General features: G+C 41.3%; 4 protein-coding genes across 4 annotated transcripts; 3 read left to right on the top strand and 1 right to left on the bottom strand.

Annotated features, from left to right (window-relative positions):
* Positions 1 to 3760: 3760 nt before the first annotated feature.
* On the top strand, positions 3761 to 5273 carry LOC113018130 (uncharacterized). The gene is made up of 2 exons (XM_026161186.1): positions 3761 to 4834; positions 4937 to 5273. The coding sequence occupies exons 1-2, from the start codon at positions 3800 to 3802 to the stop codon at positions 5120 to 5122; spliced, it is 1221 nt and encodes a 406-aa protein (XP_026016971.1). The 5' UTR covers positions 3761 to 3799; the 3' UTR covers positions 5123 to 5273.
* Positions 5274 to 35427: 30154 nt separating this feature from the next.
* Positions 35428 to 40342, top strand: LOC113018131 (uncharacterized). The gene is made up of 2 exons (XM_026161187.1): positions 35428 to 40183; positions 40267 to 40342. The coding sequence occupies exon 1, from the start codon at positions 35465 to 35467 to the stop codon at positions 39719 to 39721; it is 4257 nt and encodes a 1418-aa protein (XP_026016972.1). The 5' UTR covers positions 35428 to 35464; the 3' UTR covers positions 39722 to 40183; positions 40267 to 40342.
* A 1345-nt stretch (positions 40343 to 41687) lies between these two features.
* eve1 (even-skipped-like1) lies at positions 41688 to 45463 on the top strand. Its single transcript, XM_026161184.1, has 3 exons — positions 41688 to 41691; positions 42264 to 42490; positions 44530 to 45463. Exons 1-3 carry the CDS (start codon positions 41688 to 41690, stop codon positions 45010 to 45012), a joined length of 714 nt encoding a protein of 237 aa, XP_026016969.1. The 3' UTR covers positions 45013 to 45463.
* Positions 45464 to 56989: 11526 nt separating this feature from the next.
* Positions 56990 to 64045, bottom strand: LOC113018126 (uncharacterized). Its single transcript, XM_026161182.1, has 4 exons — positions 63987 to 64045; positions 58456 to 59879; positions 57756 to 58005; positions 56990 to 57193 (listed from the first exon to the last, which is right to left on the bottom strand). The coding sequence occupies exons 2-4, from the start codon at positions 59694 to 59696 to the stop codon at positions 56990 to 56992; spliced, it is 1695 nt and encodes a 564-aa protein (XP_026016967.1). The 5' UTR covers positions 59697 to 59879; positions 63987 to 64045.
* Positions 64046 to 72089: the final 8044 nt, after the last annotated feature.

Below are 72089 nucleotides of genomic sequence, written 5' to 3'. Positions count from 1 at the left end.
TGACTAAAGAGGTCCAGGTCCTGCTGAAGCAACGTGACACCGCTTTTAGATCCGGTGATGGTATGCAGTACAGTCCAGCCAGATCTGAGTTGAAAAGAGGCATCAGAGAGGCCAAGAGAAGGATCAAAGACCACTTCAGCACCAACAACTCACGACAGGTATGGCAGGGAGTTCAGCACTTAACCAACTACAAACCTTGCAATACCACATTGACTGAGGGTAACGCGGAGCTTGCGGAGGAGCTGAACCACTTCTTCGCACGCTTTGAGGTGAAGGCACCAGAGGCAGCAGCAGCAAAAACATCGGACAGCAGCAGCAGCCCAAGCCTCATAGTGCAGGAATATGAGGTGAGGCGCACACTGAGGGCAGTGAACCCCAGGAAGGCCGCCGGACCAGATGGGGTAACCACAAAGGTCCTAAAAGAGTGTGCAGACCAGCTGGCTGGGGTCTTCACTAAGATCTTCAACAGTTCACTGTCCCAGTCCTGCATCCCGCCGTGCCTAAAGTCAGCCACAATTGTCCCACTGCCAAAGCATACTAACATTAGCAGCCTCAACGACTACCGACCAGTTGCTCTAACACCTGTTATAATGAAGTGCTTCGAGAAACTGGTCCGACTTCACATCATGTCCTGCTTGCCACCCACACTCGACCCGCTCCAGTTCGCATACAGAGCTAACAGATCAACTGAAGATGCCATTGCTACAACGCTCCACACCACCATCTCTCACCTGGAAGTGCAGGGCCATTACGCCAGGCTGCTCTTTGTTGACTTTAGCTCTGCTTTCAATACAATACTCCCGGACAGACTAATAGTTAAACTGCTGGAAATTGGACTTCCTTCCACCACCGGCTCTCCACAAGGCTGTGTACTGAATCCCCTACTGTACACTCTGTACACACATGACTGTGTTAGTTCCCACCCAGACAACACAGTCATCAAGTTTGCAGATGATACCACCGTGGTGGGGCTCATCTCAGGGGGAGATGAGACTGCGTACAGAGCTGAAGTTCAGAGGCTGTCAGATTGGTGTGTAGATAACAACCTGGACCTCAATACCACCAAGACAAAAGAACTGGTAGTTGACTTCAGAAGGAGGAAGTCCGAGCTGCAGCCTGTCAGCATCAACGGGCAGTGCGTGGAAAGGGTCTCAATTTTCAAGTTTCTGGGTGTGCACATAGACACAGACCTACAATGGAGCTCTAACACCTCTGCGGTCTTATAGAAGGCCCAACAGCGTCTCCACTTTCTGAGACTCCTCAGAAAAATGGACCCGAAGAAGGAGCTGCTGACCGTCTTCTACCGCTGCTCCATTGAAAGTGTGCTGACATATTACATCAGTGTGCACTGTAAAAACTGTGATTGGGGTTAATTAGAATCTAATAGGAGAGTAATAGTAATTATTACTCAGTAAAAACGTGTATGAGTAGTTTTAATCAAATCTAAGCAAAATTCAACAATTTTGAGATGTTCAGTTATTTAAATTTACACAGTTTTGTTTGGGGTAAATTCAGCAATGGTTTGTTGAGTAGATTTTAAAAAAAATGTTTGAGTACTAAAAAAATTTAAGAAATCTAATAGATTTAACTGATGAAAGCATTTTCATTTTAATCATTGAACACTTCCACCCATAATCCTTTGTGCCACGTGCAGGACACACGCGCTTCATGAGTGGACATCTCCATTTTGTCAGAGGTAAGACTTCTTAATTTGTTCAAATATAAGACACGGTTTAAACAATAACGTATATCGGTTTTGAGTAAAGGTTTTAAACAGTATGATACGTCGAAATTTTATTAATAATCATCACTGTAATGATAGTATCGTATTTTTACACAAATGGCAGTTAGTGGACTGCTAGCACAAGGTCACTTTCCAAGCCTTCATGACTGTGTTACTGAACAGCTTTAACTAACCACATGTTTTACCGTATTAAAAAACATCAACGACATATTCCGATGAGTTTTAACGTCTTTCATCCACGTTTAAAAGTTCATGAAAAGGTTTTGCGGTCAGTTGTGAGTGATTTTGTCAGCCACAGTCAGTTTTTCGAACTCCAGTTTCCAATAATGGCGGCCGCTACTAAGTTTTAAAATTACTCTTAGTAATCTTTCTGGGTCACAAAATAAACTTTTAACATATTTTCAGGCGAGAAAGTAGCTGTGTAAACATCAAATATCTGCTCGGTTCATCAAGATATCGCATGTTTGCAAAAGTGCTTCGACGTTTTCGGAGCATCTGCTACCCACCAGCTCGATAGCAAGCCGGGAGCTCGAGGGTCACTGAAGCCGCTGAGAACGGCACAATTCCCGGCACATCATTTTCAGATCACCGCGGGGTTTCGCTACTCAGTTTAAACGTAATGTATAAGTCACTTAGACAACCTAAAAATGTTATTGTTTGGTTTTTTCGGTGTTTTATTTGTTCGTGAGTAAATCGGTTTGGCTGAGATTAAAGTTATTAGATTAGATTAGATAAAACAAAACTTTATTAATCCTCCGGGATTTTCACACAGCTGAATAAACGTCAAACAGAAAACTGATTAAACAAAAGTGTGAGACGGTCGAGAATTTACTCCAGCGTCCTGTTATATTTTAGATAGCAAGGAGCAGACGGCTGAGTTTATTAAACTCCACCGAGACAGCGGTGACGCTAATCAGAAGGCTAGACCGTCCAATTTCCCCAGCCGTTTACTTCCAGCCTACCCGACCTTCTGGGGACCCCGGCTGAGTTTATTAAACTCCACCGAGACAGCGGTGACGCTAATCAGAAGGCTAGACCGTCCAATTTCCCCAGCCGTTTACTTCCAGCCTACCCGACCTTCTGGGGACCCGGCCCACGTAGACCGCGAAGGCTGGGTCCTCAGGAGGATGCAGCCCATGAATTTGGACAAACTTTTAAGATATTTTCATGCGAGGTGCTGTGTAAACTTCAAATACCTGCTCGGTTTATCAAGACATCGCATATTTGCAAAAGTGCTCTAAAGGTTTGTGTTCGTTTAGAGGCGTTAAGTCAGTGTCAGTGAGTTTATATTTACTGTTAAGAGTAAATATCTCACCAGAAAATTTGTAGAATCATTATTAGAAAATAACAGTAAACGTCCTTATATGTTTTGAAATGTGTTAATCTATTGGAATGACTGCGTGTGTTTGTGTAAATTTTTTATTTTGGAGACTGCTATTAATGATAATGTTGCTTTCCTTTCAGGTAATGGAAGATCCCTCAACTTAAATTCACCTGATCAGCATGTACACTGTGCATTATAAAGTAAGTTGTGATAACATGTTATATTAAATTAAACTAATGGTTTTGAAATTGAAGCGGCATAAAATTACCAAGTTGACCCCACTTAATCTAACTTATTTGTTTTTGTAAAAACAATAAGTAGAAAATAATTGCTTATTATTTGTAGGATTTTTTTCTTCTTCTCTATAATCTCAACATCAAATGTGTATAGATACCCATGCTCTTACATTTGTCATGAAAAACTATTTAGATTCTTAGATATATATTTTTCCATCACTTTAGGACCTGGCAAATGGGATGGCAGTGTAAGATATGCAAATCTTTTTCAACAAACAAACAAACAACAAAAAACAAAACGACAACAACAAAAACTTGATAACATGTACATCTCCCAAGTATTTGTTATTTGCAACATTTGGTGTGTTGAAGTGTGCTTTTTGTTTTATAGTTTTATATCTCAACTATTGTATAAATGAAGAGTAATAACTAATTTTATTTAATTGAAGGGAAATTTAACTCTGCCCATTTACATTTTATTCTAGGTTGAACAAGATGGAGGCAAAGCTTCGTGTAATTATTGATGACCAAATCGAGAAGTTGGTTCTTCCATCAGGGATCCCACCAACATTGGAGGAGCTGCAGAGTGTTGTGAAGGATACTTTTGGGATTTCAAATGACTTCAGTCTTCAGTATTTTGACCCAGAATTCCAGGACTACTTCACTCTTCACAGAGCTGACCAGATAAAAGACAAAGACACTGTGAAGGTTGTTGGCATCACCCCAGTCATGCTAAGCTTGACTCCGGTTGATGACAGTTTTGGCGGCCCCTCTGGCCAACTGTCTGACTATGACTCCTCATATGCTGAGTCAGTTGTATCCAATGCAGACTCTGCTGCAACTACTTCTTCTCAGGACACCATTATTCTCAAAAGGCAGAAGACCACAGAACGTTGTGAGCCCTGGCCGAAACAGTTTCCCATTCCACAGTTTGCATATGAAACTGAGATGTACCTGGAAAGAGCCACTGAGGAGTATAAAAAGAATGGAAATCTTCTGCCCACCTCCAAAGTAAAGACTGATATTCTTGAGAAGTTGGCTGAAACTATATTTACATTTACGGCCTATCCTTCAAGTGCACAGGTTAGTTATGTTGCTGAGGCACTTGTGACAAAATACCCTTGTCTCAAGGAACCTGGCTCTTTCTCAGGTTATTATGGTTGGCAACAAAGCATCAAATACAAGATGGCCAATTATCGTACAAAACTTAGAGGGTTTGGTGTTCCTGAGTTGACATGCAATGCCATGAAACACAAGAGTCCAGGTGACCAGAAGTCTGCAAATAAAGTGAAAAAGCCTCGGAAAGCAGAGGTAAATTACCTTCCGCCATATCCAGCAGGTGAAGATGAGGACAGTCAAGAAGAAGAGAGAATTCAGTTGCTTACTGAAGTCAAGAAAAGAGACAACAACAAAGTGATAAAAGAAAAAATGGCTAAAACATTTGCACATAGACGACATGAAATTGTCAACCTGTCCCCCAGCATTGAAGACATCAAAGCCAGATGGCCAGCTTTGTTTGAGGCATCTCATGTGAGTTCCAAATTCATTTTGGGTAGGCTTTTGGGTTTTTTTAATGTAATCTTTCAAACTTCAAATAATTTGAGGCCGCATCATGTTTTTTTTGTCGTTCAGCTGCAGGATGAGTTCTACAGGATCACCCTGGTACACCTTGAACCCAAATTCATGTCCATGCTGGATGAGTACACTCCCAAACTGTTGGCCCTTTTCCATTCCAAGGGGGGAGCCATGGGATTGAAGTTGCAGGCTATCATAGCCAAGGTATTTTCCACAGACATTTCAGCTTGGAATTTTATTTAAAGAATTTTTTTGTCAAATTTCATTTGCATGGTGCACAGCTCCACTAATTTGTTTGCATGTTTTTGTCAGTGCAAGAGGACGCCAGGACGTCACTGATATAATTAACAACACAATTATGGGTTTCATGTTTTAATTGTATTTTAAATACATGTCTATTCTTAGTAAAAACAAACAAACAAAAAACAAACAAAAAAACACAAGTACAGGTATTGCTGGGTTTTTGTTTTGTCCCAAGAAGGAAAAACCCTTTCTGACGAACATAAACTAAATTAGATAAAAAACTAAAAGAATAAATTAATGTAATTTACTAAAACGACACATTTAAAGATTGAAGCTTACAAGCATGTTGACAATACCTTTGTGTTGACTGTCAGCACCCAGGCATGTGCATTAACATCAGCTAATTATTGCACATAATGTTCCATGTGATGATAATTTGATATTTAACAGTTTTTTTTAATACTGCCAATTCTCACAGTTTTGTCTTAATAAATGGTCACTTATCTGATGGTAATTTTTGGAATTCTTGCTCATTTTCAGTCACCAAGCAATCCTAGCAATGACATAACCAGAAATCTGGTTATTCGGTGCTTGATGGTGTACCTTGGGGAGTCCATTGATCAACTGATCAAAGAGTACAGTGTAAGTGTTGAAGTAGAAACATTATTCTGTTTTTGTTATTCATATGTGTTTGTCAAGTTTCAAATAATTTGAGGCATTATCATGTTTTATTTGTCATTCAGCTACAGGATGTGTCCAGGAAATATTTCATGTGTGCAACTACAGTCAGAAAACCCATGTGTTTGTTGTTTCAGGATGCTGATGAGGATGGTGTGTCACAAGATCTTTCTGAACAGAGGATGAAAATCTACAAAATCAAGGCTGTTGGATCTGAGGAGGATGACATTGGCATTGTGCTGGAGGGTGTGAGAGTTATGCCTGCTCTGGGCAATTTTCCAAGAGCATGCGCAATGCTGGTTGAATTGACATATGCAGTCAATCTTGCCTATCCCAAAGAGCTAAAATACACCTTGGAAGTATTCCAGAAAACTTTCCTTGAACTGGATTGTGCTAAGCTCTCACCAAAAGTGAACAGCCTCAAGAACAAGTTATTGGCTTAAGTGAGGACTCTGAAAGAATGAAAGGGAAATAAGCTCACTGAAAACCTTTGGTTTGTCTTTGTTAGATGCAGCTATCTTTTCAGTTTTCAAAATAATTTCAACTTATTCATGTCTTACCCAAATGACCTGCAATGTGTCAGGCTGTATTTGTGCTCTTCATTTTAATGTTTGTTTTTTATTACCTACAAGTTTCTTAGGAATATTCTGTTTGAAAGGCAACAAATTGGAGGAATCACTAGTGAAGCTTTTCTTTGTTTATAGTGTATGTTACTATAAAACATTAGTTTAAAACAACTTTAAAATTTAACAGAAGTGCAGTCCTGTAGCTGTAGAAATGTTACTTCCTCTTACATGTGTCTTAGATTTTCTCAGGTTAAACATCCAAATTGGGATAAAAGGTTGATTTACATTATTGATATTCCATGTACATGAGTTAAAAAACCTTTGTTCTACAGTTATATTGAGTGATTCAATTTAACAAAAGATTGACTAACTAAAGTTTTTGTTAGTCAATCATAAATAAGTAACAGAGATAAAGGAAACGGTAAAGGATATTCAAATTTCAGGTTCATGTTGATATTACAGTCTAATCTAAAGATTAATTTCTTTTTTACAAAACTGGTTTACATTCATGCAGTTTATGTTGCTGTTGCTCTGTACACAAAGCTGTGTGATAAACTGTTTATGACACTAAAACAAATTTACAGCAGAGGAATGTATTTAGGAGATCAGGAGATTGTTGATGAGAATTCAGTGTATACGAGCAGAAAAATGTTATATTATAAATTACTGTGTTTTATTTTCCACAATAAAACAAATTACTGTTTTGATGTTTTCTTTGTGAAATTGATTCATTTTACTCAGAAAATAAGTTAAATTCATTTCATTTTCTCTTATTATTCAGTCATTATTTTTAAGGTTTATTTGGAAAATTATTGAATCCAATTTGAGTTTTACTGAAAAAACAAGAAGATTTCATTTCTTTGTAATGGATATTTTAGGAAGTTTTTACTAAACATTTGCCAGATAGTTAGTAAATTCAAAGTAATTTTTCTCAGAGACTTATTTCATATCAATTATTTTTTTTGGTAAAGTTGGGCAATTTCAACCTTCAGTTTGAGATTTTGACCCTAAATCCAACACATATTTACAGTTTAATTCTATTAATATCTACTTTTGTTTTCTATTTGAATTTAATTAACATTTTCTCTACATTTTACATAAATCTTTTGAAATTAAAATCTACTTAATTATTTCAAGTGTCACTTTGTTGCCATAACTTTTTTAAGTAACCTCTAGTCACAGTTTTTACAGTGTGTGTGGTTCTCCAGCTGCACCACAGGACACAGAAAGGCACTCCAGAGGGTCATCAATATGGCCCAAAAAATCAATGGACATCCTCTTCCCTCCCTGAAGGACCTGTACAGCACTCGCTGTCTCAAGAGGGCACGCAGCATCCTACAGGACTGCACACACCCAGGACACCGGGTGTTTAAGCTGCTGCCGTCTGGCAGGAGGTTCAGGCTGCTGAGGTCCCGAACAAATAGACTCAAGGACAGCTTTTACAACAGGGCAATAGCCCCGATCAATGCAAATAGCTGACCTAACTGGCTACCTCCCTGGACTTTTTTAGGGGGGAGGTAACAGTGTTTAAAACAATAACAATAATAATATTTATATTTATAACAAGATGCAATAATAATTAATGTGCAATAATAACACTGTGCAATACACATACACTTATTCTTCTTTTTTATACTAAGTTAATATACTGTGTTGTGTTGTTTATTGCGTTGTGATGTGTCATATCGTGTCGTGTTGTGTTATATGTAGTGCCGACGTAGGACAGTTTTCCAATTTCATTGTACTACTGTACTATGTATGACTGTGCAATGACAATAAAGAGTTATCTATTATCTATTATCTATTATCTATCTATTAACATGTTTGTATTTGTATCTGATGGAAGCCATCATTCATCCAGACTAGAGACCGGCACTAGGAATGCACTAGTTTGTAAATCCCTAAGGCTGGATTTGTGCCTCTACCTGTTCTTTTGTATTTAAAGTAAATATGTTTGCCATTGTTGACACGAGGTCCGCAGACCGTCACAAGAGAAAGAGATAGCGATTTGCAGAGTGTTTTTCAAACCTAGGTAAGCGACTCATGTTGTAACTGATGTCAGACGCCGGAGATTTTGGCGGAAAATTAAAGCGAATGGTAGTTTACATTTGAACAAATTCCTTTAAGCTTCAGTATTACCAAATATACTTATCAATTGTCTTATAACTAACAACATTTGTCTAAATCATCTCCAACACCCTGGAGAACAACGGGGAGAGTTTAGAGGCTCTCCAACATTACATTGATCAGTGCTTCCAGGATCTCGTGATGAAGAAGGCCCAGAGTGCAGCTTCCCCCAAACCTGACACGCCATCATCATCATCATCATCATCATCATCATCATCATCATCATCATTTATTTATTTATATAGCACTTTAAAAACACACCTGGTAGACCAAAGTGCTGTACAATACTAATATGCACATAGTAATAAAACCAGACATAGCAATAAAGTTAAAAAACAATAAAAAATGAAAAAAATAAATAAAAAATAAAAAAAATAAAAAAATAATAAAATAAAAATGTCAGTTACCCACAGAGTTAAAAGCCAGGGAATAAAAATAGGTTTTTAATAAAGACTTAAAAACTGGCACTGATGCAGCCTGTCTAATATGGAGAGGAAGGTTATTCCAAAGCATCGGCGTGGCAACAGAGAACGCTCGGTCTCCTCTAAGTTTCAGCCGTGACTTTGGGACCGAAAGCATCAACTGCTCAGCTGACCGAAGGGAACGAGTGGGGACGTGGGGCTTCAACAAATCAGACAAATAAACAGGTGCCAGACCATTTAGAGATTTAAAAGCCAATAAAAGGACTTTAAAACAGATCCTGAATTCAATTGGAAGCCAGTGTAGAGGCCAAAATCGGAGTGATGTGATCAAATTTTCTTCTACCAGTTAAAAATTGTGCCGCAGCATTTTGCACTAATTGCAAGCGTGACAAAGTGCCCTGCCCAACCCCTGTTAAAAGAGAATTACAATAATCTAAACGTGAGGTAATAAAGGCATGAATAACGCTTTCCAAGTCACGCTTGGAAAGAAAGGGCTTAACCTTTGTTAAAGGTCTGAGGTGATAAAATGCTGATTTTACCACCCCGTTTACATGGTCATCAAAGGTGAGTGCAGAATCAATTTTAACTCCGAGATTTGTGATCGAACTCTTTAGTTGGGAAGTCAAAGCTGCAAGATCAACATCCAGAGTATGAGAAGAACGATTTGGGCCAAATAAAATTGCTTCTGTCTTCCGATCATTAAAATTTAAAAAGTTGTTTGCCATCCATGCTTTGACATCAGTAAGGCAGTCAAGCAGAGGTCCAGTTGGGAGACTATCAGAATGACTAAGAGGTAAGTAGAGCTGGCAGTCATCTGCGTATAGATGGAATGGCACTTTATGCTTTCGGAAAATCGCACCAAGGGGCAAGAGGTACAATGAAAACAATAACGGCCCAAGAATAGATCCCTGTGGAACACCCCAAAGCAGAGGGGCCACAGAGGATGAAGCCGACCCCAACTTAACACAAAATGTCCTATTTAAAAGATAGGACTTTAACCACAAAAGTGCCGAACCAGTAATTCCCACACCGTGCTGTAAGCGGGAGATCAGCAAATCGTGATCCACAGTGTCAAATGCAGCTGTCATGTCCAACAAGACCAGCACTGCATATTTACCACGGTCTGTCGCTATCAGGATGTCATTCATAACTTTTACGAGGGCTGTCTCCGTGCTGTGGAATGGCTTAAAGCCGGACTGAAAGATTTCTGACAATTTAGAGTCATTCAAGTAGTCCATCAACTGAGTATAAACAATCCTTTCCAGAATCTTACTAAGAAAGGGAAGCTTAGAGATGGGTCTAAAATTTGATATGACTGAACCTGGTTTCTTAAGTAAAGGATGTATGACTGCATGCTTAAATTCCCTAGGTACTTGACCAGACAAAAGACTAGTATTAATAATGTTCAGAATATGTGGTCCGATGATAGGAAATACCTTTTTAAGAAAACGGGGAGGAACAACGTCATTTGGAGAGCCACACGGTTTAGCATTCAACACAAGTTTCTCTAAATCAGATAAAACAATTGGTAGAAAAGCAGAGAACAGACTTGAGCAAGAACCATGCATGGCTGGGTCAGCAATAGGTAGAGTCGGAGGTCTCAAACTAGCAACCTTTTCCACAAAATAATTAAGAAACTTATTGCACATAACCGCAGAAGAGTGCAAAAGAATATAGCCTTCCGGATTAAGTACAGAATTTATAGTGTTATATAGAACACAAGGGTTATGCGAGCTGGCAGCAATAAGTTGAGAAAAATAGGAGTGCTTGGCAGCCTTTACTGCTCTCTGATAGACTTTCCAGCTAGTCTTAAGAGCTTCCATAGAGACGCACAGCCTATCTTTTTTCCACCGTCTTTCACATCTTCTACATTCTTTTCTAGCGGCTCTGGTAAAATCAGTTAGCCAAGGACTAGCCTTTGGCTTGCATTGTCTGAATATAAAAGGAGCGACAGCGTCGAGGACAGATTTACAAGCAGAATCCAAACAAGAAACTAATCCATCTGAGATGGACAACTCAGGAGGATAAGAAATAAATTGGTCAAACAATATGGAAAACCGCTCGGCAGTATCTGAGCCAAAAGCACGATAACATCGAGCAGGTACAGCACGCTTAAGAACAGGATTAAAAAGAACAATATCACATAAAATAGGCATATGGTCAGAGAACACCGCATCCTCGACAAGTACGTTTTGGACAGATAAACCATGTGATAAAACCAAGTCCAGTGTGTGACCACGTTCTTGAGTGGCACCTTTAACAGACTGAATAAAGTTAAAAGAGTTCACTAAGTCCAGAAAGTCCTTAGCCAGGGGCTTCCCCGGGCAGCAGACGTGTATATTAAAATCACCAAGTAAAAGGATCTGGTCATACCGTGATGCACAGTCAGCAAGAAACTCTGAGAACTCGGATAAAAACTCCTTGTTATATTTTGGGGGCCGATAAACAATCGCACACAACAGCGAAGACGAGTGGCCCAGTTCACACAAACAGAGTTCAAAACTGGTGTGGCGTGTTGATGGGGATAGCTGCTTAAAGTCAAGATGTGCCTTAAAAACAACAGCTAGCCCCCCTCCGCGACCAGAAACTCTCGGAACACTAAAAAAGGCACAACCAGCCGGCAGTAATTCAGAAAAGGCACTTAACTCACCGGGTGGAATCCAAGTTTCAGTCAAGCAAAGAATATCCAGTGCATGGGAAGTGAAAAATTCCTTCAAAATGAATGTCTTATTTGCCACCGATCTGGCGTTAATTAATCCCAACCTGAGAGGAATTGGCTCGGGAGCTTCCGAGGCAGCAACAACCAGATCCACAGGTCGGAGGTTTGTTTGGTCCACTCCACGCCAACGCAGATGTCGGAGAGGAGAGGGTTTTGCAGAACCCTTCTCGAGAGATCCCACAACAGGAACCAAGCAGGAGTCCACCGGGTCCAAACCACGCAACGGCACCAAGAGTAGCGGGCAGGATCGACAAATTGAGCGAAGCTCATGAGGAAAACAAGAGATCCTGAGTCTCAGTTTGACAAGGCGACCTCCACGGTTACCTCGTCTCCTGCGTCGCTTCCGCACATCCAGTGGCAATGGTAAGGAGCGCCAGTGAGGTGGTGTTACTTCCAAATCGGGAGGCAGAAAGCCTTGGTTGTCATTTCCAAACCGAGCTAAAGCTTGGGTAGATGGGCCTATTTCCAATAATGTCTGGCGATCATAAAACAATGCAGGGCTGACATGTTGCACAAAATTGACTAAAAACAATAAAATAAAACAAATAGAAGAGAGCGATAGACGGCATGCCAAACACACAGGCGCCATCGTCAAAAAGACTTCACCCAGCAGATTCCCCCAGCACAACATCGCCAGCCGGCAAAGATATTGTCGACATACTGGAGTCAATCGACCAACGATTGTCCAGTTTTGATGCAAGGCTGTCCTTGGTGGAGATTCTTCACCGGGAATTTAAATCCTTGCGAGAATCCCTGGAGTTCAGCCAGCAGCAGGTGGAGACTCTCCGTCAATGGTTTAATTGGAATGTTTCAGGGGGTTTTTTTCTTCTCGTTTTTTCCCCCTCTTTTTCCCCGTCTTGTTTTTATGCTGCTCACCCTTGTCCTTGGTTTCTTTCTTTTTTCTTTTCTTTCACTGCCTCGATCACTATGGAGTGCCAGGACTGCCATAATGAATTAATTAAATACACAATTAAATAATTAATTAAAAGTGGCAATAATTAATTACAATTTGAATTAATTAATTAAATATATAGTTATGACACATGTAATTAATTAATTATTTTGATTTGATTTGATTTGATTTTGATTTTGATTTTATTGATTAGCATTCAAATTCAAATCTCAGTGAAAACAGTGAAAAAAAAACAAACAAACAGTGAAAACAGAACAAAAATTTACCATAAAGAAAGAAAGCATGAGACAAGGCTAATCAAAAGGTATTGGCTGAAGCATTTGCTTATTACGCCAACCCTTTTCACAAAATATCTTTTTGTATGCAGCTCCTGTACACAGGGCTTGAAGAAAATAATAAAACAAAGCAAAAACCAAACAAACAAACAAACAAACAAACAAACAAACAAACAAACAAAACAAAGAAAAAAAAACAACTTTCCACCTTAGATAAGTAACTACATCAAAGCAAAAGAATCAAGAGGTTGTTTTTTTTCTCCTTTTTGCTCTTTTCATTCTTGATTTATATATTTTTCTATTACTCGATTTTTAAACATGTTTTTAAACAAGGAAAATGAACCACACCTTTTTAAATCACTGTCATAACTATTCCACAGGTTAACTCCTCTAACAGAAACACATCTCTGCTTTATATTTGTCCTTATCTTGTTTTTTTTAAAGAAATCTGTTCCCCTTAAGTCATATTGACTCTCTCTGACTTTGAACAGCTTCTGAGTACTGGGGCAAAGCAAGTTATTTTGTGCTTTATACATTATCTGTGCCATTTTATATTCAACTAAATCATAAAATTTCACACAGTTAATTAATTATTTATGTATTTCACATTTTAATTAATTATTGACACATTTAATTAATTATTGACACATTTAATTAATTATTTAATGATATATTTATTTATTTCATTTTGGCAGTCCTGGCGCCTGGCTCTCATCATGAAATAATTTTATCTGTCAGCCTCACCCATCAAACTCAGGGGGCGGGGTTAACGCTGATCGAGTCAAAACCATTGCTTTGGCCTGGTGGCCATTGTTTCTAGCACACAACAACCGGCATGTGGAAGCTAACAGAACTGAACTTTGATAAACCCTGTTTGTGTGTCACCAAATACCGTTTTAATATTTTTTTAGCCGAGAATGTAGTGGTTTAATCTTCATGTATCTGGTCGGTTTGTCAAGATACAGCTTCTTTGCAAAAGTGCTTCGATGATTTCGGAGATGTCTGCCCAGTCTCACGGCAAAGCGTGGGATAGACCCGCTCGCCTCGCAAGCAATCCCACCGACAAAGCGCAGGCCCCGGTACACAGCTGTAGTAAGCCCCGCTGACTTCTTTTACTGAGGTTATATTTATCGGTGTTTTATTTCCTGATGTTCTTATGTGTCCTACGTGTTTCAGTCGCCAATTCTGAATTATAACTAACATTAAAAACATGTTTAAGGAGGAGAGAGAGCAAATAAATCTGTTTAACATCTGATCTTTGGGTTTTTGTTCAGTAATCAGCGTGACCTGTGTATAAACGCATAAAAGAGATAACGTTGGTGTTTCTGTCATGTTGGCTTTAACTGTACAAAGGTTGCTCGACACTATGAAACACATACAGACTTCATGATGTTCGGCTAATATTTTTATTGTGAATATTAATCATGCTGACCTCGCTCTGTACACCACGCAGCGAGGTCAGCATATCCACGATATCCTCAGCTAACAGTTAACACAGAGTTTCCCAGCTGACTATCTAACTTCCAACTATTCCAGAGACTTGAAAATATACAGCATAAAGAAAAGTGTAAGAGACTCAGCAGCAGATTAGAATAACAGTTATACATTTAATAAATCACCAAATGAATCCAAGAAACGAGCAAACCTGTTCCGACAATTTGAGTTTGTATTCCCTCAGCTGCAGACTCGATTTTTTTTTTTTTTTTTAATATTTTTATTACTTTTCCAACAACATACAAAGGTAGTTTCCAATAATATGCTGTTGTAATAGAAACCCTTTTCCCCCACCCTCACCTCCCACTCTGCTCTCTTCCGAACAAAGAAAAAAAAGAACAAGCTCACATGAAATATATATACAATTGTACCATATGTGGCATTTATACATAATTCAAGAAAAAAAAAAAAAAAAAGAAATAAGAAAATATAATCAATAGGAATAAACAATAAAAAATAGCATGCACATGCTAAACAATTTCCTCCTACTCCACTCTCCTACATAAGTTGTTCTATATTTACTACTTTTAAAATTTTTTTAAATGGCTTCCAAATTTCATCAAAATATATTAACTTATTTTTCAGAAAGTACGTAATCCTTTCCATTTCCATACACTGTGTCAAGGAGTTTATCCAAGCGCCAATAGCAGGAGGAACTGATGTTTTCCAATTTATTGCAATCATACGTTTTGCCTGTAATGTACAATAATCCATAAACTTAATTTGATAGGTTGTTAATTTAATATTTTTAGGATACACTTGTAGTAGCATCATTTCTACATCCAAAGTGATCTTTTTATTTAAAATTTGGTTTATTTTGTTCATCACCTCCTGCCAAAAGGCACAAACAATTCTACATTCCCATATACAATGAAAAAATGTTCCACGGGCTTCTCCACATTTAAAACATGTATCTGGTATTCTATTATTATATTTATTCAGTTTCACCAGTGTTACATATGTTTGCATGATCCAATTGTATTGTAGTAATTTTAAGTTACTGTTAATCGATTGTTTTTTTGCTTTTAAGCAAATTAACTTCCATGTCTCCTCAGAAATATTAATATTTAGGTCCTTTCTCCAAGCTTCCAACTTAGAAACTGATGTTTCTGAAGAGGCAGAAACAATCCAATTATAAAATGTTGAAATTAAGCCTTTATTACCACCTTTTTTCACCATAAACTCCTCTAGCTTACTTAACTGGGGAAAATTAAGGGATTTATTTTGCATAGATGAAATAAAGCTTCTAATTTGTAAATACTTAAAAAAGTGTTTTTGGGGGATTTGAAATTTTGAGACAAAATCCTCAAATGAGACCATTACTCCATCACAAAACAGATCACCCACTTTCTTAACACCTTTTACTGCCCAATCCTGAAACCCCGCATCCAACTTTCCTGGTACAAATAAGGCATTTCCCCAGATGGGGCTAAACTGAGAGAGATTGTTCTTAATATTCATCATTTCTTTTATTGTAAACCAGACTTCAATCATGTTTTGAACTATAGGATTATTTGTTTCTTTCTTTAACTGTTTGGATTTCGCAGAATATAAGTACAAATTTAATGGCATTTTAAGAGCATTTGCTTCCATCCCCACCCATGACGGGGTATTTTGGGATGAAAAATAAAACCTTATTGTCCTTAATTGAATAGCCAAATAGTACCAGTAAAAGTTGGGGCATTTCAACCCCCCTGTATCAAAGGGAAGGTACAACAAAGAAAAACGAATACGAGGCTGCTTCTTGTTCCAGATAAACTCTCTGATTAGTGATGTTAATTTAGTAAATAATCCAGCAGGAGGAGCCAGTGGGACATTTTGAAACATATACAACAGTCTAGGTAATACATTCATTTTAAGAACACTTATCCTTCCAATAATAGATAGTGGTAGACTTATCCAACGCTCCAAATCTTTGGAAATTTTCTGTAGTATTATATTATAGTTAAGTACCACCACATCTTTTAATGAAGGAACTATTTTAATACCTAGATAGATGAATTCAGAGTTAACAGTAAAGCCAGATACATTCTGATTTACGTTTTGATTGTACCCTTGATTAAGTAACATTAATGATGATTTTGTTACATTAACTTTATACCCTGAGAAAACCCCAAACTGATCTAATAAATCCTTTACAGCGGGCACAGAATTTTTTAATTGCTTTAAAAATATTATGATATCATCAGCAAATAAAGCAATTCTATGTTCCTTTCTACCAATCCTAACACCTTGTATCTGTCCGCTGTTTCTAACAGCTATTGCCAGAGGTTCAATAGCTAAAAGGAATAAAAGTGGAGATAAGGGTGAACCCTGCGGGCACCCTCTTTTAATATCAAATTGTTCAGAGATTATCTCATTTGTCTTAACCTGAGCCACAGAGTGACAATGTAATAGCTTGATCCACTGCAGAAATACCTTTCCAAACCCAAATCTAACAATGACATCAAAAAGATATGACCGCTCAATTCTATCAAAAGCCTTCTCCGCGTCAAGCGAAAGAATGGCTGTATCGTCCTGCTCACTTTGATTATGAAGAATGTTTAAAACTCGTCTTACATTATGAAAACCCTGTCTATGTTTAACAAATCCATTTTGATCATCCCCTATAATAACTGGAAGAATACTTTCTAATCTTTTAGCAAAAATTTTACAAATAATTTTAGTGTCTGTATTGATTAAGCTTATAGGACGCATATTTTCACACTTATTATTTAGTTTTCCAGGTTTAGGAAGCAGTATTATCAGGGACTTCCTTAATGAGTCAGTAAGATTGCCATTATTAAAACATTCTATATACATATCTAAGAGGGGCTGTGCTAATTTATCTTTAAAATATTTGTAAAGGTCAATTGGCAATCCATCTGGACCAGCTGTTTTGCCAGCATTTAAGGGGTTTATTGCATCTATAATTTCATGTATACTAATTTGCCTATCAACATTTACTTTGTCTTTTTCTGAAATTTTTGGTATTTCAAGTTTATCTAGAAATAAAGATTGCATTCTAGTTACATTATTGAGTTCAGAGTTATATAGCGTTTCATAAAATCTTTTAAATGCATTATTTATCTCTAATGGGTCTACTATAGTATTACCATTTGAATTTTCTAATTTTGTAATTGCCTTTTCAGATTCCATCTTTTTTATACGCCATGCCAGGAGTTTGCTGGGTTTTTCACCTTGGTCATAGAATTGTTGCTTTAATCTCAATAAATTAACAGCTGCTTTTTCACTTGTCATTTCATTATATTGCGTTCTCAATAGTAATAATTCTTTTACAATATACTCATTGTTTTGACCTGATTGAAAGCTAATCTCTTCTAACTTTTTTATTCTTACTTCCAGATATTTTATCCTTTGATTTCTTTCTCTTGTTTTATTACTAGTATAGCTTATAATTTGCCCTCTTAAGTATGCTTTAAAGGCTTCCCATCTTACACTTGCCGATGTTTGATCTGAGTTATGTTCAAAGTATTCATTAATTTGCTTGCCTAAAAACTCAAGAAACTGTTTATCCTGCATCCACTTCAGTTGAAACCTCCATTCAAATCGAGTCTTGATCAGTTTTGGTTCTATGAGAGTCAAAGTAACGACTGCATGGTCCGAAATTACTATTTCCTTATACTGGCAATCTTTTATAAAATGAACCAACTCATTTGATACCAAGAAGTAATCTATTCTAGAGTACGCTTTATGTGTACCTGACCAGCAAGAATATTGTAACTTGGTTGGATTTTGATCTCGCCATATATCACTTAAATTTAACTCCTTCATGAATTGTTTGATCACCTTTCGTGTTCTATTGTGAGTATTATCCATGCCTGAGGATTTATCCTTCTGTGGATTCAGAGCACAATTTAAGTCCCCAGCAATTATACATTTACCTTGCAAGTCTGAGATTTTAAGAAATAAATTGCTATAAAAGTTTGGATTATCTTCATTTGGGCCATAAATATTAATTAAATTTAGTCTAGTGGAGAGTAGATTTCCTTGTATTATTAGAAAACGTCCATTACTATCCTTAAGCACGTGCTCAACTTGAAAAGGTATAGATTTATGAATCATTATCATTACGCCCCTGGAATTGGAGGAGTAGGACGCTGAAAATATTTGACCTGGCCATCTACGTTTCATTCTATTTGTCTCACTATCTAGCATATGAGTTTCTTGTAGAAACACTATTTTGGCCTTTAAATTCTTAATCCTACTAGTGACTTGTTTTATTTTTACTAACGTGCGCAAACCTCTACAATTCCAAGAAGCACAGTCAATCAAGACTTCTGTCATGTATATTCACTTCTATTAACCTATACTATTATCTAAATCCAATCTCCCGCAGCTTCTTCCTCACACCATCATACTGGCGCTGTTGTCTATATGTCTCTGCAGGTAGGTCCGGCAGGAAGGCTATCTTGTTGTCCTTATACGACAATTCCTTTATTGTCCTAGCGGCTTTCATAATGCCTTCTCGATCTCTGTAGCTTAAGCACTTAATTATAAAGGCTCTCGATCGGTTTGCAATGGAGCTTTGCCTTGTATTTATCTTATGCGCTCTTTCCAGGACAGGAGGGGGAATTTTCAAAGTATCCGATATAAACTTCTCCATGAAAGACCGTGGATCTGTACCTTCTTCTTTTTCAGGAATGCCGAGGATCCGGATATTATTACGCCGACTTCTTCCTTCCAAGTCCTCCACCTTTTTGGAAAGAAATTTAGCCTGTCTTTCAAGACTTTCCATATCATTTTTCAATAAGGTGATTTCGTCCTCCGCGTTGGAGATTCTTTTTTCAGCCTTGTCAATTCGCCCTCCACATTTTTGTATATCAACTTGAACAGCTCCTATTGCTGACATAATTCCGCCCATTTCAGTATGGAACTCTTGCTTGAACAAACGAATAGCGTTCAATAAGTCCAAGGTAGAAGGCATATCTGAATTTGCCGGTTGTTTTTGTTGTTCGTGTTCATGCATAGCGTCTATCTGCCCTTCCTCCACCCCGCTTTCATCTTGTGCCTCAAACGTAGTTTTTTGTTTGTCTTTGTTAAATTTTTTAGGCATGATAGCGTTCTCTTATGATCCCAAGCTAGCTATATTAAACGTAAGTTCTATTTGGATTTATAGAGAGTATTTAAAGAAGAAAAAACAACTGAGCTCGCGAAGCACGGGTCTCCTCACTTTGCCGCCATTACCTCAGCTGCAGACTCACTGCTGTTTAAATGTTTGAAAAGGAAGATTAGATATAAACAAACGTCAAACATAGACTCAGTCTGCCTTCACATTTGATATGAGGCCAGCACGTATAGTGGCTGTGTCCTGTTTTAAGATCATACATGTAAAATTGTTGTCTGACCTCCGTCGATCCAGCCGCTCAGAGTCCGTGGTTACCATGGTTACTGCATAAGCAGCTATAATGTTAACAGCTGGCACTGAGGAAACCTACCGGCAGCATGGGTGTTTATGTTTTTCATTGCAAAAGAACTGTCTGAATGGTTAACTGAAGTTAACTTGGATAAATTATAGTTAAGGAATATCACAGATAACGCTTACGTGAGCTGTGCGACTGTTCACCACTACACTGAAATCAGCAGGCTATTACTGAAATACACGTGCTATATCATAAACTATGATATAAATAGGGGAGGTCCTATTAACATGTTTAGTTTTGAAGGACACCTTCCTGCCTTTAGTCTCCTTCATGGGCAGTATTAGTTTTCTTCTAACATCCAGAAGTCTGCACGATGTGTTTCATAGTTTGTAACAAACCTTTGACAGGTAAACATAACATAACCGAAAAAGCAAAAAAAAAAAAAAAAAAAAAAAGAGAGAGCGAGAGAGTGTTGACATAAGAAGAGAAAATGCTCTCAATTATGGAGACAGGCAAATGGTTCATTTATGTTTGATGTGTGTTTATTCCTCCCTAAATATCGTCGGTGAAGTTTGCCATGCACGTCAGATTTTCCTGCGCATTTTTATACCTCTGCCAACAGAGAGAGAAAAAAAATCACATTCTAACAGACAGCTGGTGCTTAGAATACAGTTAAATAACTATTAAAAAACAGATATTTAGATGATAGTTCAGTCTAACACATGTGCCAGTGAACCATTAAACGTCTGTGAAACTATGCAGTTATGAAACGTAACTTTAACCTCAGCCAAACCGATTTGCTCAGTTGTAAATAAAACAGCGAAGTAAACGTGACCCGACAGACAGAACCTGAGTGAATAAAGTCCAGCGTTTAACCACTGAGAGCTAAAACTCAGCTGAGGTTTCAAAGCTGTGTGCCGGTGATTGGACATCAGCCGCTGATGAAGCTGGTTCGCCTATAAAGTGGCGGAAAGAGACGATCGTTCGGTGAAAATGAGAATCTGCGAATGCAATATGTGGAACACGGAGAGTGGAATATGTAAACAAACCGGTTAACGTAACCCCCTGGGTGCACTCTGCATGCTAATTGTTAGCAGAGCTAGTGAAATCTCTGAAAACATCTGAGCACTTTTGCAAACATGTTCTATGTTGACAACCTGACCAGACATACGTCGCGACATTCGCGGCTAAAACACTGTTAAAAGTGTAGCTCGTGACAGAAAAACTACACAACCACCATTGCTGCCTGTGATTTGATATGCATTCTGGGATACCTGGCTGCCCCAAGTCTACACAAGCAATCGATTATCGAGGATCGACCTGTTTTGACTTACTTTGCACGGCAACCAATCAAATATTAGAGAAGCTGCATGGGCAGCGTTAACCCCGCCCCCTGAGTTTGATGGGTGAGGCTGACAGATAAAATTATTTCATGATGAGAGCCACTGCCAAAATGAAATAAATAAATATATCATTAAATAATTAATTAAATGTGTCAATAATTAATTAATTAAATGTGTCAATAATTAATTACAATGTGAAATACATAAATAATTAATAAAATGTGTCAATAATTAATTAATAAAATGTGTCAATAATTAATTAATAAAATGTGTCAATAATTAATTAATAAAATGTGTCAATAATTAATTACAATGTGAAATACATAAATAATTAATTAAATGTGTCAATAATTAATTAATTAAATGTGTCATAACTATTTATTTAATTAATTAATTCCAATTTTAATTAATTATTGACACATTTAATTAATTATTTAATGGTGTATTTAATTAATACATTATGGCAGTCCTGGCGTTCCATAGATCACCTGCTTCCACATTCATCCACAAACAACATCCTTTATTTCGACACATACACACAGCACGATCATGCACAATCATGCGCTCAATGGCAGCACATTTACATCAGTCAGACAGCGCACACAGACCTATAGGATACACACACTTAAGCCAAGCATACTCATGTTAGTAAATATGCACACACATAGTCAAACTCAGGGAGCATCTCGCCACACATTTTTTCTCTCTCCTTCTCTTTATTTACGAACAAGTGATGTATTCTCGCCACCTGTCTAAGCGACACACACAGCGTACACCCCTAGTTATACACAGACATCTATGTAGCTTGCCATCACCAGTGTGTGAATGTGTGTGTGAATGGGTGGATGACTGGATATGTAAAGCGCTTTGGGGTCCTTAGGGACTAGTAAAGCGCTATATAAATACAGGCCATTTACCATTTACCATGGGCGCTGTAAGGAAGAGGACTCCCTTACTGCATTTATTTATATTGTATTGTCTGTATAGCACTTTAGAGCACACCTTTCACTTTATTAAAAGCACCTTATCAAGCAATTTATGAGCATTGCACTTTAAGCATGGATTTGCACACAAGAAGTTTAAATATTTATTGACTATTTATTAGGAATTTTAAAATCAGTTGGTAGCCTTGTTTCAGATCCTGCACAGCTGCTCCTCATCAAGGAATGTGGTGGTTGTCTGTCAGGAGAGAAGAATGGTGATTGCGATTGTGATTAAGGTTTACCAATAAGGAAAACTAATGCAAATGTGTGTGTGAAATCTAGGGATAAAAGTGGTGCAAATAAGTGTTTGTAAGTTAATGATTACTCACCTTTCTTGCCTGTGTCCTCTTCAAGGTGTTTGGGCAAATGTTTCCCGGGGGTCCAGACACCATTTAAAGGTTCCGGGAGAGACCATTGGTAAAGAGAGTGTGGTGAATCTTTTTGTGCTCGGGTTTCTGGGTTTTTATAATATTGGGTTTGGTGTAACATTAAAGTGTGAAGTATTTATTAATATGTAAATGTGAAAATGTATTTATGTATTTATTTATTCTTATTGATATATTGTATACTGTGGTGGAAGGTTGGGATTTAAGAATTTACCTGAGAGTGGAATAATGGTTTAGTCTGTGACAGCTGAACATATTTAAGGCTGCCAGTTGTCATTAGAGGATGGATTTTTGTGCTGTGAAGAAGCTCGACAAATTAATTGTGGTAAGGAGAGCCATATAGCAAATAAATACTTTGTTCCACTACACTTGCCTTGGTCTGTCTCACTGTGTTTCCAGCCGCTAGGGGCTGCCCTGTTACAGGCGCACTAAAGTTTGTTACATGGAATATAAATGGAGCTGGCTCCAAAGAAAAGAGGTTAAAAATATTTAACCAACTCAAAAAACTACAGGCAGATGTTGTCCTTTTACAAGAGACCCACAGACCTCTTAGAGGTTCGAATGAACTTAAAACACCTGAGTTTCCTAATGTGTTCTCAGCTTGTTATAATTCTAGACAAAGGGGAGTAGCAATTTTAATACATAAAAATATTAATTTCACAGTACTCGATACAGTTATAGATCCAGAGGGCAGATTCTTAATCATTAAACTATCTATACGTGAGAAAAAGCTATGTATTGCAAGTGCATATGGTCCAAATGTTGATGATCCCTCATTCTTTCACTTTTTTTTTCAGTGCACTCTCTGAACACTTACAACAACAACAATCTTTATTTATAGAGCACATTTAAAAGCCTTTGGCATACCAAAGTGCTTTACATAAAACAATAAAAAATAAAACAGTTCACACATTAACATCAAATACATAAAAGTAACGGATTATGTTCACAGATAAAAGCCACCAATAAGAGTAAACTGCAGCACATAGGTTATAGCAAGGTAAGACTGTACCACCATGATAAAAGACACCAATAATGGAAAGATAGCAGAGAAATTAATACAATACAATACAATAGGTCACTGCAAGCAAGCCAGCATTTAACTGGTAGAAAAGGCAAGTTTAAAAAGATATGTTTTTAGCTGTGATTTAAAAGAATGAATAGAATCAGACGCCCGGATGCCAATCGGGAGATTGTTCCACAGCTCCGGTGCAACTAGAGCAAACGATCGATCACCTCTAGATTTCAGTCGAGATCTGGGCTGAACCAACAGTAACTGTGAGGATGACCTTAAAGCCCTAGCAGGAGCATATGGGTTTAAAAGTTCCTTAAGATAGCTTGGTGCAGTGTTATTGGTAATTTTAAAAGTAAACAACAAAATTTTAAATTGAATACGATATTTGACAGGCAACCAGTGCAGATCAGCAAGGACAGGAGTAATGTGGGCAAACTTCTTGGTTTTAGTTAGAATGCGTGCTGCAGCATTCTGAACTGTCTGTAATCTATGTAAAAGGGAAGAGTGGAGACCACAATAAAGTGAATTGCAGTAATCAAGCCTTGACGTTACAAAGGCGTGGATGAGCTTTTCTAGGTCTTTATACGGGATATAGTGCCTGGCCTTAGAAATAAGGCGAAGCTGGTAAAAACTGGATCTGACAACAGCAGACACTTTTTTATCAAGTTTAAATGAGCTGTCAAATAAGACACCCAGATTCCTAACAGTGTCAGAGAAAGAACTAGTGAGAAAACCAAAGGCATCCCGAAGTTTGGCACGAAGAGCATTACTACCAAAAATCATAATTTCAGTTTTCTTATCATTAAGGATAAGAGTATTTGCCACTTAGATGGCACACTTGTTCTTGGAGGCGACCTCAACCTTGGACTAAATGAAGAAATGGCTCAACACAGCAGGAACTCAATTGGCAATCCACAAGTAAAATCAAACAGTATATGAGCGACTTTGGTCTTTGCGATGCATGGCGCTCCCTTCACCCCAACAGTAAGGAATATACTTTTTTCTCACATGTTCATCATTCCTACTCTAGTCTGGATTATTTTTTGGTCAGCAGCTCACTGCTGAGTGGCATTTCAGACACTGAGATTCACCCTATAGCTGTCAGCGATCATGCTCCTGTATCTTTAATACTAATGCACAAGAATAATACTATGCCAAGTAAAAACTGGAGATTTAATACATCACTACTTAAAGATGAAGACTTTATTAAATATTTTAAAAAAGAATGGACTTCATATTTAGACTATAATGACAATCCCGGAACTTCAGCATCTGTTTTATGGGAAGCAGGGAAAGCTGTGATGAGAGGTAAAATAATTTCTTTCTCATCACATAAAAAGAAAGAAGAAAACAAAAATATTCAGGAATTAGAAAAAAACATTAAATCACTAGAAGTAGCCTATGCGTCCCACCAAGATCAGGAAACATTGAACAAAATACGCAAAACAAAACTAGTATTAAATTTGATAATTGATTTAAAAAAAACAAAATTCTTAGTACAAAGACTATGCTTACAAAATTATGAACATGGTAATAAATCCGGTCAATTTCTAGCAAACCAGCTAAAAAAAGAAAAAACAACTATATGTGCTGATCAAGATTCATCTGGGAACACAGTATATGACCCGCAACAAATAAACAACATTTTCAGGGATTTCTATAAAAGATTGTATTCACCACAAATAAACCCGTCTAAAAAGGAAATTGATCAGTTTTTAGACAACATAACTCTTCCAAAATGATTAGACACTCAAGCAATGGCACTGGATTCGCCACTGACATCAGGTGAACTCCAGGAAGTCCTGATAAGTATGCCCAATAATAAGGCTCCAGGTTCAGACGGCTTTCCTGCAGAATTCTACAAAGAATTCTGGACAATTCTAGCACCAGTTTTTTACAGAACGTTGTTGGAAATCAAAGAAAAGGGCAGACTTCCATCAAATATGAATTCTGCAAACATTAATCTCCTGCTAAAACCAGGCTGTATATCCCTCAAGCTATCATCCAATATTCCTTATAAATGTAGACCTTAAAATAATCTGCAAAGCTCTCTCAAAGAGTCTAGAGAAAATAACCCCCCTCTTAATTCATCCTGACCAAACTGGTTTCATAAAAGGTATAGGCACTCATCAACAAATACATGTAGGTTACTTAATTTGATAGACTACTCAGTAAAAACCTTGAAACTACAATATTTTCTTTAGATGCAGAAAAGCATTTGACAGAGTTAACTGGAAATTTCTATTTGCAACTTTACACAAATTTGGTTTTGGATCCTCTTTCATTAACTGGTTAAAAATATTATATAATTCCCCAACAGCTTGTATCAAAACCAGTGTTGGGACTAACGCGTTATTAAGTAACGCGTTACAGTAACTACGTTATTATTGTGGTAACAAGCACGGTAACTAGTTATTATGCCAAAATCAGGAACGCGTTAGTCGTTACTGGGATTTAGATAGGGTCGTTACTTCGTGTGGTGGCTATCGCGGAGCTTCCACAGATTCAGTAACATTAGCAAGTGGTGGAGGCCAGCAGGTGGATGAAGGAAAAGGGAGGCAGAAGGAAAAGAGACCCGAGGCGGCCGCCGGTCCAAGTGTGAACTGAACTTCAGGTAAGAAGTTATGACCTGCAGTCTCTCTGGGTCAGATATAAACCAAGTTTAGGTGGAGTTTATTTTTGTTATTCTGACTTTTTCCGTACTGCGTGCTAGCTAGCATGACGGAGTTTCTATACAGCTGGGTGGTGCTATGATGTTAATGATGTTGAACTTTATTTTGTTCATAAGTTATTAGAGTTGCCAACCGTCCCGCCTGGTATTCAGAGAAAATATTACGCTTTTCTTATTGAGATGAAAAGGAACAGTTTGTCCCGTAATTCAGCTACAATGAAAAAGGCACAAAGCTGGAGTTATTCTGTGTCTTTATGCTGCACAGCTGCCTCTTCTTTCATTCTCCCCCCTCCCTCTCCCGTTTCTACTTCAATCATGAAACTGATCAATGATCAGCTGATCGGCTCTCTTGTTTGTTTATCACCCACTTTGCGCTGAAAGAGAAAACCAGCGGATGTCGCGCTAAACAACAGCAGCACGTTTAAGCTTAATCAGCTGTTGTTAGAATTTATTAAATATTAATTTCTAGTATCAGCTGATGTTTGCTGGAGCCACAGCTGCAAAAAAGCTGCTGGTCATGATATGGTTTGGTTATCTGGTGAGAGGGAAACATGAAGATGAAACCAGGAGATGTCCTTACTGGATCATCAGAGCTGAACAGGTGATGGAGAAACAGGTTTACCTTTTAGGTCACATGAATGAGTTGAAGGGAAGTTATGAACTGTTTCTGAGAGACAAATAACACCAGGATCCTTTTTTAGGTAGCTGACAGCTGGTAACTGTGCAGGGGCGGGTCTAGCAAAGTGTTGCCAGGGGGCAGGTAGGACATTAACAGGGAGAGGGGGGCACAAAGAAATACTTTTTTTTTTCTTATTCTCATTTAAAATGTCTAGCTTTTAAAAAAATAATTATCTGAATCTTACAACAAACGATTGATAGATTGATGCATATATACCATCAAAACAGTGTTCATCACTGTCACAACAGCGTTTGTTTTCATTCAAAGGCTTTATAATTTTTCCTATAATGGTGGGCCGGTCTCTAGTCAAAATTCCCAGCTCATCTGCAGTCTGGTGTTACCTACATCTTCCTATTCAGAAGGCAGAATTTCCGAGTTCTGAGTACAATTGAAAGCACCACGACTGCAGTTTTTGTGTTGGATGTAAAAGGCGCACATGACGCTGTGACGTAGGCTAGAATCATGGCAGCAGTCAATGACGGTCCAGGCGTGGGATTTCTCTCGTGGAAATATGCACATTATCTTTTCCTTTCTATTGGTCGGTGGCACAGTGCACTTGTGGCAAGTAAGCAAGCTAGAAGACTGGCAAAGTTATGGAAGAAACACATTGACAAGAGAATTCTGAGTAAAACCAAAGTTACTTTCCCTAGTAACTAGTTACTTTGAAAGTAACGAGTAACTTGAAGTAACTGAGTTACTTTTGAGAGAAGTAACTAGTAATGTAACTAAGTTACTATTTTAAAGTAACTTACCCAACACTGATCAAAACAAATGACCAAACATCCTCCAGCTTCTGTCTCCTGAGGGGCACCAGGCAGGGATGCCCACTTTCCCCTTCACTGTTTGCAATTTTTATTGAACCACTAGCAGCAGCAATTAGACAGAATTTAGTAATTAAGGGCATAAAATGCAAGAACGTGGAACATAAAATCAGCCTTTATGCGGATGATGTGTTACTTTTTCTCCAAAACTCACAAACCAATATCTCTGGGGTGACTGAATTGATAAACTCTTTTGCAAGAATATCAGATTACTCAATTAACTGGTCAAAATCGACAGTCCTTCCGATTAATTGCTCCTTCCATAATTTTTCTTCTACACCACTGCAATCGGGAAATATAAAATATTTAGGTATTAATGTTTCTCCCAAGCTTGCAGATCTAACTAAATTAAACCATATCCCACTTTTAAAGAAGGTAGAAGGCGATCTGGCTAGATGGAAATGTTTACCCATATCACTCATGGGAAGGGTTGCCGCTATAAAAATGATGGTCTTACCAAAAATAAATTATTTATTCTCAATGATCCCAACTAAACCGCCACAAGATTGGTTCAGATCTCTAGACTCATACATGTCCACATTCCTTTGGAAAGATAAACCCCCACGTATAAACTTAAAAACACTACAAAAGACCAAGGATAGAGGAGGATTAGAACTACCTAACTTCCAGCACTACTTCTTAGCCAACAGGCTTCAGTTTATCTCAGGATGGCTAAAACATACCTTCATGGATGAACCTTGGCAAGATGTAGAACAAGCACTTTGCAATAATCTAGAGATTTCAGATCTGCCATTTATCAGCTCAAACATCCAACGATATGAATGCTTCAAAAGCGTCAACATCAGCTCTTCTCTGACAGCATGGTGGGAGTTTCTAAGATTGACGGAGTCTTCATTAATCCCATGCAAACGTACACCTATCTGGAACAACCCTGACATATTACAAAACAATAATATGTTCTAAACTTTTCAGATTGGAGTGGTAAAGGAATCAAATATTTAGAACATATATTAGAAGGAACAGAATTTATTTCATTTGACAGACTAGTTACACAATATAGGATCAACAAGAAAAGATTTTTAGAATATCAACAAATGAAATCCATAGTAAGTATGGTCAAGTTGAACTACAAACACCACCAAGTGTGGTTCAATTTCTTACTCTTAAACCCCCCCCCCCCCCAAATTACTTTCCAAAATATACAGAATGCTTTCTAAAACAGATGAATCAATATCACTTCCTATTGCAAAATGGGAAGCGGATTTATCAGTTAACTTAGACCAAAACTTCTGGTCTCAGATTTGCTTAAAAACCTTTCATCTAATTAGAAATCCCAGTCTTCAATTAATTGAATACAAAATACTACATAGAGTGCACTATACAGGTCATTGGATGTTAAAGATGGGCATTACGTCTACCAACAACTGCTCACACTGCCAAACCAATTCACCGGACAATTATATCCACGCTCTTTGGTTCTGTCCACCAGTTCAGAAGTTTTGGCGCGAGATATGTGAAGACTTATCGAAGTGTCTGAAATGTAACATTCCAACTTCCCCTTTAGTGTGTTTGTTGGGCAGCTTAGATAATGTCACTACAGATAAGAATATAGCCCATATTGTTTTCACTGCCCTATGCATAGCCAAGAAAACAGTTCTCATGAACTGGAAAAATAAAAATAATCTTAATTCTAACCAATATAGAAATTATCTATTAGATTACATTAGTCTTGATACAGCCTCTGCCACCACATCAGATCAATTGCTCTGGGCTCCTTTGATCAGCTCCATCACCTAGTGGGGGTCATAGTTTGGTCCCACCTGCGCTGTTGTGATTGGTGTGGGGTTAGGGACAGGCTTAGGGTGTCGGGGGGTTCCCCAGGAGCATCTTCCTTGGAGGGCTCAACCCAGGGTAGCGGTCATGGCCTATTAAGGGCTCTGTTGGCTCTTAGGTGACGGTTTCCTCGTGGCAGCGTGCAGTGAGGCTAGGGGAGGGTCTGTGCTGACGGATGTGGGTTACTGACCTGGTAGCCTGGCTGCCCCTGGGTGGGTCCAGGACGGGCGTGAGGTTCTGGGAGCGCTCCGTCTCTGGGCTGGGGCCCTGGCTGGGCCTTGGGGGCTTGGGTCCTGGTTGGTGTGTTGCCGGGGTTGTGGGCGGGTGGGTGTATGCCGCCAGTGCATCAAGCCACCTGGGGGGCTCTTCAACTTTTGGGGGGGGGGGTTACATCTTGCAGGAGCTCTCCTCTCAGGAGGATACAGGAGAGGTGGAGGAAGATCTCAGCCTAAGTGCAGTCTGGAAGATGAGTGGATGACAGGGTGGGTGCAATTTTCTCTGTGGTGGGGTCGGGTGGGCCGTCCCGGGCTCTGTGGGGCCGGGCGGCGCTGTTATGATGGGCCCCGGTCCGGATGGGCCTGGGCCCCATCATGCAACCCACCCTTTCTCTGGTGGGTTGCAGAGTATGGGGGTGCCTACTGGCCCCAGGGAGGGGTCACTTGCCCCTCCCTTCCTTCCCTCCCCATCTCCAGCTGCCTCCCTCTTCCCGCTCCACCACAATCACCCACACATGCAGGGCCTTGGGGTAAAGGTGTGTCACCAGGGTGCAGGGGAGGCATCCCCCCCCCCCCTGTCCCCTTCTGGCTGCCTGTGCCTCAATTTTATCTCACAACTTAGACATTCACATTACTCACACTCTCATAACACATACATATAGGATCTTGGGGGTGGGCACGCTACACGGAATACAAAAGACCATCACGGGCACGTCACTGCAACCCCCCCTGGCTTCTGCTCCGCGGCTGCTGAGTGACCCCTCATCTGAGACTCTCATCAGCTCTTTCTGGGATAGTGGTGCGGCTGCCCCTCTGTTGGTCTTCCTTGGTCTCTTGTGTTCTGAGGGCCTCTGGATGTCTGGAGTTTTGATCTCCTCCATACCTGCTTCATGCCCTGGTGGACGGGGCTGTGGCTCCCTACACCCTCTACCAGATCATTACATGAAGGAACCTTTTAAAAACAAGCGCGTTCATGCTCACAGGTGTACACACGGGTGCTCACACACACAAAAACGACACCCTTTTTAGCTCCTACCTCAAAGCACACTGTGCGCTATCGATCTTGCATGCTGCACAATAATGTTTAATATTTAGTATTTACTGTTATATTCCCATATATCATCGTGATGTTGTTTATTCTATTGCTCTCGTTTTCTTCTGCTTTCTTTCTCAACAGGTGAACCAGGTGATTGATATATGTTTGTTTTTTTTGTCTGCTTATCACTGCGCCCACCTTGCAGGAAGTGTTGAGAATGTTGGTGGGCTCTGGGGCACTGAATTCCATGCCAAATTGGGAAGAGCGGGCGTTTGGTTTGACATTACTGGAACTTGGGCAGTAGGAGATAGAGAAGTTAAATTATGCAAAAAATAGTGACCAGTGAGCTTGATAGGCATTTTACCTCTTGGCTGTCATCAGCAGAGATGGGCAGTAACGCGTTACTGTAATCTGATTACTTTTTTCAAGTAACGAGTAAAGTAAGGGATTACTATTGCAAAAACGGTAATTAGATTACCGTTACTTTCCCGTAGGAACGCTGCGTTACTGCGTTACTAAAACCGTGATTTTTTGCGAGAATGTCTCATGACAGTGACGTAAGCGAGTGCGCCGTTAGTGACAACAGCTGTGTGCAGATCAACAATGGATCACATATCGATTGTGGGAGAGAGTATGAGCGTGCAGCGTTTAAAGCGTGGAAGTACTGTCCTTACTTTGAGTTTGATTCCATAAAAAGTGACAAAAACATTAGCGTCCATCGTGCGTGGGAAGAAAACTTCTTTTTACAGCGAAAAAAAACCCCTAAACTTCCAAGCAAGCACCGAGTGCGCAACGACATAATGGGAAATTCACAGAGAAACTCGCGGATTCTTCAACTGACCGCGGCACACCTGCACCAGGGTAAACCTCCGCCTACCCCACTCCTGCTTTACATGTGAAAATAGAGCGAGAGGACCGCTGAGTCTTTGACTTTATTTATTTTCTGCTGTGTTTTACTTGCATCTATTTAAAAAGAGTGAGTGTAAACACAAAAAATATTTTATTTTATGTGCTGGAATGTGCAGAAAATAGGTTTAAATGTTAAACTAATTTATTCAAGTCAGAGAATGTTGTATATAATTAAATTTTGCTTGATGCATAAAAGATTAAAACTGATAAAACAAGTTAAAAAAAGAGACTTTTCCATTTGATTACATTTTGTATGATGGATTATGTAGAAAAAGTAGAATTGGGCTGAAAGATCTATCGCTTTATCACCTCTTCAGGTTGTAAATCGTGTTTTTAAAAAGTAACTAAGTAATTAATTACTTTTGAAAATAAGTAATCAGTAAAGTAACGGAATTACTTTTTTGGGGACGTAATCAGTAATTGGTTACTGATTACTTTTTTCAAGTAACTTGACCAACACTGGTCATCAGGTATGTTAAATTCTTGTGATTGGTCCAGATCACGAATGGATGTTCTGTCCCCTCTATTAAGTGCCGCCATTCTTCCAGGGCCAGTTTGATAGCCAACAACTCATGTTCAGCTAAATCATAATCTGGGGAGAGGCAGCAAGAGAAGAAAGTGCAGGGTCAGAATTGGAAAATCTTAGAAACATGGTATCTAACCAGACGCTTACTTTGCATGCCAATACCCTGGTCTCCAGTAACACTGTGAGGAATCTTAGTTCAGATATTGGTTCTTAATCAGGATGTGTCCTTCAATATTAAACAAATATGTAGGAATGCTTTCTTCCGTTTGTACAGAATCTCCAAAATTATAAACATCCTGTCTCAGAGTGATGCTTTTCTCTCTTTTCTTTGTATCACCGTAGAGTGTTTACCTTACAATATTAAGTGCCTTGAAGCAACTGTTGTAGTGATTTGGTGCTGTCTAAATAGAATAGAATTGAATTGAACACCAACTTGGTATATTTTCCTTTTTGCATAATAAACATGGGTAATGGGTAGCATGAAAATACTGAGGAAGTGTAACTGTTGGCATGATGACATTGTATATAATTTGGATTATTTCTTTATCTCGTCAAGATCCATGTCATGATTGTAAATTATTTAAGCTGTACATTACTTTGTTTGTTTTTTGTAGTCAACGTTTTGGTGCTTTTATTTTGAAAGTCAAGTTCGCTTACAAGTTGCGCTAGTTTCCTCTTTGGGTAGAACGAAGAAAAACACCTGTAAGCGCGCAGAAAGGATGGTTTTTATTGAAAGACATGTTAAGTGGACTTTGACTACACACGGTTAAAGGAAACCTCAGAAGAACGGCGGCTAATTCCCTTTTTGCAGCATGCAGCCAACGAGGTATTTATTTATTTATCGTGTTTGTTGTACAGTGTTTTACTGCTGTGTCTTATGCTGAGTTTTATTTTGTTAATGCTGTATAGTTTTCACGGTGGCTTTGGAGAGAAGTCTTCAAATAAACCAGTGACAGAAAACCACTTGCGTCTGCCTGTGCTTCGAGGGAATTATAGTGAAAACTCGGACTGTTCGTCAACGCAAGCGGCCACTAATTGACGATGCGGCAACTTCAAAGCATCAGCGGGCTTGTTCCTACATGTTTACAGCGCAGCGGAGCTGACAAGAACTGGCAGATAAGCTGAAAGTACTATATGCATATGGTGATATGACACATGCACAAGTATTAAAGGGCAGTGTTTTAAGGAAAGGTGTTTAAGTTAAGTGGCCTAAGAAGGGACCTTTGCAAACATTGCTGAAGAATACTGTGATTGATAACTACTGTGGTGTATAGTACATCTTGTTTTGGTGTAAGCTAAAACTTTTGAAGATTTTAAGATAAAAGTGCATTTGGGAAGCAATAAGTGAAGGTTTTGGATGTAAATTCTTGAACTGTTTTGAAGTTTATTATCAGGTGTATTTTTGTAAGATAACACTTCCATTTGAACTGTGTTATTTTTGTGCCATTTACATATGAGTAAGTGTTAAACATTGAGGCTTGGTTAACCATCTACATTTCTTATTTCTAAGTGGGTTGATTAAGAAGTGCTGTAAAATGTCAGAACCAAGCGAGCCTACAGTTCAGTTTAGTGACAGTGCAGACTTTCAAGATCAGTCTGAAGAAGGTCAAGTGCATGGTGCTGAAGCTCAGCAAGAGGAAGCGCAGCAGCCAAGACGAAGTGAAAGAATCAGAACTCTAACAGAGAAAGGCAAAGAAATGCAAGATGAGAAAATTAAAGCACTCCAGCAAAGGTTTAACTATATATATGACAAATGGAAAACACAAGTTAAATCTGCAAGACAATCCTTATCACAGACAACAGAGACCTTATCTGAGGACTTGCTTAATGACATTATAAGTGATGTCACAGGTCTTTCTGCAGATGTCCAGCGTGTCTATGAAGAGCTACGAAAGATCTCTGCTCCAGACCAGGTCACGCGTCGTAGAGTGGATCGGTGTGTAGAGATTTCTACATTTGTTGCATCCAGAGCCTCAAGTAGGTTGCATGGAAGGTCTCCAGAAAAGGAGGAGCAAGACTGGCCAGAAGCAGGCTCTCTCTTTAATTCAAGCACCTGCAATTCAGGTTCTGTTGCTTCCATTTTGAAAGGCACCTCAGTACTTTCAAGCAGGTCTTCTGCAAGGCGACAAGATGCTGCTGCTGATGTTGCTGCAAGTCAGGCTGTTCTTAAAGTGTTACAAGAACAAGAAAAAGAACAGTTAGAGATCGAGCGTCTAGAAGCCGAAGCTAAGAAAAAGATAGCTGAGCAGGAGGCAGCAGCAGTAAAACGTCGGTTAGAAAGAGAGGCAGAAGAGGTAAAACGAAGAATGCAGAGAGAGGAAGAAGAAGCTAAAATTAAGGCTCAACTAGAGGAAGAGCACATAGCTCTACAAAGGACTCTGGAGGAAAAGCGGAGAAAATTACAGCATCTGGAGGCAATGAAGGATCTCAGTGCAGCAAGGGCGAGAATGCTGGTGTACAATCAAGAGAATGACAAAGAGGAAGAGCAAAAGGACGTACTGCAACCTGAGGTTGTAGTGGATAATAAACTTTGTGCTTCCACAGGCTCTTTGCCCCAGTGTATGCCTCCTGCACCACAAGTTGTGACCACTTCTTCAAATGACAGTACTGCAGAACTTGTCAAAGTGCTGGCAGGAGCTTTAAGTGCCAACCGAATTCCAATTCCTGAACCTACAGTATTCAGTGGGGATCCATTGAAATACAGTGATTGGAAAATCTCCTTTGAAACGCTGATTGACCAGAAGAGCATTCAAGATAAGGAGAAAATCTACTACCTTCGCCGGTATGTAAGTGGACAAGCTAAGAAAGCAATCGATGGCTATTTCCTTCTTGGAACTGAATCAGCCTATGCTGCCGCAGTTGAGATTTTGGAGGAAAGATACGGAAACCCATTCACGATTGCAAAGGCATATAGAGATAAGCTTCAGACATGGCCCAAGATAGGCTCCAAGGACAGCTTTGAACTCAGAGAGTTTTCTGACTTTCTCCGTAGTTGTGAAGCCGCCATGGTCCATATTAAGGCACTGGAAATCTTGAATGACTGTAATGAAAACAGAAAAATTTTGTCAAAATTACCAGATTGGCTAACAGCAAGATGGAATAGACAAGTTATTGAAATAGAAGAAGCGACTAATCAATTTCCCTCCTTCAGCCAATTTGTGAAGTTCTTGACAAGAGAGGTGAAAATTGCTTGCAACCCTCTCACATCGCTGCAGGCACTGAAACAAGATGAAACTGAAAAAACCAAATCCTCAAGACATTTCAACTTTGCAGCAAAGACACTCATCACAAGTTCCAGTGAAAAATATGCTGATACATGTCTTTTCTGCAAAAGGACTGGGCATACATTGCACCAATGCAGGAAGTTCGGGGAGAAAGCCGTTAATGATAGAATTAAATTCATTCAAATGGAAAAGTTGTGCTTTGGTTGTCTGAAGTACGGTCATCACTCAAAGAGTTGCATCAGTAGGAGTGTTTGTGACAAGTGCCAGAAGCGTCATCCTACTTGTTTGCACGAAGAACGAACCAAAGAGAAGCAAAAACCACCACAGGCCAAGCAAAATCGGAATCATGAAACTTCGAGTGAGGTTCATGAAGAAGTACAACTAGCACAGGATTACGAAATGACCAGAACTGCTACTTCAAATACAGTAATGCTTCATGGAGCTAAAATGCAAACAGCGGCAATAGTTCCAGTGTGGCTTTCCTGCACAACACAACCAGCACAAGAAGTCCTTGTGTATGCTTTATTGGACTCGCAGAGTGACACAACATTTGTGTTGAGTGAAGCAGCAGAAACCTTACAGACAAATGGAGAGCAAGTCAAGCTTAAGCTTTCTAACATGACGTCAAGAACTACAGTGGTGAGTTCTCTAAGAGTAAGTAACCTACAAGTCCGTGGCTTTTACTCCAACAAGAGAATCTCCTTACCACCAGTGTACACGCGTGATTTCATCCCAGCTAACAGAACTCACATCCCAACCAATGAAACTGCAGAAGTGTGGCCCCATCTAGTACACTTACAGTCAGAAATTGCACCTCTGCAGGACTGTGACGTGGGTCTGCTTATCGGATATGACTGTTCACAAGCCCTGCTTCCGAGAGAAGTTGTGTCTGGCAAAGAGAACGAGCCTTATGCACAACGTACAGACCTTGGATGGAGTATTGTTGGTAATGGAAACCCCTGTGTTGATTATGGGGACGCAATCGGAATCAGTCATCGCATAGTAGTGAGACAAGTGATACCAGATGTTGAGTCTTCTGTCAACCTCAAAAGGGTAGTGCATTATGTGAGCCAAACCAAAGTGAAGGAAGTAACTCCTTCAGACATCATAAGGGTCTTGGAATCAGACTTCTCAGAAAGAACTGGAGATGATTTTGTGTCTCAAGATGATCTCAAGTTCCTGACAAAGTTGAGAAAAAACATTGTGCAAAATGATACAGGTCACTTTGAAATGCCACTGCCATTCAAAGAAGACAGGCCTAAATTACCCAACAACAAGATATGTGCCATACATCGCTTGAAGTGCCTGGAAAGGAGACTAAAGAAAGACCAACAGTACTACAGAGACTACGTAAGCTTCATGAATGACATCATTTCATGTGGTGATGCAGAGAAGGTCCCTGATGAAGAAAATGATGAGAAATTGGCTTGGTATATTCCACATCATGGGGTTTATCATCCACAGAAACCAGGGAAAATACGTGTGGTATTTGACTGCTCTGCCAAATTCCAAGAAACATCTCTCAACGACCATCTACTCACTGGTCCAGATTTAACGAACACATTGGTGGGTGTCCTTTGTCGCTTTCGAAAAGGTTCTGTTGCAATCATGTGTGACATTGAGAGAATGTTCCACCAGTTTCATGTCAAAAGGGAAGATCAAGATTATTTGAGATTCCTATGGTGGGAGAATGGCAACTTGGAAACCTCACCATCAGTTTACAGAATGAAGGTTCATTTGTTTGGAGCGGCCTCATCGCCTGGCTGTGCCAATTTTGGCCTAAAACATCTGGCAACTCAAGGGCAAGGTCAGTTCAACGAAGAAACAATACATTTCATCCAAAGGAATTTCTACGTAGATGATGGATTGGCAAGTGTTCCGACTGAGAAGGAAGCCATCCAGCTTGTCAAGGAATCACGAGAGCTTTGTAGTATCGGACGATTGAGACTGCATAAGTTTGTTTCCAACAGCGAGAATGTCATGGCAACCATTCCACAAGAAGAGCGTGCCACAATCAAGGATTTGAACATGGCTTTGGACTTACCACATATGGAAAGAGCTCTTGGAGTAGAGTGGTGCGTCACGTCTGACTCATTCAAGTTCAGAGTTCAAGTGAAATCCAATCCACTAACAAGAAGAGGTGTGCTCTCTACTGTGGCCTCTATATATGACCCCTTGGGATTCATCGCACCCTTCGTCCTTGTAGGGAAACAAATGCTCCAGCAAATGTGTAAAGAAAGGATTGGCTGGGATGAGGAGCTTCCAGAAATCCTAAAACCTCAGTGGGAGTCCTGGATTAGAGACCTTCCCAACCTGACTAACATGCAAGTCAAAAGATCCTTCTTACCTTCTGATTTTGGTAATGTCAAAAGGTATGAACTTCACCATTTTTCAGATGCCAGTTTCTCAGGATATGGTGTATGTACTTACCTGCGAGCCATCAGTGAATCTGATGAAGTACATTGCTCTTTGGTAATGGGAAAATCCAGAGTTTCCCCAATCAGTGTTACTACGATACCAAGACTGGAACTCACTGCAGCAGTTGTTGCAGCCCGAACCAGCGACATGCTTCGCAGTGAACTGGAAATCCAGGATCTTCAGGAATTCTTCTGGACAGATTCCACTGTTGTTCTTGGCTACATAAACAACGACGCCAGAAGGTTTCAGGTATATGTAGCAAATCGCATACAGAGGATCAAGTCAAGTACAAACCCTGAACAATGGGGTTATGTCGCTTCAGAAGATAATCCAGCTGATCATTCTTCTCGAGGTTTGACTGCAGAGCGGCTTAGGACCTCAAATTGGTTTACCGGCCCAACATTTCTTTGGCAAAAAGAACTTCCTGGCAGACAATGCAAGGTGGGTGAAATCAAGGAGGATGATCCTGAACTCCGCAAGCTGATTGTGTGTAACACAAAGTCAAAGGAAGACAAATCATTGTTGGATAACTTCAAGAAATTCTCTGACTGGTCAAGGTTATCGAGAGCAGTTGCCAGACTGAAAAGATACATCAGAATGCACAAAGGTATTCAGCAAAGAACAAGTGATAGCACAAGTCTAGAGGAGAGAAAAGAAGCAGAACTTGTGATTGTCAAGTTGGTTCAGGAAGAAGCATTCTCAGATGAGATAAAGAGCTTGGAGCTAAAGACAATAGTTGAAAACAGTCCACTGTGCAAGTTAAATCCTTTCTTGGATGAAGAAGGGATCTTAAGAGTGGGAGGACGTTTAAGTCAAGCCACGTTGCACCCTCATGTGAAGCACCCAGCAATTCTGCCAAAAAATAGCCACGTAGCAGTTTTACTAATCAAGCATTTTCACGAAAGAATCCATCATCAAGGACGTGGAATGACAATGAACGAACTGAGAGCAAATGGTTGGTGGATCCTGGGATGTAGCGGTGCAGTTTCATCACATATTTTTAAATGTGTGACCTGCAGGAAGTACAGAAGATCCACTGAAGAGCAAAAAATGGGTGACTTGCCACAAGATAGGACAGAAACAACACCGCCTTTTACCTACGTTGGCATGGACTGCTTTGGTCCAATCTATGTTAAGGAAGGAAGAAAGACTCTCAAAAGATATGGTCTTTTGTTTACCTGTCTATGTTCAAGAGCCATACATATAGAAGTGGTTGATGACATGACAACTGATGCATTTCTCAATGCTTTAAGGGCATTCATAGCCATAAGAGGAAATGTTCGACAGCTAAGATCCGACCAAGGAACAAATTTTGTTGGTGCTAGGAGAGAGTTCATGGAGTTAATGAAGGGAATGGATCAAGAAAAGGCTAAGATTCTAGGATGTGAATTTCTCATGAACCCTCCAACAGCAAGCCATAGGGGAGGTGTCTGGGAGCGTCAAATAAGGACTATAAGAAGTGTTCTTACCGCTATTCTCGATCAGTCATCTCAAAGGCTTGACTGCACCTCCTTGAGAACCTTTCTGTATGAGGTCATGGCTATCATCAACAGCAGACCACTCACGACTGAACATTTGAATGATCCATCAGGCCTTGAACCATTGACTCCAAACCACATCTTAACAATGAAGTCCAAGATCATTCTGCCCCCGCCTGGAGAGTTTGTCAAAGAAGATGTTTATCTTAGGAAAAGATGGCGTCGAGTGCAGTGTTTGGCTAATATGTTTTGGACTCGATGGAAGAAAGAATATCTTCTAAATTTACAAGAGCGACAAAAGTGGCGGAAGAACAGAAGGAACATCAAGGTTGACGACATTGTCCTTCTACAAGATGATCTGGCACCACGCAATGAGTGGAAGATGGCTAGAGTCACAGAAGTTTATCCAGGATCAGATAATCGAGTGAGGAGAATAAAGTTGCACGTCAGTGATACACATGACAAAGGAGGGAGCCACACAGCTAAAACTGTTGTTCTTGAGAGACCTGTTCAAAGAGTGGTTACTCTCTTAGAAGCAGACTAAATGGTTATTTGCTGGAAGTTACCTGACAAAGGGTTGATAACGAGAAGTCTTTGGTGATAAGTAGAAATGCTTGTTTGGAGAGACTATTTCATTAGGGAAATCCCACGTAAAGATTTGTGTGATTTGGTGGGAGTGTAACTGTTGGCATGATGACATTGTATATAATTTGGATTATTTCTTTATCTCGTCAAGATCCATGTCATGATTGTAAATTATTTAAGCTGTACATTACTTTGTTTGTTTTTTGTAGTCAACGTTTTGGTGCTTTTATTTTGAAAGTCAAGTTCGCTTACAAGTTGCGCTAGTTTCCTCTTTGGGTAGAACGAAGAAAAACACCTGTAAGCGCGCAGAAAGGATGGTTTTTATTGAAAGACATGTTAAGTGGACTTTGACTACACACGGTTAAAGGAAACCTCAGAAGAACGGCGGCTAATTCCCTTTTTGCAGCATGCAGCCAACGAGGTATTTATTTATTTATCGTGTTTGTTGTACAGTGTTTTACTGCTGTGTCTTATGCTGAGTTTTATTTTGTTAATGCTGTATAGTTTTCACGGTGGCTTTGGAGAGAAGTCTTCAAATAAACCAGTGACAGAAAACCACTTGCGTCTGCCTGTGCTTCGAGGGAATTATAGGAAGGCTCTGGTTTAGTGTGACTTAAAGTGTGTTGTACTGATGTTCCTGAGTGACAGTGCTGTGGTTGAGAAAGAAAGTCTTCTTTTAGCTCCAACTGTGGGATAAAATTAGTGAGAAGACTGCTGCTGGGATGTGAACTGAAGGATTGTCAAATATCGCAGCTAACCCTTTTGCCATTGCAGCACACTGATCAGTGTATTTATGGTGTATAGCTAGTTGCATTCTGATTGGCTGACCGCCTCCCACCCCCACCATGTTGGAAAAGTCAAAGCGTTCAATGTGTGAATTTGTGACTTGAGAGGGCGCAGTAGAGTGCTCGCATTCACTACTTTGAGAAGTTGTGGTTGTAAGTATTACTAATTAAATAAAGAAATAAATATGAGTAAAATCTGACTTGCAATTTTGCAGCTCAGTATAATATCAATCTACACATTGTGGTCTATAACTGTAAATTTAAAACGTGAATGTGCCAAAAAGATTAAAAGTTAAAATGTAAAAATCCAGTTTCAGATTTTGCACAATTTGCAACATATTTATCTTACCCTCCCTAGCATCTGAGAGTCTCTGACCTCCGCTGATAAATAAATATGATATTTATTAGCATAATAAATGAATTAATCGGCGATTAGCCAAGATTGGAATGTTTGGTTTATTTTTCGCAGGAAAGATAAAGCTTTTTTTCTTTGTTATTTCAATACAGAGAGTAATATGCGTATTACAATTTCATATGCTGGTATATGAAACTGCAGCTGTGCGTATTTGTGTTAAAAGTGTTTATGGAATATTGTGATGTTTCAAGCAACTAAATCAAAACTGCATCTTTAACACCAATAGTTGATATTATCTATAGTAATAATCTATTTCCAGTGTGCCACCTTGGCCAATTTGGAGCCATTAGGCCTGTAATGATTTACTTCCAAACACAGAAACATCAAACGCTGGAGAACAATGAGGGTCTGGCTGCTGTCTCTTCTCTTTAATTCTCCATAACAAAAGTACAAAGGCTGAGACGGAGAACAAAGGGTTTACCCCTAAACACCGTTAACACCTCTCCGGGCCGCGGCGCCTCCGCGAGCCGACGCACACGCCGGCGCCCGTCTGGAGCGCCTGGGATAAGGGAGGAGAGGAGCGCTGCCCCGGGGATCATAGATGTTCTGCGGTGGGTGAGGGGTGGGGCAGATGAGACGACTGAAACACCTCATCATCTAGCTCTATCTAAACAGACCTGTGTGTAAGTGTGGTTTCGGGCTGCAAGTAGCATTTGTTGCTAGGGTTGATCTGAAGGAGCACCTAAAGAGATTTTTATTTTACACGGTGAACAAAACAACAACCGATGCGTAAGTAACTTCCCTTTAAAATAGATTTTAAAATTATATATCCATAATTTAACACTTGGTTTTACTTCGTTACACCCAAACTGTCCTTTTAAGATGATAACAATTGCAAAACTTCCTCGTAAAATAGTTTTCTATATACCTGACCGAACTCTGCATGCAGGAGTCAATGGATCGCGTGTTTAGGTCAGTTAGACTTCAGACAGTTTGACCTTCCTTAAGAGCTTTTAGGATAAATGTGGTTAGTAAATATTGTTTAATATGCTGCAGATGGAGTTCACGCCCCAATCAGAATGTGGGATTCTCTGAAACCATATCAGCCCAAAACCAGGTTAACAGTAATTCTCATAAAAGCACGAGAAGTCCGTGTTAATTATTACAAGCAAATAAGTTAATAATTCTGTCTCTGAGCTTTTAAAAGGAGACTGGGTTTTCCAGGACCCCTAAAACAAAAAGTTAACGGTGAGGGTTCTGCAGCGATTTATTAGACCCATTTGGGAATTAACAGGTAAGTTATTACTATCCTTACTGTAAAGTGTCCGACTGTGCGTCTGTATCTAAATGTCTCATTTCAGTAGCACAGGGCAGACAGAATCCGGTGGCTGGAGTGCACAGTTCCACCGGTAAAGAGCAGCAAGACTCACAGAGCACCCTGTTGGACCAAAGCCGACGGCATCGGACGGCGTTCACGCGGGAGCAGCTGTCTCGTCTGGAGCAGGAATATGGCAAGGAAAACTATGTATCCAGACCCCGGCGCTGCGAACTGGCTACTGCGCTCAATTTACCGGAGACTACAATAAAGGTACCGTGTTTAACTGCAGTCAGTGAAAATAAAGGGCCACGCCAAAGCCATATTTAACAAATAAGCTGTATTTTTGTTCGGTCTATGCTACAGTTGTATAACAGAAATAAACTAAAAATATGGGGAATCTTACTTTTCCTAAGAAAATTAAACACGTTATGAAAGGTGAATGTAAATTATATAACAAACAGATTAATGGCTGTTAATCCAGCTGTTGGTGGCTATAGAGTGACATCACAGACCTAGCTATACGTGTATACCGGAAATAAATTTGCAAATGCAAGAAACCACTGGTGCTCAAAGATGTTTCAGGTCCACTGGGTGACTCAAAAATACTCTTTAGACTGGTTTGTATTGTGAAACAGGATATCCTTTTTTATCTTGCTTCAATCATCTTAACATTGACAATCTAGTTAAACAGTCACAAGAAGGTGGCTATTAACACTATATTTCATCAGAGGTATATTCTCGGGTTATAAGGGCAGCCGTGGGCCCTAAGCAGGATCCTGGGGTGGTTATGTATTGAATGAACTGTTTTGCAAACTGGTGAAAGAAAAAATTCAACTGTTTACTTAAGGTAAAGTGATAATACTATTTCAGTAATTGTACTAAACCTTTTGCATCAAAATATACTTACAAATTCGGAAAGTAAAAGTGCCCATTATGTAGAATCTTATGTGATTAGTGTATTGTTGGGTCATTATTATTGATTACACTCATGTGGCTATTACTTGAATGTTGCCACCTAGGATGGTATCACTGGACACACCTTGGAAAGGACATTGGTTGTTATGGTAGATTGAGTAGTGATAAGTTTAGGGCCTCTACATTTAATGGAGATGTTCACTGCACCCAAGGCAGCACATATAATACACAATAAATACACTAACCTTTTGCCAACCAGTAGCAGTCTTTCTTAAAGAAAGATCAGGAATATAAGAAAAAGCCTTAAAATTTCACAGGCATCTGACATTTTAGAAGCACAGCCTTCTGCAATATTCTATGGGCTGGTAAAATAGTTGAGAACTGGACAGTGTCTAAGGCTACGTCCACACGTACACGGGTATTTTTGAAAACGGAGATTTTCCGTTTTCTTTTTTTTTTTTTTTTTTAAATCCCGTCCACACGTAAAAGTCAGAAATGAAGGAAAACGATGCTAGGAACATGCCAAAGCAGCAGGTGGCGCTATATTCCTATCCGTGTAGAAATGTTGGCCAATCAGAAGTCTAGAAGCCTCAGTGGGAAATAGTAAACAAAGTTGGGGCATAGAAGCAGACACGAGTGGTATGTGTGGAGGGACAGTAACTGTGTGTGTATATGTAAGCATTTAAACACTGCACAGAGTACAATTAACAGTAACAGTATTGTAGAAATTCATTTCACCGAAACAATAACCTGGCGCACAGTGTGACGTCAAAAAAGGCGCACACCTTTGATGCTGCGTTTTCTCCGTTTTTCTCGTCCACACTTAAATGCAAAAACTGAGTTTTAGAAAATATCCACCCTGGCAGGCGTTTTTAAAAATCTCCGTTTTCAGTGACCGAAAACGCCGTTTGCGTGTGGACAGAAGGTGCAAACGCATAGAAAAATCTGCGTTTTCAGAAATACCCGGGTAGGTATGGACGTAGCCTAAGGTAACTTGTCATTCTGAGCTTTGACATAGAGAAAAGTAGTAATTAAAAGAAAATTAAGTGATGTGTTATGTAATCTGATTCAAAGTGTTAGTGAGACCCCTGCATTTATATTTTCATGTTTATAGAAATTGTAGCAGCTCCTCTCTAGGTATAGAAATGTTGTGATCCATTGGCTTTACCTTTAGTGTCACAGGCAAGCTGTGAAATGTCTCAAAATTTTTTTAGATGTTTTTGTTAAACCTTAATGTTTTTTAAACGAAAAGAAGGGATTCACAGTTGTCCTCCTAGGGCCCTCTCTTAATTTTTCTAGTCTTTACAAAAAGTTCTTTGAGAGAAGTGTTGTTGTGAAAAAGCACCATATAAATAAAATGTAATTGAACTGAATAATTCACTTCATCCTTCTAGGTATGGTTCCAAAACAGGAGAATGAAGGATAAACGCCAAAGACACTCCTTGCCTTGGCCTCACCCATTTATTGACCCGCTGGGGGGGCTTCTGATGGGCAGCACATCTCCTTCCTCCATCTTACCATACACCTTCATCCAAACCCACCTTCCACACCTCCCGCTCCACCCCTATGCTCCCCTGGTTCTCTCTTCAACTACATCATCTCACAGCCCATACAGTGCACCAATGAGTTCAGCAGATGCATTCCATCTCTCCCAATTCAACAAAAGGCCTGGGGAGCTGCCTCCAACAACAGTAGCACTCTACCCCTCTGTAAGCATAATGCACCACCCTACTTCATGCCCCTGTTCACTGTGCCTGCAGTGGGACCCAGAACAACTGTACAAAGCAAGAATGGATGCACTGGGACTGGGCCGACCCCACACTCTGAAGGCTAACACTCATTCTGCTAGTGTAGGGAAGACACAAGAGATGGTGTAAAACTAGATGAAAACATCATCAAACAAATGTTACTGCAAGAAAATTATACCATTTCCAGTGTCTTCTGTTAACACTAGAAGCTTGCCAAGCATCACCTGCAGCAGATGATTAAGCTCTCATATTTTTGTGTAAATCTTAATAGAAATAAAAAAAAAAACTCTGCATCTTTACAATAGAAACCCAAAACACTGGCCTTGTTTAAAATAATGCAAATCACATTTGCAATTAACTGAAGGCATTGGGTTATTCTGTTTTGTTTTGATGTATTATATTTTTGTTGCTGTTGTTACATAATTATTTCAAGTAAGTTAAAAAACTATTCAGTAGTAAGGCCACATTTATGCCTATCAAAGCACACCAAATGAAAGCCTTAACCTTTTCTTTGTATTATTTTTAAAAGAGCACACTATTAATTGTACAGTCTGGTTACTGTTCATTAACTATTGCATATCCAGCCTCAATATTAAAGCAACCTCTATTTCAAACTTGTTTTGGTGCATTTCAGCAGTTTGGACCAGAGCACTGCATTGTGACATCTATCTTATAGATTTCTTCAGCTGTCAGTGGTTTTAACATCATATTGCTGAGTGTATACTGAGCATACACCAAAATTAAGCTACTTAGAGCTGCCACAAGTGGTTAACACAGTGGGTAGCTCTATATGTTTGATTTGGGAGAATTGTAATCCGGATGGCCTTCATGACACAAACACAACAGGAATTTGTGTCTCCAAATGGAAATCAACCGCTATGCTATGGAGCACCCATAGTATCCAAATGAAAAAATTAAAATACTTGTCAAAACAAAGTAACTTCATTAAATGTTTTAATGGGACATAGCACTATTATAAGGTGTAGATTTGGAAAAGTCAAGCAACTGATTTATTGTTTGGTTTACCGAAATTCAGAGTTCAGAAAGATTTAAGCCAAGCGAAATATCATCATGTTGTTTTGCCTGATTGACAGAATTGGTATAGTTTTGCAAATGTGAGACAAGGAAGATTGTTACACTGGCTTTCTCTTTTATATTATACAGTTTATGACTCTTTTGAGTTATTGTGACAGAGCCTTCCCCACTTCTGTAGTTATTACACAGAATTTGAAATGTTAAATTAGTTTCAATTCCAATGAGTTTAAGTTCCTCGGCTAATTAGATTAAATCCACATCCACCTCCTACTCTAACCTCTACATCTCTTTCATTTTCTGCTCATACACATAAGGCATGCACTATTCCCCAGTTTAACTCCTGAATACTACTTTGGGATTATATTGACTGGCATCAAATCTTCCCTTTCATATATTCCAAATACCTTCTTAATGTTAAAGGCATGTTTGCCTTATGATTGGAGGGCTAGGAGTTCAAATCCACCAAACGGTAGCTGCCCACTGCTTCAATGAGTGAATGGGTTAAATGTAGAGGATAAAGTATGTAGCTTTACCATTAAAATTTATCTCCACACTCTCCTGACCTCTAAGATTATTTAACCCTTCAATTAAACTTTTAAGGCTGATGTATTTTTGAAAGCTACTATTATCTTGGAGCAGAGACACAAAAGGTACATATTAGTTTGTGTCAGTTGGACTGATTTGATTCAGACTTAGCTTAGGTGAAGAAGTGACAGTATACTGGAGCTAAAAAACACACTGTAACATTCCAGAATCATAATTTGCCATATAATAAGAAAAAAAATATTGTTGTGGATATCTTAAATGTACCTAAATGTAATTAGTCAAGAAATAGTTTTAGTATTTAGGTCCTATTCCCTGGCAGGGATAGCTCAGTAGGTAGAGTGGTGGCCCCATGATCGGCAGGTCGGGGGTTCGATTCCCCTGGTACCCTGAGGTACCCCTGAGCAAGGTACCGTCCCTACACACTGCCCACTGCTTCACTGAGTGAATGGGTTAAATGCAGAGAGGGATTTTCCCCACGGGGACCAATAAAGTACACTTTCTTTTTCTATTCAAATAACAACAAAGTTTTCTGGTTCTGTATAATTATACTTTAGAGGGGGTTAGGGTAAGCCTTTCACCCGCCGTCAGTCTTTACATTGACCAAAGCTAACACAAATGGTATTCCACCTGTGCTAAAAAATTAAGTCAGTGTTTCTTGAGTAACGACAGTGGCCACTTGAGGTCAGCTCCAAAAGCATGTTAAAGCACCCAACTTAATAGCAATAACATTTCTCTGGTAACAACTGTGCAAAAGTTATTTATTTATTTTAAAATTCAACTTCCATTTCTATAGTTTATTTATTTATTTTTATCTTTACACTCAGTTTAATTTATAGGCATTCCAGCATATGAAACTATAGTCAATAGCTGTCAGCTAGGCCTCACTTCCTCTTATTCAACTTTTTGAACTAAACCTTTCTACTGTGACTATACTGAAGGTGCCTTGTGAAAACATTTAATTTAATTATTTGACTTGTATGGTTTGCTATGTGGTACTGAAGCCGTATGTGCTTCAGTTTATTAAGCTGTATGGTTTGTGGTTTAAGGACTAGTGATGGGTCGGTTGCGAACGAAATGGCTCTTAGAGCTGGATCTTTGAAGTGAACGATGCGAGCCGGCTCCTTTTTGGGAGTCGTGGTTTTTTTTTTCTTTCTCCTGCCATCTCTTTCACTTTTTTTCGCTTCACGCTCCAAGTAACGTATTTGCGCTGAGCAGAGACCAAACAGAGCCTTGCGTTTGCGCCCCTCCCCCCTCTGCTCAGCGCTGAGCTGAGGGGGCTGGGCGGTAGTTACACTCGCAACAGTAGTAGCACACAACAAGAGCAGCAGGGAGAGGGAAAAAAGAGAGCCGGGAGCAACAACAAGAGACAACATCGTGACATTGGAAAGGTACAGTAAAGAAAATGAGTGACACCAAGAAAAGAAGCAAAGTCTGGAACCATTTCAATCTTATTGACAAAACAAAGGCAGAGCGTAGAGTCTACAAGAAAAGGATATCATATAGAGCCGGCTCCACAAACAACATGCACAGGCACCTAAGAACTGTCCACCCATCAGTGCAATGGGAAGATAAAACGCGGTCAGCTGAGTGTCATATTGATATTTCTAAAAAAAAATTAATTAAGGGAAAGGTATTTCCAAACTAATTAAAGATCTGGGCGTTCTCCCCCCCCCCCCCCCCCCCCCCCCTTTTCCCTCATATTTTAAGTTATATTCTATTGTGTTGTGGTTTGCAGTGTTTTGTGTTGTTTCACTTTAAATTTGTTTAAAAGGAAAAAGCTGAAAATTTAAATAGTTAAAAGTTGAAATGTATGAAATGTAAATAGTTGTTTTTTGTATTTTATAATTTATTTATTACATTTTATGTGGAGTGAATAAATACTGTACTCTCGTACATCAGGAACTGCGTTGACAATGTCACCGTCAACAGAAGGGTCAGGGTGTTTCCAAATCAAAAACCCTGGATGAATAGCGAAGTGCAATCCCTCCTAAAAAGCCGCAACACTGCCTTCAAGTCAGGGGACAGGGCTGCGTATAGGCGGCCAGGGCAGACCTGAGTAGAGGCATCAGGAAAGCTAAGGCTGCCTATAGGAGGAGGACTGAAGATCACTTTGCTGATAACGACCCCAGAAAAATGTGGCAGGGATCAATCACATTACCAACTACAGAAGCAATAACCAGGCCAGATGCCTCGCTGGCTGAGGATCTAAACCGTTTCTTCGCCCGCTTTGAGACGACCAGGCCCTCAGCTGTCACACCACTTCCACCTGCCCCCAGCACTGGCACACTAACAATTAGGGAGCATCAAGTGAGGTGTGTTCTAAGGTCAGTGAATCCCAGGAAGGCAGCAGGTCCTGATGGAATACATGGAAAGGTTCTCAGAGCATGTGCTGACGAACTGACTGGAGTCTTCACTAAAATCTTCAACCTTTCCTTGTCATCAAACACCGTCCCGCCCTGCCTCAAAACCTCCACCATCATCCCCATCGCCAAGAAGACAGCTGTGGTCATCCCAAATGACTACAGGCCTGTTGCACTTACACCTGTAGTGATGAAGTGCTTTGAGAGACTGGTCTGTCAGCACATCAGGGCCGCTCTGCCTCCCACTCTGGACCCCCACCAATTTGCCTACAGGACAAATCGATCCACCGAGGACGCTATCACCATAGCGCTCCACACTGCGCTGAGTCACCTGGAGCACCGAGGAAGCTATGTGAGAATGCTCTTTCTGGACTTTAGCTCAGCATTCAATCATATCGTCCCGGGATCCTGGTCCAGAAACTGTCTCACCTGGGACTCTCCACCCCCATCTGCCTCTGGATCAAGGACTTCCTGACAAATAGACCACAGTCTGTCAGACTCGGCCCCCACCTGTCCAACACCATCACACTCAGGACCGGGTCTCCACAAGGATGTGTTTTGAGTCCCCTCCTGTTTACGGTCTACACATCCGACTGCTCCCCTACCCATCTCTCAAACACCATCATAAAGTTCGCGGATGACACCACAGTGGTTGGACTCATCTCAAGGGGGGATGAGTCGGACTACAGAGATGAGGTCAACAGACTGACTGAGTGGTGTTCAGTTAACAACCTCCAACTGAACACCACGAAAACGAAAGAACTTATCTTGGACTTCAGGAAGTGCAGAGCAGACCCGGCCCCACTTTACATTCACGGGAACTGTGTGGAGAGGGTACACTCCATGGGGTTTCTGGGCATGCAGATCTCTGATGACCTCTCCTGGACTGCAAATACCACAGCGGTGGTAAAAAAGGCCCAGCAGCGTCTCGACTTTTTGAGAGTGCTCAGGAGGAACAACCTGGAGGAGAGGCTGCTGGGGACATTTTACAGAGCCACCATAGAGAGCATCCTAACGTACGGCATAACAACATGGTATGCAGGGTGCTCAGCTGCGGACAGGAAAGTACTGCAGAGGGTCATCAACACAGCCCAGAAGATCACTGGCTGCTCTCTGCCCAGCCTGGAGGTCACTGCAAACTCCCGGTACCTCAGCAGAGCTGACAATATCATCAAGGACTACTCTCACCCCAGCAATCAACTGTTTGAACTATTACCGTCAGGCCGACGGTACAGGTCACATAAAACCAGGACAAACAGATTCAGGGATAGCTTCTTTCCCAGAGCTTTCACCGTAGTAAATAAGCACAAAAACAATTGAACCTGCTTAGCTATACCATACCGTCACTGCCATTATATTATGCTGCTATTCATACTGTCATTATATTAATGCTGCTATCCTGTATATATCGTACTTACTATTGTTTGAGTAGTTACGATTGTTTTATTGTACCTTTTATATTTTACATTTATATTTATTATTGAATCTTGCACCAAGGCAGTGGCACTCCAATTTCGTTGTACTCTGTACAATGACAATAAAGGCTATTCTATTCTATTCTTTTTCCGCTTCACTACGCACGCGAGCCTTGTGCTTTGCGCTGGGAAGAGGAGGGAGCAGCGGTAGTTACACTCTCAGTAGCACAGGAACAGAGCCGGAAGGAAAGAGAGAGAAAGAGAGCCAGGGACAACAACGTCACATTAGAAAGGTATAGTAATCATCCACAACTATTTTCAGTTGCAGTTGATAAAGGATTCAGAAAGTTTAGTCATGCAGGCCTGTAGCGACTTCCACAGTCGCTAGAGGCCGGGGATGAAGCCTGCCTATTTGCCTGACGCGCTGTCAACTTTACGCAATAATGCGAGAGGTGGAATTGTTTGCTTGTTTAATTAAAGTGCTTTGCGATTTTTACAGAGTAGTATCATCGGCTCCTGATTCAAACTCTTACAACATCACAGGCTCTAATATAACGAAGTGAACATGTAGTGCAGCGGTCAACAAAAACTACGGCTACCCAGCCCTCCTCTCTGTCAAAATCAAAACCAGTGAATGACAGACTGACAACGCCCATTTATGTCACCGCTAGCACCCACGTGACTCCCATAACAACCAAACAAATAAAAACCCAGTGATCATCAAAATTCAATACATTCAATTATGGCTCCTACAAGGCCTATATGACAGAGAATATGCATCTTCTGTCATGGTTCTGGGTCTGTTGGACCCAGCAATTGAGTTTATGATGTTTTGGTTTACTTTGGCATCATGGATTATTCTTTATGTTTCTCTGGTACTTTGTGTTTCAGTTATCTTGGTGTTTTGGATTGTTTTCTCATTCTCTTGTTGTGATGATGATGTTTATTATTAGAGTTTCATGTTTCTGTTTATCCATGTTTTAGGAATTGTGGTTTCATGTATTATTTTCTGTTCGTGCCTTTTAGTAGTGTTTCCTGTTTTATTGTGAAAGCCGTTGTCTTAGGTTAGTGTGTTCAGCTTTGTTCCCCCCTGTCTCGTTAGCCCTGATCTCTCCCAGCTGTGTCTCCCTCCTGTTGACCATTCCCTCATTACTACCCTGTGTATATAAGCCCTGTGTTTTCCCATACTCGGTGTCGCGTTGTACCCTCAGATTATGCCTGTGTGTTCCTGGTCTCCGGTTTCAGTGGTCACTTCACGTTTGGTTTTCATGTCAGCAATAAAGCTGAGGTTTTGAGTTTCACGTTTGTGTCTGAGTCCTGCGTTTGGATCCTCCTCTCCGCCTGCCCACACACATATTTTAAGTTATATTTAATTTTGTTGTGGTTTACAGTGTTTTGTGTTGTTTCACTTCAAATTTGTTTAAAAGGAAAAAGCTGAAAATTTAAATAGTTAAAAGTTGAAATGTGAATAGTTAGTTTTTGTATTACATGATTTATTACATTTTATGTGGAGTGAATAAATAAAAGTATATTTACGGTGGCCCCTAGAGACAAAGCACGTACAAACTCCAAAACACGTATGAACTCCAAAACACGTACAAACTCCGGAGCATGTACAAAACACAACAGAAGTGCTCCAGAATGCTAGGCGCAGTGTTGAGCTTTTGTTACCTAGTGGCTACACAAGCAAGGAAGTACCAATGACCGGATTTGGTGTGTGGTAGTAACAGGTAAATGAACTTTTTAAAAAAATTTTTTAGAATATATATGAGTGCCTGTGTATAAATATACAAACAATAAACATATGCTTTCAATTGTGTAATTTAAGTGATCTAGGTAACTCTGTTTTGAAAGTTCAGTTAACGCTAGAAATGTGTTTTGGACTTTGTACATGCTTTGGAATTTGTACGCGCTTTTTGGAGTTTATGCGTGCTTTGTGTCTAGGTGCCACCACATATATTTATATATAAACATATAGAAATAAAACCACTTTTTTTTTTACATTAGTAATTCCTTCTGTGCATATATTTTATATACAATAATATAAAATTATATTATTGTTAATAATACATGAATTAAAACAACAAAACAACTTGAAGAGCCGGTTGGAAGCTGAAAGAGCCGGCTTTTTTTAGTGAGCTGAGCCGAAAGAGCCGGTTCTCTAAAAAGAGACGGAAATCCCATCACTATGGCACACATCTAACGCGTACATGACTACATACTGCAGGTCTGCTATAACACAGGTGATGTAAACAGCATTACAAAATGTTTAGATGGTGGTTATCTTATCCCCATCACTGTTAAATTACTTAATATCACTGCTGCATATGTTTAAGGTAAAGCTTATTTGAAAAACTTTGTATTTTGTTAAATGTCCAGCATCATATTCTATAATATTTAAAAAAAAATAGATGGCAGTCGGCAGTATATCGTTCAACCTCCTATTTTATCCAAAGATCCATTCTGAGTACAGATAACATAAAGAATATGCTATAGTTGCAGAGCTCACTATCCTCACGTCACAGAAAACAGTGTGGGAATAGAATAGAATGGAACAGAACAGAATAGAGGGCAGCATCGTGGTACGGTGGTTAGCACTGTTGCCGCACAGCAAGAAGGTCCTGAGTTCAATTCCACCATCAGGCCGGGGTCTTTCTGTGTGGAGTTTGCATGTTCTCCCTGTGTTTGCATGGGTTCCCTCTGGGTACTCTGGCTTCCTCCCACCATACACAGAGGGTGTACCCTGCCTCTTGCCCTATGATAGCTGGGATAGGCTCCAGCGCCCCCCGTGACCCTGAAAAGGATAAGCAGAAGCGAATGGATGGAATAGAATTGAATACCCTTTATTGTCATTGTACATGTACAGCAAAATCATGGTGCTTCACGCCAGTTGTGCAGGAATTAAATATACAGTGGGGCAAAAAAGTATTTAGTCAGCCACCGATTGTGCAAGTTCCCCCACCTAAAATGATGACAGAGGTCAGTAATTTGCACCAGAGGTACACTTCAACTGTGAGAGACAGAATGTGGAAAAAAAATCCATGAATCCACATGGTAGGATTTGTAAAGAATTTATTCATAAATCAGGGTGGAAAATAAGTATTTGGTCAATAACAAAAATACAACTCAATACTTTGTAACATAACCTTTGTTGGCAATAACAGAGGTCAAACGTTTACTATAGGTCTCTACCAGGTTTGCACACACAGTAGCTGGTATTTTGGCCCATTCCTCCATGCAGATCTTCTCGAGAGCAGTGATGTTTTGGGGCTGTCGCCGAGCAACACGGACTTTCAACTCCCGCCACAGATTTTCTATGGGGTTGAGGTCTGGAGACTGGCTAGGCCACTCCAGGACTTTCAAATGCTTCTTACGGAGCCACTCCTTTGTTGCCCGGGCGGTGTGTTTTGGATCATTGTCATGTTGGAAGACCCAGCCTCGTTTCATCTTCAAAGTTCTCACTGATGGAAGGAGGTTTTGGCTCAAAATCTCACAATACATGGCTCCATTCATTCTGTCCTTAACACGGATCAGTCGTCCTGTCCCCTTGGCAGAAAAACAGCCCCATAGCATGATGTTTCCACCGCCATGCTTCACAGTAGGTATGGTGTTCTTGGGATGCAACTCAGTATTCTTCTTCCTCCAAACACGACGAGTTGAGTTTATACCAAAAAGTTCTACTTTGGTTTCATCTGACCACATGACATTCTCCCAATCCTCTGCTGTATCATCCATGTGCTCTCTGGCAAACTTCAGACGGGCCTGGACATGCACTGGCTTCAGCAGCGGAACACGTCTGGCACTGCGGGATTTGATTCCCTGCCGTTGTAGTGTGTTACTGATGGTGACCTTTGTTACTTTGGTCCCAGCTCTCTGCAGGTCATTCACCAGGTCCCCCCGTGTGGTTCTGGGATCTTTGCTCACCTTTCTCATGATCATTTTGACCCCACGGGATGAGATCTTGCGTGGAGCCCCAGATCGAGGGAGATTATCAGTGGTCTTGTATGTCTTCCATTTTCTGATGATTGCTCCCACAGTTGATTTTTTCACACCAAGCTGCTTGCTTATTGTAGATTCACTCTTCCCAGTCTGGTACAGGTCTACAATACTTTTCCTGGTGTCCTTCGAAAGCTCTTTGGTCTTGGCCATGGCGGAGTTTGGAGTCTGACTGTTTAAGGCTGTGGACAGGTGTCTTTTATACAGATGATGAGTTCAAACAGGTGCCATTCATACAGGTAACGAGTGGGGGACAGAAAAGCTTCTTACAGAAGATGTTACAGGTCTGTGAGAGCCAGAGATTTTCCTTGTTTGAGGTGACCAAATATTTATTTTCCACCCTAATTTACGAATAAATTCTTTACAAATCCTACCATGTGGATTCATGGATTTTTTTTTCACATTCTGTCTCTCACAGTTGAAGTGTACCTCTGGTGCAAATTACTGACCTCTGTCATCATTTTAAGTGGGGGAACTTGCACAATCGGTGGTTGACTAAATACTTTTTTGCCCCACTGTATATATATATATATATATAAAAATAGTAAAGACATCAAGAATAACAGAAGAGATACAGAAGAATGATAACCGATGCAAGAATATTTACTAAACACATGTTGGTAAAATCAGTACAGTCAGTTCCAGCATTCTTCAAAAGTCAGCTAGGATTCTCAAATTGATACCATAGGTCTGTTTGCTATGAGGCTAAGGTGAAAAACTGGCAGTTGCCAGTATTTTTATACTTACAAGCAAGTATCTCAAATAAGAAAAGCTTCAAATACAAACAAAGTTCTGGGTATTAGCAGTGTCACCCGTAACCAATGAAAGGAGTCAATTTCACATGTATTGCAAATAAACTGACTCAAAGTGCTGTCAAAACCATAACATCTTCCAAGGCCGTGGTATGGAACTGATGCGAGTGTGTCCTCATCTCCCAAGTCCAAGTTGTTGACTACAAACCTATGCATACAAAAATCTATTGGAAATGTGAACATCAGTGTTACGGCCCTGGCCATATTTTGAATCAAGGTGTCTGGATATTGTTCTATATGTGTGTTCTGTGCCTTTAAGTGTCTCTGCGGGTCCTATTTCTGATTGGAGAGCTGGCAGCTGCTGATTGGTTCCCATCATCAAGTGCCCCCTTTAAATACCCTATCTCTAGCAGTTGTTCCCTAGCAGCAACTGACAGCAGCAGCAGATTTGTCCTTGGCTTCCAAACCCTCACTGACAAATTTTCGTGTGAGCCTTCAGAGAACTTTTACATTTAGTATATAGTGCTATAGATACTCTTTTCTTCTTTTAAATAAGCACTGAAGCAAAAGGGGGGAAACTGCCTTATCGTTTTCTGCACTTTTTCCCTCGGTTATCAAATTAGGGAGTTAAGGATTGCACTTGTCTTTTGTTTGGTTATTGTTTCACGCAGGGCTTAGGTATCACCTTTCTTATTGGAATAGTCCCGCCTAGGGACCCCAAAGCGCTTTACACACCCAGTCATCCACCCATTCACATACTAGTGGAGGCAAGCTACAGTTGTAGCCACAGCTGCCCTGGGGCAGACTGACAGAAGCGAGACCGCCATATCGCGCCATCGGCCCTTCTGGCCAACACCAGTAGGTGAAGTGTCTTGCCCAAGGACACAACAACCGAGACTGTCCGAGCCGGGGCTCGAAACGGCAACCTTCCGATTACAAGGCAAACTCCCAACTCTTGAGCCACGATCGCCCTGATGGCCGAGCAGCTGATGGATAAGAATGTAGGAGCATTTTCTGAGACCAAGGAGCCAGCGATTGAGTGGATCCCTCATGAAAGGAAAACCATGTAGGTGAACTTAAACCAAAATCAAGCCTTTTATTGTGGCTGATGAATACAAAAGAAGCAAACAAGAATAAGGGCAGCACAAGAGCAATAACTAAACAGAAACCTAAACTGGGAATAAACTATGATAAGGCTATGACTTAGAATACAACAGACCGGGCATGGAAACACGGAGGGTGGGAACACAGACGACGCGACACAGACTGCATGAAACACCGAGACTAAATACACATGAAGGATGATCAGGGGAAGTGGCCACACATGGGAGGACAGCTGACACACATGAACCTAACGACAGGACAGGAGAGGTGAAACTAAATACACTGACATTGAATACAGACTTTCAAAGTAAAACAGGAAACATGGAGATTAGACATGACATGAACTAAACATAACCACGCAGACATGACTCATGACAGGTAGACGCACGAATCAGGGAGACGGAGTACAGGGGAAGATGACAGAAGCGACAGCATGAACTTGACAACACAAGACACACAGACATAAACACATGAAGGGCAAGGGAGGCTTAATACAAGGGTCATATAATTACAAATGAGCTGGAATAACTTAACGAACCTAAACAAACAATAAACATCAAAATAGGCTAAACACAAAACACTGGGTCGCACGACCCAGGACCATGACACCACCCCCCCTCCAAGGGCTGGCTCCAGACAGCCCCAAACAAAAAAACAGACCACCGAGCCCGGACGGGCGGCGGGGGACCAGGACGGAGGGCCCAGAACAGGAAACAAAAAACAGCCGACAGAAAACACTGGAGCACCTGACAATAGTCCAAACATAGTTCAGGGGGTCGGCCTGGAGGGCGGCAACACAACAGCCCACAGTTCAGGAGTTCAGGGGGCCGACCCGGTGGTCGAGGGCACCACAGGTCACGGTTTAGCAGTACAGGCGGCCGACCCGGAGGTTGGCAACTCAACAGGCCACGCCATCTCCCATCAGGAGGCCGTCCATGCGGGAGGCAGTGGCGGTGCAGTTCAGGAGGCCGCCCCCGATGGCAATGATGTCCAGCTGACGGCCCGGAAAGTGGCCGGCGATTCCGAGGGGCAGAACGTGGCTTGGGCGGCGGCAACACAGCTGCAGCACCAGGCGAGGCCGACACAGAAGCAGAGGCTGAAGCTAGACCAGGCGAGGGCGAAGCCGAGACAGAAGCTGGACCAGGCGACGGCGAAGCAGGAGCGGAGGCAGAAGCGGGGCCAGGCGACGGCGAAGCAGGAGCCGAGGCTGAGGCTGGACCGGGGGAGGGCGAAGCAGGAGCTGAGGCTGGACCAGGCGACGGCGAAGCAGGAGCTGAGGCAGAGGCTGGACCAGGCGACGGCGAAGCAGGGGCTGAGGCCGAAGCTGGACCAGGCGAAGCACAGGCTGAAGCCGGACCAGGCGAAGCAGAAGCAGAAGCCGAGGCTGGACCAGGCGGAGCAGAAGCAGATGGTGGCTGGATGGGCTCCTCGGGCCCTCCAGCTGACGTGGAATGAGGCCGGAGTGGTTCTCCTGAACCACCAGCAGACGAGGAAGGCTGCTGGACGGGCTCCTCGTGCCCTCCAGTTGACGTGGCATGAGGCCGGACGGGCTCCTCGGGCCCTCCAGCTGACATGGCATGAAGTGGCGTGGATGCTGCAGGGTGCCTGATAGGCGCACCCGGGCATCCAGCAGCAGGCGCCTGCAGAGCGACAACCGCTCCCACCCGAGTGCCTAGGCTGGGTGTGGAGCTCAGCTGTGTGCTGACTGGCATAACCTTGGGAACCAACCTGGGTGTAGGAACAAACCGGACGGCAACCATTCCCACCTGAGGTGTAGATGCAGGTGCAGGATATGGCTGACCTACGGCTGCCCTGACCCTGGTGGTGGGAACTAGCTCAGGTGCTGGCTGGGTGACCACTGCCTCTATCTGGAGATCAGACGCAGGTGAGAGGTCAGGGAACGCCACAGCCACCCTGGGAGTGAGCACAAAGTTCCGGACATTGACTTTGGCAGGTGTAAGCAGAGGAGCAACGACAGACAAAAACCTTAAAGTCTCTAAGTCCTTGACACAGTCCAGCTTGTCCTTAGTTGCCCTTCTTGGGGAGCTAAACACACCTTCTGTCTTGGAGCACGATTCAAACAACATTTCAGACCTGAAATAAGTTGGCTCAGTGACATAAGCGATGGTTATATTGTCCCAGGAAGCATGATTCTTAAGGCCAAGACTTGAGTCATGAACCCACATAAAACAACCAGGATTATGTGCAGATGATTTTAACACAATAATTTGGCAGTCACATGGGAAATAACTACGCTTATTGGGATCTAAGCCCCCCGTTGGCGAGACTGAGTTAAGGAGGGGTTCAGCCACACACACTAATTGGCTGTAGAAGGCTAGTGAGTGGAATGCGCATGGACTTGACTTTGCACAGAAAACATAGTGGACTGGCTCTGAGCAATCCGGCTGAATCGTCTTTAGATCGGCCAGTTCATTAACTGCCGTCAAAAGGTCCTGGCCCAGGGGTGCAGTTAAAGGGCTAGCTGGTTTGTAATGACTAGCATGGCGCTCGCCCCCGACAGTCTTGGAAACACAAAATTCAGCCTTGTCATTGGATAAAGCGGGAGCATAACTTAAACAGTCCTTCAGTTTTGTATTAGCGGAAGTTGCAATGTCATCCACGGACATAGGGAACCCTGGCAGACCCATAATAATCGTCCCGTGTCGATGGACTGGTGTAGAAAAGCAGTCGCTGATGTCGGGCTCCAAAGCACTCACTCTGGTCAAACCATCAGCAGGGTGAGCAACATGGGGACCGATCAGCACAGGATCATAACAGACATTTTCATGAGCAACACTGGACATTTCTTCTCTCGCTGGCCTAGTTATACAAACAGAACATTTGTTATTTGACTTGGGAACAAGGAAAACAGACTCGGAAAGGGGGGTGCTAGCCAAAGGCAATACAGTCTTACTACTGGTCAGATCAGAAGCTTTCTCACTTAATTTGTAGTTAACGGACAGCAGGGGCTGAGACACGGTCTTAAATAAGGCCCCAGATGCCGTAGCGGTCTTAAAAGAAGCCCTCTCAGCGGAAGATGGATGTTCTGGGTGTGCAGAATCATTAGCACATTCTGTTTCACTAATGCCCCCCTCAGCCTGCTCATACATAATACCAGGGTTTAACAGTACATCACTTGGTTTAATTCCCAGGACTGGACAGTCTATGGCCGGTTTGGCAGTGTCGGTTTCACAGTTTGGTGCTGGCAGTGTGTCTTCCCCAAGAATAGCGTGCCCAACATCAGAAATTTTAGCTTTTTTGTCAAAACACAACGTGGGCACAAGATTAACACCCTCGACATTAGCAGTCAGAGGCATGGAAAAGGCAGCTTCTTCACTGGCCCCCGAGAAAACAGACCGCGATGAGGTGCATGGGGGGGTGACGGAGTTAACATTACAGGTAAATTGAGTCTCCATCTCCGAGACCTTAATTGTCTTTCCAAGCCGCTCGCCCTCATTACATCCAGGGCGTTTCAGTGGCAGCAGAACATTATCACTGACCTCTGAGTGCTGTGTAGAGCGACGCCGACGCCGCTTCCTCCTGGGAGCGGCCGCGAGCGCAGCAGCGTTAACTGTCGGGATTGGGTCCTCTTCCCCTGCCCACATCCTCGCCAGAAAAGCGGCCGGAGACGAGAAGTCCTCGCGAGGGGGTGAAGGCGAGCGGCCGGCCCGAAGCAGGGCGACAGGTGGGAGCTCCTCCTCGGGAATGAGCCAAGGCTTCCAACGGAGCTCCTCCTCCCGATAAGCCCGTAACACCTGCTGATGCTCATCGTCCCCAAAATCTATGGCCTCCAAAAGAAGGGACCAACACATAAGTCTCTGATTTGAGTTTTGCATCTGGGAGAGAAATACCAATGGGTTATGGTCAGTGAACACTTGAACAGGGATAGAGCTGGATCCGATATACACCTCGAAATGCTGTAGGGCTAACAACAAGGCAAGGGCTTCTTTTTCAATAGTACTGTAGTTCATCTGATGTTTGTTGAATTTTTTTGAGAAGTAACAAATTGGGCGATCCACGCCGCAATGGTCCTCCTGCATAAGGACAGCTCCTGCACCAGCCGCACTAGCGTCAACCTCGAGCTTGAAAGGGGACATGAAATTTGGTGCCGTAAGAACAGGGGAACTGCACAGTAATGCTTTCGCAGACTCGAAAGCAGTCTGACAAACAGGCGTCCACACAAAAGGCTTCACCGGACTGATCAAATCGGTGAGAGGAACGACAACAGTGGCAAAGTTCTTACAAAAACCTCTGTAATAACCACACATTCCTAGAAATCGGCGCAGCGCCCTTCTCGTTTGTGGGACTGGAAACTCAACGATCGCCTGTATTTTCGCGGTCACCGGCAGTATCTGTCCCTGACCCACCTGTTTTCCCAGATATGTGATGGTGGCTCTGCCAAATTCACATTTGGCTAGGTTTAGCGTAAGCGAGGCTTTCTGAAAACGGCTGAAAACGAGGGAGAGTGTTTGTAAGTGGTCAGACCAGGTGGATGAGTAAATGACAACATCATCCAAGTAGGCATCGCAGTTATTCACGCCTGCCAGTACTTTGGCCATAAGGCGCTGGAAAGTAGCGGGTGCATTACGCAACCCAAACGGCATAACCGTGTACTGGAGAAAATGATCTAGCGTGACAAAAGCAGATATTTCAGAGGCTCTGGGAGTTAAAGGTACTTGCCAGTAACCTTTTAACAGATCAAGTTTGGTTACAAAAGATGCCGATCCCACTCTATCAATACAATCCTCCATTCTAGGAAGAGGAAATGAATCAGGTTTGGTAACAGCGTTAACTTTCCTGTAATCATTACAAAACCGAAGAGTGTTGTCAGGTTTTGGTACTAGCACACACGGTGAACTCCATGCGCTGGCGCTCGGAAAGGCTAAACAGTGTTCTAAGAGATAGTCAACTTCCTTCTGCATTATCGCTCTTTTCACTGGGTTCACTCGGTAAGCATGCTGCTTAATCGGTTTATGTCCTTCCACGTCAATGTCGTGGCACAGGACAGCAGTTTGACGAGGGTGATCAGAAAAAAGTGATAAATTGTTCTCTATCAGATCAGTGATGTCAGCCCGAGTGGGTTCAGATAGGTGGGCTAAATATGTGTCTAAATCATTTAAGATCTCCGAATTTTTCAATCGGCCGCTACCCAGCGCTTCACTTTTCTGGAGTAGCCCGTCATCAGAGGGTTCATAAGAGAAACAACACTAGCGGCGCACACTGGAGACGGCGCACCCGAAGGACTCCTCGAGTGATACGATTTTAACATATTAATATGACAAACCCTAGACTTTCTCCGGCGGTCTGGGGTCTGAATCACATAATTGCTATCACTGAGTTTCTGTTCCACCACATATGGGCCAGCGAACTGAGCTAATAAACTGGACCCTACCACAGGCAGCAACACCAACACTTTCTCTCCTGGCTGAAAACTTCTACGAACAGCCTTTTTATCATAACGAGCTTTCATTTTTGCCTGCGTATGTGACAGATTTTCTCGAGCTAACTGACATGCAAGGTGAAGCTTTTCCCGAAGTCCGCTAACATAATCCAGAACATTATGCTGGGTTTCAGAAGTTTCTGACAACCACTTCTCCTTCAGAAGGCGGAGGGAACCGCGGACCACATGTCCAAACACCAGATCCATCGGACTGAATCCCAAGGATTCCTGAGTGGTTTCTCTGACGGCAAACAACAATAACGGCAGACCCTCATCCCATTCTCTATCCGACTCTACGCAGAACTTGCGCAGCATAGCTTTGAGGGTTTGATGGAATCTCTCCAGAGCACCTTGACTTTCTGGGTGGTATGGACTGGATTTTACATGTTTTATGTGCAACTCCTCCACAACCTGTGCAAACACTTTTGAGGTGAAATTCGTTCCTTGGTCTGTTTGAATAACCTTTGGAAGCCCGAAAGTAGAGAAAAACTTACGTTTGTGCTTTTATCACCGGTTTTGCTTTCAGCGTGCGTAGTGGAATTGCCTCCGGGAACCTTGTTGCTGAACACATTATTGTAAGTATGTATTGGTGTCCGGATTTAGTTTTTGGCAGGGGACCCACAAAATCCAATATTACTTTTTCAAACGGCTCACCTATTACTGGAATAGGATGTAACAGAGCAGGTGGGATGGGTCTGTTAGGTTTCCCCGCCATCTGACATGTGCTACAGGTACGGCAATATGCCACCACATCAGCTTTCAACCCTGGCCAAAAGAAGTTGCGCAACACCCGATGATAAGTTTTGTTCACCCCAAGATGTCCAGCCATGCTGGCATCATGCGCTAAGCTAAGCACCTGCCCTCGATGTGGCTTCGGCACCACCACCTGCGTAGCACCAGGCAAACCACACCGGTCAGGGGACCACCTCCTCATAAGAACTCCATCTTGCACAAAATAAGAAGTGGGAGATTCACTTCCTGCACTCTTAGCTGCAGATAGAAAACAGGGAGCCAGTGATGAGTCATTCTGCTGAGCGGTTGTCAATGCATCCCTATTCAATTTCTCATCCAGCTCTGGCATCAGTTTTGTTACATCATTTCCGCTTCCTATTCTGCCACTCTCACGGCTGGGAGATTTTCTTTCGTCTAACGTCGCCCTAAACATGTCAGCAACATCCACAACATCATCAAATTTGCGCGATTGCGCACGAGTAATAGCACAAACAGGAAACACGCTTGATAAAGGGGTGGCAGCATCAGTAACAGAAGGAACAGGCATTTCCACCACTTCAGGCGGTGGAAAAACTGTTCCACCAGCCAAGTCATTTCCCAGAATAAATGAAACCCCTTTAATAGGCAACTGGGAACTCACCGCAACTTTAACATGCCCCGGTTTCACGGGCGAATGCAAATGCACCTTGTGTAACGGCGCCCGAAGAACGCTCATCTTAATTCCCCAAACCAACACATCTGAATCACAAGCAGTTTTATCTGACAATGGCAGTACACTATCCAACATAAACGACTGATGCGCACCTGTGTCCCGAAGAATAGTAACAGGCACTTTATCCCTCTCTTCTCCCGTCACAGAAACAAAGCCTTTCGTGATAAATGGTTCAAAACGTGGCTCTATTTCCACATCCGCATGGTGCAAATCACGGGTGAGAGTGGAATGCGATTTAGGCAAAGGGACAACTTTGATGAGACCTACGCCTGCTGGATTTTTAGAGCCTTTGCGCTGCTCTTTCCTCCGGAGTGCAGGACAGCCAGCGATCAGATGTCCGGGTTCGCGACAATAAAAACAGTCGCGATTAACACCATCCTCCTGTCTATCTTTCAGTCCTATCTTTGGGGACTTTATTTTCCTTTCCTGTCCCACCCTGATATTCTGTGAGACAGCGGCCGAAAATATAGTTTTGTGGGTGAGAGTAAACTCATCAGCCATCACTGCCGCTTTAGCAAGTGAGGTCACCTTTTGCTCATTCAGATAAATGACTACTTGGTCCGGCAAACATTTTTTGAATTCCTCTAACAAAAGAAGCTCTTTCAGCCCCTCGAGATCCTTTACTTTACTGGCCTGCAACTATCGTTCAAACAAGCGACTCTTTTCACGGGCAAACTGTCACGGCCCAGCGGCACGAGGGAACAGGGATGGACACAGGTGCAGAAACCAACCCGGAAGCGAGGTGACAGAGAACAAATGATTTATTTCCGCCCACAGGTAAACAAAGGTAAAAAACAAAGCGACGCCACCACACTAGTGGTGCGTAGGATTCGTCGGTGAATAATGAGGGCGACATAGACACCTCTAGGAGACGGCTGAACAGCGGGGGCAGCGGGGAGGTAGAAACAGGACTAGGTAGGGACCGGGGGCACTGGAATAAGAGGAGATCACGATCAGAGGGGATCCAGCAGACAACCAACAATCCTCCACAGTTGAATTGAATTGCCTTACTTGGTTTCAGATGGAGGGGACAGGTGGAGCGGAAAGCCCGGAAGCGGTCGAGGCGTGGGGAGGCAGGCAGGTGAGCGGTGGGCCGGCAGGCCACGTTGTGTAAGCAGCAGGCGGCCCAGGTCCAGGAGGACGGGAGCGAGGGGAACGAGATCTCCACTCCGGGTGCTATCTCTGAGGACAAGAAAAAACAGGTGAGTCATCACACGGCGTCAGGACAAGGTTTATGATGCTCCACTGAACTAACATGGGGATAGCAGATACTCAGGCGATGAATGGTTGAGAGCGCAGGTCTGATATACCGCTGGCACGATTGCTCACAGGTGGTCAGCCAGGGAGGGGCAACCGGACTCCGCCTAAAGGAGGAGGAGCCGCTGTCTGAGACCTGCAGGTGCCCAACCAGACCATGACCCAAACTCCACAAATGTCTGATTGGCGGTTTTTTCACACTTCCTAAATCTTTGACGGTAGGCTTCTGGGACGAGCTCATATGCCTGCAACACAGTCTTCTTCATGATGTCATAATCCAGGCTATCTTCAATTGACAAACTGGTACACACCTCCTGGGCTTTGCCAACCAGTTTGCATTGCAACAGCAGCGGCCAAAATTCCTTCGGCCAGCTTAACGCGGCCGCTATACGCTCAAAAGCGTTAAAATAGGAATCCACTTCGGCCTCACGAAACGGAGGAACCAGTTTAACGTGCCTAGTGATGTCAAAACCTGTTGGGACAGCGGTGGACGTACTAGGATGACTAGAGGCAGATGTGGAGGGCTTTCGCTCCAGCTCCAAAGCTCTGACACGGAGGTGCATTGCTTGTACCTCAAGCTCTTTAGCACGGGTTTCCACCTCCCTTATACGGAGGGTCAAACGGAGATCTTCCATAGACCGCCCCGCCAGGGGTTCCCCGGCCGTACCAGACCCAGCTGCTTCAATATTTGCCCCAGCAGCATCAGAGTCCGCCTCGGCTGCATCAGAGTCCGCCTCGGCTGCATCAGAGTCCGCCTCGGCTGGTAGCACGTTAACAGGCCCTTTGGCATCCGGCCCCGGCTCAGCCTCCGGAGCCACCTTCACACCCCCGCCATCAGGCTGCTCTACAGCTGCCTTCGGGGCAGGAAGGATGCCTCGCTCCACCAGCTCTGCACACAAAGCGTCCCTAACCTCCACTTTGCGGGCACCATAGGACACTTGAATATCATAACAACTAGCAATAATAAGCAAATCCGCTTTCCTGCACTTCACAATTTTATCCCATGAAGGCGAAGTAACAAAATCATCCAAAGAAAACTCCATAGTTCCACACACCTACCACCCCCACACCCAAGAAAACCGCCAACAGACCAAACACACGCGGAAACCCACAGAAAAAGGCAGAGGACGAGCCCCCAATTCATGTTACGACCCGTCTAGGGCCAGGCCATAACATGAGCGAGGCACTCGCTTCCCCCCCAAGACCCAAGCAGTCACACGAAACAAATCTGTTAGATGTGAGGTGATTTATGTACAATGTGAATAAAGAGAACCAAAACGGGAGTGTCAACACTTCAGGGTGAGCCAAGGCCAAAACAATAAACAAAACAAACCTACACAAATCCCGCACCCCTGACCTTACCAAAACAAAGTCAAAAATAAAGACAGAGTCTGACCTCCTTAACTAACTCAAAACAGGAGAAAACGGGTGATCAAAAGAAACGGCAGCTCACCCCTACCCACTCCACTTCCACAACTTTCAAGCGTATACTGCAGCCAGCGGCTACCACAGGACTACTGCTGGGTGATGAGGGGAAACGCGAGGACCTCTCCCGCTGTAGCACTCCAGCCTCCTTTTAACCCTTTAAGACCTACCATAGAACCAAGTTCGCCAGAGCTTATATTATATTTTTACATGCTGTGGAGCCATTTTTGGGAGCATTTCAAGTTGCTATACATCAATACAACCATTATAGCCCAAACTTTAATAATATGTCTGCATTAGGTGCATAGTAATTACATAAATTGCAAAAAAGTGCAATAAACTACAAAAAAATTGAAAATCGTTTTTGTTTTTTTAACATATATTTCTAGTTAGAGAAATTTAAGAGGATTATCCCTCAAAACTGTAAATACAAAAAAGTTACACAAACTAGTTTCCCACCACAGGAAATTTATTTTAAGTGTCTTCATAGTTTTATTTTTGAAATACACCAATTTTTATATACTGCAGGAAAAACGAAAATAAATATTATAGTGCAAATTTGCAAAATAACAGCATATGCATCAAAATAAACTATTTCCAGCAGTGCAATATGAGTCTTAAGCATCCCAGAAACGACACAGAAAGTCATAAAGTCAAACATAACTTTTTAAAACACATAACAAGTAAAACACAAGCTCATAAGGCCCCGATCGTAAAAAAACTACATTTCCGCAAAATGACGTCACTTCCGGTTTCGGGCAGGTCATGCGGTCATGTGATAGTTCACGCTGATGGACGTAGGAAGTGTTACAAACAGCTGATGGATCGGCGAAGCGTGTTTCTGGAATATCATGTTTTTGTTGCTGCAAGTGATTTTTATGCAGTTTTTGCAAAGCTATATGTGGAAGGAAACTGTGACCTAGGACAAGCTGATGGCATAAGATGTAAGTACAACTCCTCCAGTTTCATATGCAAAAAAAATTATTGCGCTAGCTTACTTGGTTGCAGAGCTACCGGGATTTAAAAATAGTTACGCAAAACAGAGCGTGCCCGCTCCGATCGGCTGTAAAGGGTTAATGGGCGGGTCCTCCAGCTGGATCCAATCACGCCGGGGCAGTATATCCACGCACCAATCGGAACAGGGCCCTGGCACAGCTAAATTAACATAGAAAAAAACACAACACCTGCACAAACAAACACATGGACATACAAGTTCGTAACAATATATATATATATATATTAGGGGTGCAACGATATTCGTATCGATATTGAACCGTTCGATATGGTGCTTTCGGTTCGGTACACATATGTATCGAACAATACAAAATTTTAAATTTATTTTATCAACTTTCCTTCTGACGATGCTGTCTGTGTTGAGCGCTCAGTGAATCTGCGTTCGACTACTCCGCCTAGGCTCGACAGTGCAGCCTAGGCGGAGTAGTCGAACGCAGATTCACTGAGCGCTCAACACAGACAGCATCGTCAGAAGGAAGAGCGCAGGGCAAGCTAGCGAGACAGAAGTTAAGCTCTCCTTGCAACATGGACCTCCCCCACCCTCATTCAGATCTGGCGTTTGGAATTATTTTGGTTTTCATGTGACGTATGACCCTGAAGGTAAGCGAGTCATGCACTAAAGTAAAACAGTATGTTGGATGTGCCATGCAATGCTCAATTACATGGGTGGGAACTAGTGTGTTAGCGCAGTTAGCTCGTTAACGTGTTGGCCGTCTAGCCCCATGCACGAGGCGATCGGCGGTAGCTCGTTAACGGAGATTTGCCGTGTTGTGGCGTTAAGGTCATTTCAACGAGATTAACCTGAAAGCACTAGTGGGAACACAACGAATATGACTGCACATTTACGCCGACATCATCCTAGTGCAACGACAAGTGGAAGCAGAAAAAAAACAAGCAAGCATGCTACTAACTTTAGCCGAGTCATTTAGACAGCTGTTAGCACATGATTCTCCTTATATGTTTAATATGCTGCTGAGAATATAGCCCAGAAGAAGCGGATAGTATAGCTTTTATTTTGGAAAGAGACATTTCTCTGTAATAAACTCTCTTTTCCAAAGATGAGTGATTCCTCAATCAGATACAGGGCTCGCAATATCGCTAGCCCGACGTCCCGGGGCTAGCGATCTTTTCAGTCGGGCTACCAAAATCTATCTCTGCCTTGCCCGTCGGGCTATTGTAGGAAGGAAAAATATATGTCAATGCTTTTGCATTCTTTCAGAAATGTAGCTGGGTAATTATGTCATTGGCATCGGTGAGCCACTGTCAATATGTGACATATTGAAATCGCGTTTGAATTTGCGCTTGTTTTTTTGCTTTCACTTTGCAATGACAGCACTGATCTGTGAGTGATGATAATTTGTGCACCAATTCCTCTGACATTGTCTTATTAATTGGTAGCTTACTATGCAAACATGACAAGTGAAATCTCCCGCAGCAAGCTTAAACATGTGAGAGGTTGATCGCGCAGAGAATCGCTGAGTTTATGTGAGTGCGTGTGTAAAAGCAGCAGGATATATATTTGACTACGATGACCTTCACAGACAGATATATATTTTAGTTCTGCTGAGCCAAATAAGACAGGTCAGGGTGAAGAAGTGACAGCCAAAAAAAAGCTTACCACAAAACGGAGAAGTTATGACAAATCAGACTATAAGGCAAAAAGAAAGTGCAGCTTTATGGTTTCATGGACAAAATAATTTCTGTGGCTGCAATATGACGAGCTAAATAACCAGGGCTGCACATAAGTGGTCCGCAGGTGCGCATTCGCTGTCAAAATAAAAAAACACGCACAAGGGTTAAGGTTAAATTTAAAAACTGTACTTTTGAGTTAAAATATATATTTATAATTTTAATAAATGACAAATTAAAAAGGCATGAACATTTTTTTTGTATCGAAAAAATATCGAACCGTGACACCAAAGTATGGAACCGAACCGAACTGTGAATTTTGTGTATCGTTGCACCCCTAATATATATGTATATGTGTATATATATATATATATATATATATATATATATATGTATGTATGTATATGTATATATATATGTATGTATGTGTGTATATGTATATGTATGTATATGTACATGTATATATATATATATATATATATATATATGTATATGTATATATGTATATGTATATATGTATATATGTATATATATATATATATATATATATATGTATATGTATATATATATATATATATATATATATATATATATATATATGTATATGTATATATATATATATATATATATATATATATATATATATGTATGTATATATATATATATATATATATATATATATATATATATATATTTAAACTTTGAATTGCTCACAGTTCTAAAACTGGGCATTTGTAAATCATATGCCTAATCACTATGTGTCACTGTGATCCACAAGTATGGTCACAAATTTGTTTCCAAATCAACAAAATAAATTAATCAAACAAAACAGAAAACATACATGAGTCAGGACACAAAAAGAAAAATGCTGCTACTGAAACAGAGCAGAAGTGTGAGGGAAAAACTGAGCTCACAGACAGCTGCATGTGTTGGCTTTTATGCAGCTTCTGTTCTAAAAACAAATAAATAAAAATAAAAGAAAATGTGTAACATGCTCATCAACTTAGCGGTGTCCACATATTTAATTCAGCTTCTCAATCCTGTAACTTTAGCTGTTGTCTACAGGGTTTGGCTTATTAGTTGTTATTATAGGTGTGCTCTATATCTCAGTAATATTTTACCTAGGATAAATGACAGGTTTTCAAACAGTTCAAGTGCCTCTATGCACTTAATTAATTTAGATAATTTCTTTATTTTCTTCATCTCATATGTCATTATACTGAGTTTGAGCAAACCTTAAGCTTGATGCAGACTACTTCATAACAATCGTCCACCTCACATCATAACTGACTAGGTTGCTTCTTCTTATTAATATTATATCATTATTAATATTATCATCTTTTTCTTTCTATATAATAACAATAGTATATTACAATATTTTATTAGTGTATATCACTATACTACTACTGAGCCAATTTAATAGTTAGGATCATCTTACTCAGCAAACAGATCATTTAGAATTCATCCAATCTGTACAAATTTGTTTTTTTCTCTGAACAGGTTTGTGCTTACTTTTTAGACTGGTCTTCTGTTTGTCTCATCTCAGATCCAACCTTCGGTCACATTCATTCTCTCTGTTGCATGTCGAACCAAGTAATTTATTATTATATATTTTATTTTGTATCCATCAAGGGCTTCGGGTGATCTGCAGTTTCACCCTTTCCCAAGCTGGAGACATTTACCCTTTCACACACTTTCCTTGGCTGAACAATGACACAGCCTTAATGTACCTTATGCATCTCTCTATTTTATCTAATAGGTTTTCGTGTGAATTATTTCCTTTTATTCATTTTATACATTCTGGGCATGATCGTCATGCCAACTATGTTTCATTGTTAATATAAGTTTACAGGTTGTTATCCTTCCTATTATTAGTTTCAATACGTTAAAAATAAGTTCTAATGTAATTTTGTCTTTGTTTATTTTATTTTTGTACTTCTTATATTTATATCTATTCGTTGGGGTCTGTTTCCAACCTTTTTAAACTATTTTAAACTACTTTGATCTCTGGTTTTCACTTAATAAGGGTTTTGTCAGTCACTGCACTGTAGTGTGACCTGATGCTGATTTTACTATTAAAGTATCTTCTGAGAATTGTACTTCCTGTGGTTTTCTGTTCAAAATGGTTTTACATACTCCTGTTTCACATAACATCTGCACTGGTTTGCCATTAACATATACTGTCAGCTTAGGTTTGCCTTTTACTTCAGACACTAATTGATAGACATTAAATACTTCTGCGTCACTTTTGTCATTTTCATTTGGCTTTTTCTCATTTAGTCATTTAAATATTGCCGTTTGTCTGTTTTATGTCTGCAATCTCTGGCGAAATGCCCTTCCTTGCCACAATTCCAGCACGTATTATCTCTTTTTTCACTTCTTTCACGTAAGTCTGTCTGTCCTACATATCTCTGGCCCTTTCCTCTAAGTCCTCCTCTTCCTCTGCCTCTATTTCCTCTCCTCTGTCCCTGTCTGTTACCTTCTAAATCCTCCTGAGAATGCGATAAACTGTTTCTGGATCTAATGTGAAAGTACCTGTGCTTGCAGTTTTTTTTATATATATTACAGGGAGAGCGTGCTCGGCATGTTGCAGTGCGTCGGCTAGTGAGCCCGTATTCATTGTGACCCAGTGTTTTCCAAAGTGGGATTTCACTGCGGGTAGCAGGCCATTCAGGAATGCATTTTTTAGCTGCTGTTGGTAAGAACCGCCAGGACCTTCATTATAATCCATTCCTGAATGTTGCCTAAAAACCGGACGCAGGCGATCTAAAAAATCGGACGCTGTTTCATTTTCTTTTTGTTTCACTTCACCAATTTTGCCTATCTTTTTGTTACCACGGCCGGAACACAAATATATTTGGGTTATTATCACGTTGTGCCTCTCCACCTTCTTTACCTTCCCCTGTGGGTTGGCCGTATCTGGGGTTTGGTACTGCTATCATGGGAAAAATGCCGGGAGGACCAGGTGGATCGACATCACCTCCCATATCTCGTCCGTAGCGATCTTTTCCTATTTTTTCCTGTGGATTTTCACCTAGTGCAATTTTATCTAACATGTTTTGTGCCTCTGCATAAAGACCAAATTGAGGTCGAAACAGATCACAGGATAGTTTAAGGGGGGGGTCGCAGCAGCGGGAGTAGGGGTTGGCTGTGCAGCAGCGGGAGTAGGGGTTGGCTGTGCAGCAGCGGAAGTGGGGGTTGGCTTCAGTATTGATGCTGTTCCAGGGAGTGGTGCATATGGTGGGGGGGTTGATACTTCTGCCTTTTCTTTTTTCTTTTCTTGTTTCTTTTCTTTATTCTCACATCGTCTATCTGCCTCTCGCTTCCATACTTGGAAATATTGTGTCTACTGGAGCATGCTTCGGCATCCTCCGTGGGCGATGTATTTCTCCCTTTTAGGTCCCCTGGTAGCCCCGGTATTCCCCTGGTATCCCTTTGCTTGGTTCCCCCTAGCTGGCCCTTGCTTCCCCTTGGTTGGTCCCCCTTCCCCGGCATATCGCCTCGAAAACAAAGCAGGCTTATGCGCTGGTCGGACCATGCTGTGCAGCTGCCGGCTAGCGAGTAGCTCGGCTACAGTGTGGAAACACAGCAGGGACACGGCTTCTGCGTTCAAGCTTACGCTGTCGCCTTGGCACTGTGCAGCTCGGCTGCTACGTGTTAACACAGAGGGGATACCACTTCAGCGTTCCAAACGTTCGCTGTTGGCCTGCTTAACACTGTGGAAATAAACAGTGGGGAATTATGCTACGGTTCATGCCTGCTATCGTTAGTCGGCCTGCGAGTAGCATT

The sequence above is a fragment of the Astatotilapia calliptera genome, unplaced genomic scaffold (genome assembly GCF_900246225.1).
Source record: "Astatotilapia calliptera unplaced genomic scaffold, fAstCal1.2 U_scaffold_41, whole genome shotgun sequence".
NCBI lineage: Eukaryota > Metazoa > Chordata > Actinopteri > Cichliformes > Cichlidae > Astatotilapia > Astatotilapia calliptera.
The sequence above is the reverse complement of the archived record's forward strand: the minus strand, read 5'-3'. Positions and strand labels throughout refer to the sequence as shown.

What these genes read in the sequence shown, in the direction of transcription:
- LOC113018130 (XM_026161186.1), top strand. Translation starts at nt 3,800, where the DNA reads ATGGAGGCAAAGCTTCGTGTAATTATTGATGACCAAATCGAGAAGTTG. An exon ending in CTTTGTTTGAGGCATCTCAT is followed by an intron (nt 4,835 to 4,936) that starts GTGAGTTCCAAA and finishes TTTGTCGTTCAG; the next exon opens with CTGCAGGATGAGTTCTACAG.
- LOC113018131 (XM_026161187.1), top strand. Translation starts at nt 35,465, where the DNA reads ATGGAAAAGTTGTGCTTTGGTTGTCTGAAGTACGGTCATCACTCAAAG.
- eve1 (XM_026161184.1), top strand. An exon ending in TACCGGAGACTACAATAAAG is followed by an intron (nt 42,491 to 44,529) that starts GTACCGTGTTTA and finishes TCATCCTTCTAG; the next exon opens with GTATGGTTCCAAAACAGGAG.
- LOC113018126 (XM_026161182.1), bottom strand. Translation starts at nt 59,696, where the DNA reads ATGTGGGCAGGGGAAGAGGACCCAATCCCGACAGTTAACGCTGCTGCG. An exon ending in CACTATGTTTTCTGTGCAAA is followed by an intron (nt 58,006 to 58,455) that starts GTCAAGTCCATG and finishes GCTCACTCCCAG; the next exon opens with GGTGGCTGTGGCGTTCCCTG. An exon ending in CACCCAGCCTAGGCACTCGG is followed by an intron (nt 57,194 to 57,755) that starts GTGGGAGCGGTT and finishes CGCCTGGTCTAG; the next exon opens with CTTCAGCCTCTGCTTCTGTG.